The sequence below is a fragment of the Melospiza melodia genome, chromosome 2 (genome assembly GCF_035770615.1).
Source record: "Melospiza melodia melodia isolate bMelMel2 chromosome 2, bMelMel2.pri, whole genome shotgun sequence".
In the NCBI taxonomy this organism is placed as follows: Eukaryota; Metazoa; Chordata; class Aves; order Passeriformes; family Passerellidae; genus Melospiza; species Melospiza melodia.
The window spans coordinates 28,860,689-28,931,884 of record NC_086195.1 but is presented as its reverse complement, the minus strand read 5'-3'; the positions used below and the strand labels follow the sequence as shown (position 1 = coordinate 28,931,884).

At 38.2% G+C, this 71,196-nt stretch overlaps 3 protein-coding genes across 17 annotated transcripts; 2 read left to right on the top strand and 1 right to left on the bottom strand.

The window, feature by feature from the left end:
* Positions 1-12,775: 12,775 nt before the first annotated feature.
* Positions 12,776-31,919, bottom strand: USP16 (ubiquitin specific peptidase 16). 13 transcript variants are annotated; one of them, XM_063148242.1, is made up of 18 exons: positions 31,840-31,919; positions 29,440-29,538; positions 27,640-27,821; positions 27,099-27,202; positions 24,683-24,786; positions 22,807-22,985; positions 21,725-21,817; positions 20,750-20,880; positions 20,299-20,386; positions 19,721-19,799; positions 18,774-18,865; positions 17,993-18,049; positions 17,004-17,171; positions 15,756-16,425; positions 15,407-15,501; positions 14,141-14,227; positions 13,731-13,884; positions 12,776-13,101 (listed from the first exon to the last, which is right to left on the bottom strand). In XM_063148242.1, the coding sequence occupies exons 2-18, from the start codon at positions 29,498-29,500 to the stop codon at positions 12,977-12,979; spliced, it is 2,469 nt and encodes an 822-aa protein (XP_063004312.1). In that variant the 5' UTR covers positions 29,501-29,538; positions 31,840-31,919; the 3' UTR covers positions 12,776-12,976. The 13 variants fall into 13 exon arrangements, with proteins under 13 accessions (XP_063004312.1, XP_063004311.1, XP_063004313.1 ...); XM_063148241.1 differs by having other exon boundaries at positions 31,768-31,905; XM_063148243.1 differs by lacking the exon at positions 14,141-14,227 and having other exon boundaries at positions 31,768-31,905.
* Positions 31,920-31,945: 26 nt separating this feature from the next.
* Positions 31,946-36,346, top strand: RWDD2B (RWD domain containing 2B). Of its 3 annotated transcripts, none has more exons than XM_063148256.1 (5): positions 31,946-32,110; positions 32,652-32,870; positions 32,960-33,027; positions 34,132-34,497; positions 35,202-36,346. In XM_063148256.1, exons 2-5 carry the CDS (start codon positions 32,664-32,666, stop codon positions 35,446-35,448), a joined length of 888 nt encoding a protein of 295 aa, XP_063004326.1. In that variant the 5' UTR covers positions 31,946-32,110; positions 32,652-32,663; the 3' UTR covers positions 35,449-36,346. The 3 variants fall into 3 exon arrangements, with proteins under 3 accessions (XP_063004326.1, XP_063004325.1, XP_063004328.1); XM_063148255.1 differs by having other exon boundaries at positions 31,946-32,530; XM_063148258.1 differs by lacking the exons at positions 32,960-33,027; positions 35,202-36,346 and having other exon boundaries at positions 31,946-32,530; positions 34,132-34,386.
* Positions 36,347-36,614: 268 nt separating this feature from the next.
* LTN1 (listerin E3 ubiquitin protein ligase 1) lies at positions 36,615-68,595 on the top strand. Its single transcript, XM_063148240.1, has 30 exons — positions 36,615-36,710; positions 38,340-38,543; positions 38,843-38,941; positions 39,926-40,156; positions 41,129-41,181; positions 42,166-42,346; positions 43,093-43,266; positions 44,311-44,501; positions 45,698-45,836; positions 46,553-47,338; positions 47,815-47,856; positions 49,018-49,210; positions 51,612-51,851; positions 52,844-52,991; positions 53,242-53,392; positions 54,083-54,284; positions 55,180-55,339; positions 55,508-55,612; positions 55,870-56,012; positions 58,086-58,221; positions 59,296-59,440; positions 60,519-60,729; positions 61,004-61,241; positions 61,989-62,063; positions 62,890-63,076; positions 63,507-63,678; positions 64,965-65,185; positions 65,715-65,909; positions 66,550-66,717; positions 67,549-68,595. Exons 1-30 carry the CDS (start codon positions 36,669-36,671, stop codon positions 67,609-67,611), a joined length of 5,295 nt encoding a protein of 1,764 aa, XP_063004310.1. The 5' UTR covers positions 36,615-36,668; the 3' UTR covers positions 67,612-68,595.
* The last annotated feature ends 2,601 nt before the right edge of the window (positions 68,596-71,196 follow it).

Here is a 71,196-nt window from a genome sequence, read left to right as displayed (position 1 = left end):
TAAGCTGTCTGGAGAACTGCATTTTCGTTGGGCTTTACTTGCATGTCTGTAAGGTGGGGAGTTTCTGTGGGGCCTTGAGCCTTGAGAGTGCCTTGGGCACAGAGACCCATCGTGTAGCTCTCTGACCAGCCACAGCACAGTGAGGCATGATGGATTACTCCCAGAGTTCACGCAGTATAAAGGTTTTCTGACCCCATGAAGGATGACATTTCCATTTTCCTGCCCAGAGCCATTCTGTATGTTACAATGGCACCTTGAATTAATCAAGTGCTTATTTGACCAATGGCCAGGGAGCTTGGATTCTTAGGTTTCTTGTGTTTGATCTGTTTCCTGTTTCAGTAAATAGCAAAACTTCCAAGGACTGCAACGACAAGAAGATGAAGCTGCTACCATATTCCAAATGTTTGCCTAATAAAATGGTGATTCTTGCACATATTCACAATGGTAATTTCAGGTACTGAAACACCAGGTCTGCTCAGGGTAATTCTGAAACTGGCTTGAGCTCTTTTCCATGTTTCTTAGTGGCTGAACTGAGACACTTGTAGCTTTCAAGGCAAGGTGTTTGACAGCAGCCTCAAAAAGTCTCAGGCTGTTGGATGAAAAGGTGAAAAAACTGGGGTGAATGGGGGGAAATCTCACTTATGGTTTATGTCATAGATTCAGCCAGATGATCAACAATCATTAGTTTAATGAAGTACCAGCAGAGTCTTTCACTCTCAAAGATCCCCAAAAGTTTAAAACATCCAGCAGCTTCTTCCTTGCAACAACCACCACTGGCAAATACCAGGCCTGGCCTTCTCCTCACAGCCTACAAACTCTGCCAGACGTACTGGTGATTCTCATTTTCCTTCTCAGCTACATGGAAAAGCGCATCCTCTGAGTGTCACACAGTCCTTAGTGAAACTGAACAGCGGTTCACCTACAAACAGCTCAAGTGTGCCAGGACAGAAAGCTTTCATTGACTTGTCCCCTTGCCTTTTCCTTGCAGCCTTCTATTTTCAGAGCACGCACTGAGGCATTGCACTTTGCTTCTCAGCTGAGTGTATTGTCATATTGCTGGAATCCCATATATCCATCTCCTTCTCGCACAAACTGCTTCTGTTGAAACATGCTGATGTGATGTGCTTTCCTGCTCAGATATTCGCACCATCTGAATCTCAATGGAGAAGTTTCTGGCTATGTCTCACACACACAGATATGCCAGGATGAAAAGGTTGCTTGGACCTTGCCGCTTAGGTTTGAAAACATCCGTTCACTCCACAATCAAGAGACAGCTTTCGTTGCTTTACATCCTGCAAACTTCTCTCTCTCTCTCCCTCTCTCTCTCTCTCTCACACACACACACACACACACACATGAGAGAGCTATGCACTTTCTTTCTTTCTCAGCTGCATTCACCTATCCCTGTTTTGCAGAGAAAATAAGAGAACTCCACAACTTTGTAAAAGTTGTAAAGCTGGTATGTTTGTTTATTGCAGTGCTGGACACATGCAGAGATTTGTCTCCCTAAAAGGGCATGCATGCCTCTGAGAACTTCAGATCTCTTTTTATCTCTCATTCCCAATACATATGCATACAGTTTCACAGTAGGTTCATACATATTCATTCTTATGGACTCTGTGTGACATTTATCATCAGTTCCTCTTTATCAAAAAGAATTCCTGGGTCAGGGTGGCCTGCCCTTGCAGTAGTTTCTGGTTTTTTGGTTTTTTTTTTTTCTGTCTCTCTCTGTCTCTTCATTATCTCTGTCCTGCAGTTTTCCCTTCAGCTTTGGCCTTACAGACTTTTCACCCTTCCTAGACATTTAACCTAATTCAAAATGGATTTTTACTCTGGGAGATTTTTCACTCTGTCTCATTCCCCCCTTTCCTAGAAAATAAGTAAATTCTTTTACTTAATGCAAACCCTTATGACAATAAGTGTCTCTTAATGCTTTACCATGTAGGTTTGATAAAGAGGTTAATACAACTATTCGTTGTAGTATTCTCCAATTCTAAATTAGCAATATAATAGATAATCTTAAACTTATCTCAACTAATATTAACAAAACTATAATGGGATGACACAACTTATTAAAGATTCCATTTGCAGTTGGTGACCACCCAAAGATCACAACTTACCAGTGATGATTCACATTTTGTATTATTCTTTGTAGAACTCTGGTTATTTCTTTTGTATCATGTTGGAAAGTAATTAAGGTTTTCTTTCTACTTTCTTGGATTTCCTTCAAGACCTCTAGTAGGTCTTGGTGCTTAATTAATTGTTTTACTAATGTAAGGTCCATCTTAATAGGGGTTGGTGATAGTCTGTGATACATTGTATAATTGGTTTTAAGCAGCTGGTGGGATGTCACTGGGGCCAAGAATGAAAAATCACACCTGATAATCTTAACAAGATTACAAATACAGAAATTAGAATGATTTCTACTAGACAAAATAACATCATTGCTATCAATTTTTACAGCAGCACAAGCAAATTCTCAGGCACACATACTCTTTTCTAGTATATATGAGCACAGTTTTTGGTCAGTGACTGGATGAACTTCGAAGTGACAAATACTCTGTTCAGTGTCTAAACACACATCCTGGGCATTAATAGTATTGCTTTCACAAATGAATCTCATCTGTTCTCTAGTAATGCAGGATTCTAAGTTTACTGTCTGCTACTTTTCATTCATCTTTTGTGCCCACACTCTATGTTCTGAAGGGTAGAGTATTGTTTTTTCATGGTTTAATCTTAGTGCAATGATGGGATGGATAACATAAACAGCGGCATTACATTTGGTAAGCACAAAGGCAATGGCCACATTAGAAGCAGGATCATAGGTGAAATTTACCATAGTCCACCAGGATTGAAACTTCTTTTCAAAATCAATTGCATTATCTCAAACAATTTTTCGAATTTTAGCTGGAAAATTACCTTCACCCCTTTCCCATATGATCAGAGCTGCTGTTGCTTGCATCTATAACTGTGCTTGTATACAACTGAAAGCTAAAGATACATTATCTTGAACTATACTAAGTGCTTCTACTATTAACTTGTGGTCTTGGTCTCTGGCCTTTTCGTACTTTCTTACTTTGGCAGTAGCTTTGAAATCTGCCACTGGCCAGTTTCTAATGCCCATAGAGATGACTGTAAAGACTGCTTCAATTTTGTTAGGCTACCTGCTGCAGTGGCCAGTTTATTCACCAGTATTTCTGAATCAATTCTATTTAAAACTCTTAATCTTGTCTCTAATATCTCAGTTAGATCTTTTGTTATTCTGCTCTTGAGATATACTTGTCTTTGTAACTATGTTGTCTAGCCTTCAAAGGATGTTTTTAGGAAGGAGGAGCAGGCTGGTTGGATTTTTGATATGTTAATTTGCATTAGCAACTCAACACTTTTGAGAGACCATTCTGGATTGAATAACAGTTGTTGTTCACCCACATTCTTTGCTCTGTAGGGGCTTATTTCATACACTTTAGGTTAAAGTTTGGGTTGAGTCTGAACTATTTGAGTCCTAGTATGTGTTGTATAAGGCCCCGCTGTTGCAAAAAGTGCAGTGTCTACTTTGAATTTAAATGAAAGTCTGATAGCAACTCAAGCTCAAAGGCAGGTCACTTCTACAGGCTGTATCAAGGTGAAATTACACCAACAGTCTGATTCACTTAGGCTATCACAAACTTCTTGGTGTTCATATAAACCAGGAAAGGTTGAGACACTAATTGCATCTGGTTTCTCATAAGCTGTCCTATTGATGACCTGACACCCTACTTTGATTTCTTCTCTTCTGATTTCTTAAAGTGCCCACAGTTCTCACATACTCGATTCTCGTGGATTACTACAGTAGATACGTTTAAATCTTTTTTCTCAGGAAGTTGTCTCATGGATCTAGTATACTGATTAAAAGCCTGGGACTAAGGCCATTCAGCATTGCTTTGGATAGAGGCACCCTTTAGTTCTGAAACTTCAGTTATAATTACATACAGAACAATTCTGTAAACTAAAGTATGAACTACTCTCGACTGCAATATACTCATTTTGCCTGAGTAAGTTTTAGTCTCAGTTCATTGTCTTCTGGCGTCACTCTCTAAGGGACTTCTAGGGCTTTCTTCACTCGAGAGTGATGGATCCAGGCATTCTGCTCCTTGATTTTGATTGCAGTGAAGGTGGTGAGAAGTACTTGCAGTGGTCTCTCCCACTATGGTTCTAAAGTCTTCTCTGTTAGAGACTTAACATCCTCAGGCTATCTAACTCCCTGCTCCGAGTTTTAGTTATATGTTTCTCAATTTCTCTGAGCTGTTTGCTTAAAGCCACCATGTAGGTGGCCAGTGTTATCACTCTAATGTGGGTGGACATTCCCTTTGTATTCCATATGGTCTTCTATAAGGCATTTCAAAAGGATTCAGCATTCTTTTAGCTCAAGGTTTAGTTTGAATTTGCAATAATGTCAGTGAAAGAGCTTGGGGCCAGGGTAGATTAACTTCTTGCCCCTTCTTACAATCTGCTGCTTAATCAAATGATTCATTTTCTCTACCTGGCTGCTTGATTGGGGCAGTATTGAGTGTGAAGTTCCTAATCTATGCCCAGGCAGCTACTAATCTGTTGCACTGCTCTGGAAATGAAATATGATTTTCTATCTCAGGATATTGTGGCTGGAACTCTGAAGCGTGGTATTACTTCTTGTAGTAATACTCTGGTCACCTCTTGAGCTTTGACAGTTCTGGTGGGGAATGTTTCTGGCCACCCTGAAAATGTATTTATCAATCATAGTAAATACTGATACCCCCCTTTCCTTGGGAGTTCTGAAAAGTTAATTTGCCACTGTTGTACAGGCCCATGGCCTCTCCCAGTCTGACTGAGTTTTGGCCTAGGGGTATTTTTGGGGTTAGTCTGGAGGCAAGGATCACATTGTCGGCTTACCTGAGTGATAGTGGCATATAAATTCCTGACAACAATTCTTTCAATCAGATGTATGTTTTAGAAAGCCTGTGGAAATTACTACTTCAAAGTCAACACTTCATTTCAATGCACTCTGTATCACTGGCAGCCTTGGTCATTTTGGGAAAGTAGCCACACTCTCTAAAAAGGTTTCAAGTAGTTAAGCCCTAGTGTGTTTTCTAGTGCTCTTCCTTCACTAGTAACCACGAAAATGGGAAGGGATTACTAGCTCTCTTTCAATGGTAGCCCACCCCTTGTCTCTTTTGTACGTCTCTTTTGATTAGTATTATTGTATTATGGCTTACTTTCGAGGAAAATCTGTCCATAATTACCTCACCCTTTGCTGCTTTCTTTGCCTCTCCATCTGCCAGCTCATTTCTTTCTTCCAATTTTAAGCTCACTCTCTGGTGTGCCTTAATATGCTTTTTCAGGTAGCTGAACTGCTTCCAGCAGCCAGATTGTCTCTTCTTCCTTTGTGAAGTTAGCAGTCCCCTCTCCTTCCAGATGGTTCCATGTGCATGCACGACTCTGAATGCCTTTTGCTGTTTCTAAGGCATGGGTCAATGCATTTATCTCAGCCTTCTGTGCAGAGGTACCTGTTGGTAAGGGTCCAGACTTATTACGTCTCTGCAGGTAGTCACTGTGTACTTTGCATGTTGCTTTCTACTGGAAATGTAGCTACTCTCGTCAGTGAACCAGGTCTCTGCATCATCTAAAGGAGTGTCCTTTAAATCTGGGCGGCTGGAGTAGGTAGCTTCAGTGATTTCTAGGCAATCATGGTATACTGCTTCTCCTTGATTCCACTGAGAAAAGAAGCTGGGTTGACAATATTAGTCACCACTAGCTCTACATCATCTTGCTGTACCATGATGGCCTGGTATTTCAGAAACCTCTGTGGTGAAAGCCAGTGGCCACCCTTTACTTCTAGTACTGCAGACACTGTGTGGGACACTAGCACAGTCATTTTTGTCCTAGGGTAGACTTGGGTGCCTCTTGAATATTCAGCAGAACTGCTGCTACAGATCTGAGGCAACCTGGCCATCCTTTGGCTGTTGCATCTAATTGCTTAGAGAAGTAAGCAACTGCCCTTCGGTATGCACCCAAGTCCTGAGCCAGTATTCCCAGGGCAATTCCTTGCATGGAAAAATATAAAGAATGGTTTAATTACATCTGGAAGTCTCAATGCTGGAGCTGACATGAGGGCACTCACTAGCTGGTGAAAGGCCCATGTGGCTCCTTTTGTCCACTGGATATCTCTGTTTTCATTGGCAATAAGAGCATAGAGGGGTCTGACGAGCAGTCCATAATTATAAACCCACAGCTGGCACTACCCTGCTATGCTTAAGAAGATTCGGAGTTCTTTCGTGGTCTGGGGTTTCGGGGTTTGGCATATGGCTTCCGTGCCTTAAAGTCTGCTGCTCAGCACTCACTTCTTACTCCTGGTAGATTACCTTCTGTTTCACTATCTGTGCCTTTTTCTTTGATACTCTGTATCTTTGGAGTCCTAGGAAATTCAAAAGGCTTACCGTCCACACCACACATGCTTACATGCTTCTCTTGTCCAAGTGGCTACTAGAAGATCATCCACATACTGCAACAGATTCCTTTCCTCTTGTGGAGCTTCCCAGGACTCTTGGTCTTTGCAAGCTGTTCTCCAATCGGAGTGGGGAATTTTTGAAGCCTTCAGGCACATGGACCATGTGAGCTGTGTTTGAATGCAAAAATTTTCTGGCTGGCTTCGTGGATAGGGAGGCAAAAGAAGGCATCTCTTAGGCCTAAAACAGTGAACCAGGTTAGCTCAGGTGTTAAACAAGTTAGTAAAGTATCTGGATTTGCTACCACAGAGTATAAATTCTGTGTTACCTTACTGACAGCCTTCAATCTAGTACTATCAATTATTGGGCTGATTCCTTCTCTATCTTCCTTTTGAGGGCACTGCTCAGTTCCCACTGGTTGTGTTCTTTCCTTAAGCTTGATTACTATGCCGGAGCATTTTTCACTCTCCCTGGTACAGTAGAGGCCCATACCCTCGAAAACACTTATTTACTTATTCTAATATCTCTTTACTAATGTCTTTCTTGATTTCAATGGCTGTTAATGTTAAGCCTAACATCTTTATATCATTTGCCTCCAGAGTAACCTTTCTCATTTGAGAATGTTTAGCGAATTGAGCAAATTGTACAAAAGCTTCTAAGTACACATAGTACACATATTACTTTAAAGGTTTGCACAAGTATGCCTTCTCAGACTGGCCAGTTGTTCTCCACACAACAACATAAACATTCTCCACAGGTACTAAAGCTTTATTTAAAACTGAATATATGGCCCTTGTGTCGACTAAAATTCTACCCTTTTCCTTCTTCTGATCTCACTGCCTCTTGCAGAGGGGTCTGTTACATCTTAGTTCTGGATGAAATTGAACTGCCAGGAGGTGGGAGGGGAATGGGTTCGAGTGGGTATACTTTTGGAGCCTAAGTCTTCTTCCATTTTGGGGAGGTCATCTTTATCCTTCCTCCCATACCTTAGGAGGAGCCTTTAACAAATCATATGTACTCATTTTGCGAACTGTAATCACTTTGCATTTTAGCATGATAATTTTTGTTTGACTTCATATGTTGCTATCTTATGCTGCATGCTGAACAACATGCTTGATTTGCTTTCTCTTTGCCTTGTTTCCCTTTTCAAGGGCCAAGACCAGAGGGTGGTCTGATCTCACAGTCTCTTTGCCATTCTGGGTGATTTCTTAAAACAAAAAGACATATCAGCATACAAAACCCCATCCCGTTTACCTTCCTATTTTAAAACAGTATTAACTGCAATGAAGTATTGTAAATCTTTGTATTTTCTGAGCTGCTCCTACTGGCAGCCTTCTCCCAGTGAGTGCCTCCTAAAAGGAGCTAGTTTAGGATCCTCTTTGCTCTGGTCAGTTCTCATTATCTCTTTCTCCTTACCCTATCTCGCTTCCACCAAAACTTCTCTTTACAAAGCTTCACAGTAGTTTCTTAGTCTTCTTCTCACACTCCCACATACAACTCCAGGTGGCAGGTATCAGATGTGAGTTCCTACACACGAGCTTTAGGATCTTAGGTTCTGAATCAGCTTGATCAGAAAACTTTAATTTACACTCGGGGCATGTGCCCTGATGCTTATTAGAACAGCAATACCAGCATCTCTCACAAACTCTGCACTGCAATAATAATAACGCAGCATGCCAGCTTCTTGATGCACTAAAGGCTTACAGGAATTGCCTCCAGAAGCAGGCTCTTCTGTTTATTACAGAGAACTCTAAATCTCCTACAGCAGGCTGTTCCCAGTCCAGACTTACTATAGTACTAGCTGAAGTCTCATAAATTCATTCATCTCTTCTATCTAAACTCTGTTTTACAAAATATTAGTCTTTTCTAGTTCTCTTCTTTCACAATCTAGTTAAGCACTGTGTCTACTTACACTCGTTTTACTGCCTTGCAAAAAGGCTGTGCTTTTCACAGCAGAAACTCTGATATGCCCACAGACACATGCACCCCCCTCCTTTATCTCAAATTCACTAGAGCCAAGGCTTGAATTGCTGTGGGGGGGAGAATTCTTGGAATTCCTTTAATTCGCTTTACTATCGTTAAACATAAATCACCATACTATTGTTCTTCTGTGTAAAATGCTACTCTTGTTGCAAACAAAATCTTAAAATCTCCACAAACACCACTATACAATCCAAGAATCAAATTACCACAATGCAGTGGAAGAAAATCACCACACAAAATCACTGGGAAAGGGCATATCTCTCAAAGTGCCCACTTTTCTCAACACAACACAGCATACCATAATTCAGCATTTACTCACATCAGTTTTCCCTGGACACAATCAATGAAAATAACAGCACACTGTCCAGAGATCAAGTCCAAACTCTCTGAGCTTTTACTCATGGTTAAAATGTACCAAATCTACACAAATCACTACATTTAAACACAATAAATACCATTACAGACGTTCCTCTACTCATTCCACTTCTCTGCGGGGCACTCCCTGCCCCCACAGCATGCTGCAGCTGGCGCCTCAGGCCTCACTCGGCTGCTTCAAACACGGGTAGTACTCACCCCCCCGCGCCCTGGGTGAACTCACTTGTTTGCTTTCTCTTTCATATACCACACACTTGCACGATTACAGACACATTAATATTAACTACACAATGCATTAACTATACAATGATACAGTGTCTGGACACCACACACACACACACACAGAGATTCACTCGACCCACCCCCAGGGTCGCTAGCGGTCTGCCCTATCAGAACAATGAACCCCTGATACAGTGTCTGGACACTACACACACACACACACACACACACACACACACACACACACATAGAGATCCATCCCCAGGGTCGCTAGCGGTCCGCTCTATCAGACAATGAACCCCCCCGTCTCTAATCCAGCTGCTCCATCAGCTGCACCCAGACATCTCTAAGTGATTTACTCCCTAGTTCTCTTTTCCCCCGGGGGCCCCTCAGTACATACCGCATCCTCCTCCGCAGACCAGCAGGTCCTTGTCTGTCTTTGCAGGAGGCAAGTCGAGATGAGCGGAGCCCCACTAGGAAAAAAAATCTTAGGGCACACCTTGGAGGTCCGTCTATCCCCCCTGCCCCTGCGGGGACAGAGAACTCCTGCCTGGCTCACCAGAATGTTTTGCAGAGAAAAGAAGAGAACTCCACAACTTTGTAAAAGTTGTAAAGCTGGTATGTTTGTTTATTGCAGTGCTGGACACATGCAGAGATTTGTCTCCCTAAAAGGGCATGCATGCCTCTGAGAACTTCAGATCTCTTTTTATCTCTCGTTCCCAATACATATGCATACAGTTTCACAGTAGGTTCATACATATTCATTCTTATGGACTCTGTGTGACATTTATCACCAGTTCCTCTTTATCAAAAAGAATTCCTGGGTCAGGGCGGCCTGCCCTGGCAGCAGTTTCTGTTTTTCTTTTCTGTCTCTCTCTGTCTCTTCATTATCTCTGTCCTGCAGTTTTCCCTTCAGCTTTGGCCTTACAGACTTTTCACCCTTCCTAGACATTTCACCTAATTCAAAATGGATTTTTACTCTGGGAGACTTTTCACTCTGTCTCATCCCCTACCTTACTTCCTATGCCCAGCCTTGCCTCTAACTTCTGAGACTTTTCTCACCTACCACTCCATTTGCTTTCCCCTCACAGCTCCAGCCTTGCCAACCTCTCCCTTGATTTGCCTACAATTGCCTACACTTGCTTTGCATTGCCTTACCTGCATGGAAGGCAAGGCAAAGAGTGGTAGGCAAGGCAAAGCCAAGATAGGAAGTTATTTGTAGGGCTAGGTGAGGCAGACATAGGCAAGGAAGCAAAGCTAGGGTAGGCTAGGAAAACTAGGCACAGTACTGGAGGCAAGGCAAAGCCAAGTGACTTGGAGTGCCTTTCCATAGGAAGTAAAAGATATGGCGGCAATGTTGGTAGGGCAGCTGATAAGGTACCGTGGGGAGGTATAGTCCAGCAAGACATTTCTGTCCTGGACCCTTCTGTGTAGGAGCCATTGTTGGACAGAGTCAGTATGGGACGTGGTATGCAACTTTTGCTTGTTAAGTTCCTGAAGGAGAACAGCAATGCTTTCTCATGGGAAGGAAAGAACTTAGCCCCAGTGTTGGAGTGGCAGATAAGAAGCTGTGTCGTGCAGCTTAAAGGCAGCAGTAACTTTCTATCCTGGCATATATGGTTTGGAAGCACTGACTCAATTTGTACATTCATGAAGTCGGTATCCATCTTTGGAAGGCAGTCTCCCTCCTGAAAGAATCCATTTGGCATATGTTTTCCACTTCCTCAAGGCAGCCTTCTTGAAATTCTGCAAGCACACTTCTTTTGGACAAGGTAAAGAGCTGGGCTGGGTCTTAGTGTGCAGCATATCTAGTGCCCCATGCAGCTAATGCCAAATAGCAGTGTTCTGACACCTTTCTATAGGATCAGGCCCTGGATGTTTTGGATTTTGGAGGGGATGCCTTTTCTTTTGAGATGGGCTTCTAGTTCTTCTTCTCCTTGGCAAAGTTTGGATGGGCACTTTGGGTGGTCTCAGTGAATTGAAAGGCTTTTCCCAACAGGCAGTCCTCTGGGTTAGAGTTGTTGAACTGTCAGTGGGAATGCAGAGGCCAGGCAGGGTTTTGTCCCTTGTAGCTTTCATGCGTGAGCAGACCCTAGTGCCATTTGGATCCTGACTCAGAGACTGAAGGCTAACGATGGTAACTAGAGCTGAGAAGGAAAGTGGTAATAGCAGGGTGGGTGTTTGTAGTTTGATGGGTGCAATTGAAATTGTAGGTAGCAAAGAGCTTTCTCCACTGACAGTTTTGCGAGCTCTGTTTTTGGCCAATGTTTGCAAGTTTGTTACCAGACTCTAAGAGAAAGAAAAAGTTTGTTAGGGCAGAGGAGTTGGTGTTGGCCTTTGAGTGTGGTGCAAAGAAAAGCATCCACTTGGAATGTGGGAGGCCAGGAGTCAGGCACTGAAGTGGGAATGCCCTGGGAAGAAACTCCATTCCAGTTCAGGGTGAGAAACTGAAACATTTTCCCAAGATTCTCCATTCCATTATGTAAATCTGGCCTTGGCACTCCAATAGTACTCCCTCCCCTGTTCTAGAAGACTCTGTACCTTCCGTTCACCCACTGGCCTCTGTTCAGAACCACTCCCCTTTCCGGTCCCCATTGGCTGTGGTCGTGTCACCCCATCCCAGCTCCTCCCTTCTCCCCTAACCCTGTTGGTTTATTTGTGTCCCAACCCCTCCCACTTTTCCCCAGTTATATATCTGGTCCCCTCCCCAGCCCCAGCCCCCAGCTTGGGGCTGTCAGTGCCTTCTGCCTGGGTGTCTTGTGCTTCTGTGGGAGTGATCAGCACCCTCTCTCTGGCTTCTTGAGACCCTTGAAGGGTCCAGAGACCCTTCAGTTGTGGTTGTGAGCCTTCCAGCCAGTCATACTCTCCACCTCACCTGGACCCTACCTTCACTAGAGCCTCTGCTGTTCCTGTAATAAAGCCCAGTTGGAGTCCTCGAGTCAAGAGCCCTCCTTCATTTTCTGGTCAAGCGTGCATTTATTCCATCCGGGCCTGAGTTTAAGGTGGTCTGGGGGAGCTGGTTGTCTGGACCAGGAGGGGATTCCTCTTGGGAAGGTTGTCACCCCACCTGGGCACCTGCCCAGGGGTTCCTGTGTTGCAAGGGGAAGATTGGCTAAATCTTTTAGTCCGGACAAAGTTGATTTGAGAGCAGGGACGTTGCTGACTTGGCTGTATCCTGGGGGTGGTTTCGAGCTGGGCTCGGTGTGTGTCCTTGTTTTGTGAGTCGACAGCACCATGGTGTGGTTATTTTGATGAGCATTGACAGTGCCCAGAAAAAAGACAAGTGCTTTTCTAGCCCAGCCCTGTTTGTGTGGGAGCAGGGTGGGGGCAGGAGCTCCACTGGGGATCCTGGCTCTTGGGCACTGACAGAATGTGATACTGCATATAGCAGAGAAGGAAGAGGAATCATTTCATTGTTGGATGTACAGTTTATAAGCTTCAAAATAAAAGGCAATTGCAGCACGGTCTCTTCATTTTAGAATGTTTTCTGGGCCATCAGCTGCTCAGCATGGAACTCGCACCCACTGAACCGCATCCAGCTCCCTGGAGATGTGCACTTTCCATCAAGATCTATGTACCATCTTGCACTCTAACTCCTGAAGATCCCAAACCGCTTCAAAATGTCCAGCAGCTGCTCTCAAAGAAAAAGTCCTACAACAAAAAGGCAGTGTTGGCATAAGAGTCCCTTGGCAGTCTGTAAACTAAACAAAACCAAATTATTCAACAAAAACCCAAAGCTGTAACTTTGAAAAAATCTTTTATTGAAAAGTAGTAAAACACTGGAAAAAGTGTAAGTTAACTGCTTGTCAGTGTGCCTAAAACGCATAAAGTGAATTCCTGCTATACAGAAGCTCCAACATATTAACAACATGATTTGCAAGTCTGCTTTCTCAGACCTCCAAACAAGGTGGCTGCACATACAAGAAGGCTCTTCTGATGATTTACAGCAGCCTCTCATAGAACAGAAGATAGGCTTGGGAGCTCAGCACTTTGGACACAGAGACAGGTTGTACATGGGTATCGCTGATGTGGAACCACTGACCCTTGACTAGCTCAGTTTCTGAAGCTGTGAAAGGAAAAATTTAGGAGTAAAAGTTACTACAAAGAATTGAAGCAATCAGTTCTATTACCGTTCTTCAGTAAGAATCATAGAGTATAATCATAGAATCATTGAGGTGGAAAAGACCTCCAAGACGGAATCCAACCTGTGACTGATCATTGCCTTGTTAACCAGATCAGAGCACTGAGTGCTACATCTGGTTGTCCGCTGAACACCTCCAGGGATGGGGATGTCGCCACATCCTTGGGCAGCCCCTTCCAATGCTTAACCACTATTTTGTCCTCTTTTCTTCCTAATGTCCAACCTGAACCTCCTCTGGCACAGCTCAAGGCCATTTCCTCACATCCTGTCACTGGTTGCCTGGGACCAGAGCTGGACGTCCACCTTGCTACACCCTCCTTTCAGGCAGTTCTGGAGTGTGATAAGATCTCCCCTGAGCCTCCTTTTCTCCAGGCTGAGCCCTCCCAGTTCCCTCACCCACTCGTTATACCATTTCACTAGCTTCATTGCCTTTCTCACAGAACTTAAAAGCCATGGCAGGAGGCTGGAACTACATGATCTTTAAGACCCCTTCCAACCCAAACCATTTTGTGATTCTGTAAGAAATAATTTGTAAAATATTTCTAATTATTTACCTTGAGACTGTCCTCTAAGAACAAGATCAGAGAGGTGGCTGTTCATAGCTCTCATTTTAACATAGGCAGTGTAGTGCCCAGACCTCATTGTTCCGCTGTGTTCGACAACTCCATAGAGAGAGTACAAGACCTTTGTATTCCCTTCAGCCACATTCTAGAAAACCACAAGTTTAGCTATGTCAGCCAAGTGCTGGGTTTTGAAGAATGCAAACTCTTTGATTTTTTTGCTGATGAAATGGAAACTGATCATTAGAGATTCATGCAAGCACTACAGTTATGAGCAGTGAAGTACAAGTTATCACACAAAGTAACAGGCTTGACAAGCATTGTACAAAGATTTTGCTATGCAGCTTTGTTGTGAAAGCACATTAGAACATGGGAAAGGAGAATCTGATTGTTTTCCCACTTACTTTACATTTAGCTGTACAGAAAGGAGCCAAGTCTATCACTTCTGGGAACTTGATATGCCTGTTAACCTTCTGCAGATTAAATCCAGCCTTAAACGACCAAAGTAGAGGGAAAACCCCATCATGTTAAAATGGAGCATACTAAAACCACACTTAGTTACTAAATGTTTCAGGTTAACGTTTCAACAATACAAATTAGTTTTACATTACACAAAACTGAGAAAAAGCAGGTCTTTTTCCTCTGATGTCCAGTATTCCAGCATTATTTCCTTGGCCCCACATGCTGCACTGGAGCACAAGATGGCTCTTCAGCTCACTCATACATTAATGTAATAGTAGCAGAAGTGGAAAAATAATCAGCTCTAATGCACTTCAGTAACTATGAGGACAACTCTGGCTTCTCAGATACTGTCACATGCCTGAGGATCTGATCTTAGAACACCCGAACTGATGCAAACTGCTCCCACCTTAATCAAACAATCGTCCAGTATCAAACTGGAAAAACAAAAGGAGATGATGATAAATGTTATTTTCTTCATAGTACAGTCTCGTGGATCAGGCTACACATTTCCATTTTCTATATGAAATTGGTTTTCATCTAATTAAAGATGCCTCCCTTATTTTTCAAGTATATTGACCAAAAACACCAAACAGGTTTAAATTTAGAGGTACTGTCTCCCTTTCCTTTCTTCCTCCTCTCTTGAAAAGCTAAAGCCCTGAGTCAAAAATTTTTCTGCAACTTGGGAATAAACAGGAAAGTGACTTCAGTGTCTGTAAATAAAACTTAAGTTACTTTTCTTTCCTTTCATCCTTCCTTCTGCTCCGCAAGGCTCAGAATCCTCTCTTTTCCACTTCTGCCAACTTGTTATTTATTTGTTACTAGTAAGGGATCCTATTTAACTATACCTACTGAAATATATGAGCCCATGAGCAGCTGTAATTGTAGGAAACCATTAATGCTCGGATTCTGGTTAATACAGTAAGCAGTAAGAATAACGAGGGAATATGTTGTGAATACATTTACAAAACAGTATTTTCCAGTTAATTAAGGGAATATTCTTTCAGGGAAACACATGTTAGTGCCTCAACGACCACAAAACACAATGCTGCATATGAATGCCTTCCAAACTTTGGGAAAAAACCCAAACTAGTTTTATAGAAAATAAAAGTAATGTTAGCATATTTCAAGTTAAGCTAATACTACACACATATGTACATGTATATACATATTAACTTGAGGCTATATACATGTATCAGCCTGCTACTTACCTGCTGAAACCTCTTTAAGTGAAGGGTTAAAATTAGAGGAGCTAAAGAGATGAGCATCTGTTTTTTGGCATTAGTATAAACACACTTCTTTTCACCTGCAGAAAAGAAAAATCACCAAAGATTAAAACAAGTGATTTATATCAAAACAAAGGTCACAGCAGGAATTTATTTTTACTCTTTAAAGTGTTACAATGTCATCTATTGCAAGACCTGAGAAGCTGAGCATTCTCCTTTAATACAATGAATGAAAGTAGACAAAGTTACACAAGGGATAATCCCCCCACTCTTTACCCACTCAAGAAGCATACAGGGATATGTTTAAAGTTTTCTTTTAAAAAGTCTGTCATACTTATGTTGTTCTTTGGTCCAAAATGCCTTTGTGTACACACATCACACAGTAGTTTATTGGTCTCGGTAAGTGTTTCATTACGGGTAAACTGATACAAACAATGATGGACTGAATCTTCCTCAGGGTTTAGCTCTTCCCTGTTTGCCAGAGTACAAAATGCCATTTCGGGGTCATCTGTAGATACTTCGCACGTCTTGTTAGGGACAGGCTGAAGGCCATCCAAGGTATTTGTGTCCCTTGTGTCACTGGCACTCAAGTGGAGTTTTGAAAAGTCCATAGTAAGCTCTTCCTCATTTTCATTGTCATCATCCTCCTCTTCCAAAGACAGGTTGTCAAGGCCATTGACAAACTTCACAGGAGAATCTAAGCCTTCCATAGAGAGATCCACAAGCGACTCGTTTTCTTCCCACTGTTGTTCTGGCTTTCCTCCATTTTCATGCCTGCTCTGAAGTTCTCTACTATTTCCCTGTATACTCAAGTCTTTCTGAGTTAAGCAGTAATCTTTGCAATCATGTGACGATTCCTTTTCTTGCTTCTTATCAAGAGTTTTGGAGCTCATTTCAGTATCTGATTCTTGGTTGTACTTGACATCTATCTCTGGCTGTTCAGTTGTGCAGAGATATGTCAAGTGAAGCACCTTTCCTTGAAGTTTTTCCTGCCGGCGTTGGCTCTGCTTATTTGAATACATAATAAACAAGAGTACAAACAACAAAATAAGTAAAATTTATATTTAGCATTTCTTACCACTTCTTTATAATCTTTGTTGCATGCCATAGATGCGCACACAAGGCAGGAGGGGGAAGAATAATCTATGATTTAATGATCAGAGGTAATCAGTTCCAATACTGTATTTATCCTCACTCAGACATAGTTCCTACTGCTCCCTGTTATATAGTATCATCAAAAGATAATAATGCCCTTGCTATCTTCCTGATCTTTCTTGTGTCTGTATTCTAAAGTTTTGTGAAGATTCTTACAATCAATGACTGAAAAACAGTATGATACAAATTAGGCATCTTCAGACACGCAACAAATTCTACTGGATATTATTATATTATTCCTACCCAGCAACACTCAACAGAACATCTTAACACCAAAGACATGGGTATAATTGGTCTTTTCAGTTATGTATTTTTGAAAAGAGGAGAAGTTCTACGCTATATCTTACTTCATGTAAACTAAGGAAAGAAAAAAGAATTTCTTGAACAGAAACAGCAAGCACAAAGTGAAATACCTATCCAAACCGACCTTGGCTTTTTTTTTGGCCTGTTTCTTCATTTTTTTCTGAAGGTGCTTACTTGTACCAAGGGGCTCATATTTCTGCTTAAGGTAATGGTCATTGATTTTATCCTCTTCATCTTCAGATTCCTTTTCTTTGTTTTTTTTAACGTTGTCTGTCTTTGTAATTTTCCCTTTCTACAAAACCCAAAAAGCCACAGAAGAACCACAGAAACAGAGATGTTGTCTGAGTTTTCAACTTAAGGTAACATTTTAATCATGTAACATACAACTAACTCACACCCTGATGTTAATGGAAGGAGTGTCTCACTTCAGAGAGTCCATATGAAACAGAATGAAACAGTATGAAAAGTAAGGCTATTGAGGGCCAAAATCTAAACCTTTGCCTCTAACAGATCTCATTAAATACACCGAAGAGTAATGTTTTACACAAGCAGAGACATTTTCTGTTTAACTGTCTGCCACAGAATTTGTTTCCGCTAAAAGGAAACTTGTTTGATGCCAAAGTCATGACCCCTTTGGCTCTGGGGGTTCCATTTCAATGTTTATGAGTAAACATTATGAGTGCTACACAAAAAAATCTGAATTATTACACATAAAGATTATCAATACAAAACATAAAGCAAATCAAGTACTTTGAGTGTCTGAAGATTAATCCAATAAGTATTCACATATTATCCTATCATCAACATTCATTATCTTTATTCCATAATCTGAATATTAGGAGAGATGTTCTTGGACTTGGTGCAGGAAAATGGATGAAAAATGTGAAAACAAACCCACAAAGAACTCAGATTTTGCTGAGACAATTCATAAGCCACAACTCACAGGAATGACTCTCATTAAAAATCTTATTCTCTATCTTTCTGTGCAATTTTGACTTGCAAAAGAGACTTCTAGAAAGAAGCTTAAATACTTTTCCTAATGACTGTATAATAAGTGTTTCCCTATGAATAAAAAAAAATAAAAGCTGAAGAGTACCTATGACTGTTTCTTACCTGAACATCTAGTACGGGAAGTGACAAATCAAGGAAAGACTCATGGACCAAGGACACCTTTAAATGAATAATCAAGAGTCCAATTTAATTTTGTTTGGAAACAGCTGGCTTGCTGTCAATAGGTGCATTTGCATGTGTGTATTTGCCTGCTTGTGCACTCAACTGTAAAACATGGCTCATTTACCTCCAAAAATAGCTTCCAATGACCAAAAATCCAGCAGTCACATTACCACAGAAATGAGCAGGAAATACTTTTATGAATTTCAGTTATCTAGTGAGATTGCACCTTAGGTCCTAAGAGACTCATAGCTGTAATCCATCATATTATTCAACTAGTCCATTTGCTAATACACTCAATTACTTCATTCTCAGGATATATTATCCCAATAGCATCTTCTTGACTGTCCTCCTGGCACTCCCACTACCATTTTTCATTGTGGTAAAGGGGAAAATGTAATCCCCTGAATGAAAAAGGAAAGCACACCATAAAAATAAATTTGCTCTATGATCTGTACCACTGGAAAGTGTTCACTGGGAATCTAGGAGAGAATTCTGGCAATTAAGCTTGCTGTTTCGGACCTCTTTTTCTGGAAGGCTTTTGAAAGGTACTGCAAGATTAACTTTAAAACAGAGTGGAAGAAAGATTCCAGCCAAATCATCCTTCTTTTTTGAAAAGCATGCAGCTAGTCAAGTCTTATTTCTATAGACAGTCACTTTGGGGTTATCCTGCAGATTACAGGACGTGACACTCTACGTTATTCAGAGCAGGCAGTTTACTCACAGTTCTGCATTCCTCACACATAATTGTGCTGGTTAATTCTCCACCAAAGATTCGATCTACAAAACTTTGTATTCCCTTTTTCTTTTCATATTCTGAGAATTCAAAAAGTATACAGTAAAGTTAAAAATATTACACAATATACTGGCAACCAATCTCATTACAACATACCTAATAAAAAAGGAGACTATAACATACAAGATGAGCGACGGAACATGCTGGCCTGCTCTGGTTTCCTCGGGATAGCAAATACAGCAAGATTCTTAAATTAAGAATCTTTTGTGGATCAAAAGAATGGGGATGAAAATACATTCCCAGAACACAGCTTGGTTAAACCATACCTCTACCACCTTCTCTGCTCAAATGCATTTCCCTATTTTCTCAGAAGTACTGCATTTCAGTAAGAATTCCTGTTTTCTCTGAAGACTGAAACAACTATCTGAACTTAAAAAATGAGCATCAACTTTTGTCAGACAAACAAAACCATTTTCCTCAAGTTGTAATTTCAGAGTAACACAGTCTGAATTTAAATTGTCAGATCATCTCCCAGGTCATGTTGAAAAGTTAAAAAATTCTGTTCACTGTTTGGAATTTTTCTATACTACTGTTAGGTAACAATGGACTATTAGCCGCTGCATAAATTATATTCACATACTAGTATTTTAATTTCTTATGTCTGAATTATTAATCATTGCCCAAACATATTTTAATGTATGATGTCTTCAGAATCAACTCTCTCTTATCCTGTTAAGAAGAAAATGCCAACAAAGTTCAGCAAGACATTTAAATATAGACTAAAATTATTGAGCCTTTTATTCTAGATACATGCATACTCAAGAGGTCATAAAGCTGTACAAATAAACATGTATCTTTTAGTTGATACTATTAATGTTACTTTATATACTTCAACAAAGGAGATTTTACAAGTTACTGATGCTGTGATAATTTACCTTTAATTTTCTTTTTAAGTTCTTCTTCATTTTGTTTGCTAGAGTCACTCAGTGCCTTTAGAATTCCAATGTTTATTTGCTGAAATTTTCAAAACAAATATACTCTGTAAAATTTCCTAAAATAATTCAGTTAGCTACTTCATTTTATGTGTTTCAGATGGAGGAAAAAGTATAATCTTCATCAACTAAGAGAATCAATACAAACAACACAAATACCTGTAGAACCACACAATAGTTCCTGTGGGTATCAAAAAAAAAAAAAAAAAAAAAAGAAAAAGAAAAGAAATCAACGGAGAAGCTGCAAATTAAAACTGACATAAAATCCAGGAATTTCTGCAAGTGTGTTTCAGAAATTAAAATATAAGGATATTCTTTAGGGTGCCTACACATACTCCAAACCCACTTTTTCTGTGGGTTCTCATTGTTAATATGGTTCAGGTGAGTGCTATGGACAGCACAAACACACTTCAGAAGCTGACATATCTCAGGAAGCATGTTCTTTCTCCCTTCAGCAGAATAAAGAGTCTGGGTCAGAGTACGAAGAGAAAGGAATGCACAACTATGACTTTAGCACTCACCTGGATTTCTTCTGCTCTCATTCCATCAAGTAAGTAACGAAGCAGTTCATGACTGTCTTGCTGCTGATAACCTTTGAATCGTACTGCTCTGTTAAATGCAATTTTAAAGTATAACTGAACTCAGAGATAAAGCAAAAATTATTCACAGCAAACATACATGGACAAAATCTCCAGAATGTAAGTATATAAAAGCAACAAGTGTCTACATACAGTATTTTCTAAAAATATGATGCCAGCTACACAGTATGTCACTGAGTAGCTTTCATTTTACAGCTATTCATTTTTATTTTGCTCTTTCAAAAATTAAGATTTCTTTCAATAATTAAAAATTATTCTATAAATTCTGTATGCTGTGTTCTGAGCTAGAGATAAAAAAAAGAGGAAAAACTGACAGTCTTAAACAACAAATTTTTTCATACCCACTATGACGTGCAATTGTACATATACTTACTTTTTACAAACCTGAGCAAAAAGTTCCTTAGGAGTCACTACCCTTTTTTTTGTCTCTTGCATTTCTGTCACAAACTGATGCATGGCTAGTGTTAAAGGACCCGGCTGATCTAGTTTTATTAGCTGAGGTTCCTGTTTGAAAGAAAAGCAACAGAGCTGTTTTGCCTTAATTCAGTGGCAGATTGTTTTGAATTAAGTTTTTCCTTTTCAGTTCATTAAAAATGTTATTGTCAAATAGAATACCCAAAATTCCAAAATGGTAATCAGTTAACCTGACAAAAACTATGTGTGGTTTATCATGAAACGATATCACAACCCATTTATTTATTGCTTAGTTCAAAGTCTGGATTTCTTACCTTTACTAGGAAAAAACCTAATTTCTTAAAAAAGGTTGTGCATTTTCTGTTATCCAAATCTCTAACTATAATGACAGGTGTGCTATTTAAGTTAGTGCTACAGACATCCTCTAATTTCCTATTCTGCATTTAGACAAGTGGCACTATAGCAAGAGTTACACATTTTCATCCTTTAAATAACATCATCATAATATAAGCACTCCTTCGACAGAGTATTGAATCACTGCTCTTACACTCTGAACAAAATACCTCCACTGACTTCAGAAGCAGTTTTATAGAAAGCAGTGGTGAAGCTCCTGCTGATTTTACACCCTGATCTTGTTAGTATTTAGCTGGACCATGTAGGAGAAGGGACTGTAAGCAACCCTGCCCCTGATGAATCACGGCTTGTGCTAATTATCAAAGGGTGGAAACAGCCTTGCCCATCCAATGAGGATGGGTATTATAAAACAGTGGGCTAGCTAGCCAAGGGCAGTCTGCTGGGGATGGAGTTGGCATTTACTGGCTGTGAGTAGGAAGCTGGCAATAGGAACAGCTTTAAAACTGACAGATCAGTATTGCTGATTTCCTTAACATACTGGAAGGTGAGGACAAACACTACGGAGGTCAAAGCATATTACCATGCATAGCTCAGGTGACTCAATTTTAATCGTTGTGCCAGGTATTTTAGCTTCTTTAAGCAGCTCCCTCAGGACTGGAGTTTGTGATAAATTCTGTAGAACACAGAAGACAGAAAGAAATTGGAAAATAGGGACAATGGGAAGGGCAGTTGAACTTCATTAGTCATGGAATTTGTAGCAATCAGTTTAGCAGCATTTTCCCAAACAGGGAACTAAAGTGGTTAATTATCACTCTAGAATCCCCATCTGTGTTGAAGATTTAAAGGTACATTCTGTATAGCTAATAGAACCTCCAGTGCCCTCCATAAGCATTAGTTCATATTGCAGAAACCCTAAATGTATTTTCCTTATAGACTGATCTTTTGACAAGTGTATTTACTAGTGTCTATTTCTAAAAATTCAAAGGATAAAATGCAATGTATGTATTTACTTGGTTTAAAGTGTTTAAAAGTGAATCAAAAGCAGTTTACTAAAATCTGCAAGTACAGTGGGAATTTTGTTTGAGTAAAGCTTCAGTATCAAAAGCCAAAGAGGACAAGATAATGTCAGTTTCAATACACATGAAAAGAACAAGTTTATTTTACATTTCTGAGCTGAACAATTCACACAAAATGGTAATGCCTGCAACTTGCTCATCCTGTTTTTTTAATCCAATATTACTTTTGATTTCCTTTTGCTGAGAGAGACAGTTTTATTACAATAAACACCCATGGTTTTTTGAGTACTAATCTCTTATAGTCTAAGAGGTCACAAGGGTGAAATATTTAATATTTATAATATTTAAAAAAATAACTAGAAGTTGGCAAGCTTATTTTATTTCAGTGAAAAATGCTGTTTCCCTCAAGGACAACACAGCTTATTGTATTTACCCTTAGAGCAAGTCTGAACCTGTGGCTCCATTTCTTCGTATTTCTCTGGGCCAACACACTATTTTTAGAAAGAAGCCATCATTCCTGGCAGATAAAATATCCCATTCTAATTGTGTCACTGTAAAATGCTGGAGGCAGGGCTGTTGGTTTTTGTTTTGTTTGTGGCTTTTTTTCCATTTAAAGTTTTTCTAAAAACAACAGCAAGTCCTGTACCTGCATCACTGCATTAAAGAAACATGTATTCCCCAAGTTACTAAGTCCTTTCACAGTGACTTCTCCATTAGCAGTTGAAGGAGAATTTTCTTCTTTAAGTGAAACTTCTTTTCCTTGTTTATTTTTGCTGTCTTTTTCTACTTTTTTATTTTCAACTTCTTTGTTCTCTTGTTTTTCGACTGAAATAATAAAAACATATCACATGTTAACACAGTTATAGGGTATAGACTAGGAAAGATTATTACAGCAGGCAGCAATCTATGATGTTTAGAGCTCATACACATGATATTTAATTCTTTCATTTTTAAATACAAAACTGGTTTTGGTTCTTAAATTATCTAGGAAATAGAAGTTAAAAAACGAACAAAACAACAAATTGTGAGCCCCCTGAAATCCATTTCGAATCAGCAAGCAAATTAAACATCTCTTGGCATACAAGCAATTTATGCCAACATACTCTGAAATTCCTCAGAATGTTCCTGTCAAAAATCACCTATGTGAGGGCTTTCTCCCACAACATCCAAATGGTTCCCACTGTTGAGGCATTCTCATATTCATTTCATGTACCTAATCAGATGATACTGAAAGGTTTATAGTCTTCAAGACAAGTTAAAAATATTTTCCCCCAAATTATTTTGGTGTATTGCTGAAAACTTCAACAGCCTGTTTAATAAAGCTGTAAGGGAGTTCCAGGCTGTTTTCAAAATAACATCCACACTGGTTCTACCTGTTTGGCCATCAGCTGTTATTAGGTTTCTGATAAATAGGGCTGAGAGCTAATACTATCTGTAAAATCAAGTAAAACAAGTTCAGAAAAAAACAAGAAAAACAGACAATACAATCTTAGAACAAGAAACAGATAGATGAACAACAACACAGAATACATGAAGCAGGCAACAACTGGACGCCAGTATTCATTGGTTTTCCAGTTCAAACCCAAGAAGAAGATTTTGTCAACTCATATGAAGTTCAATTGTGTCTCTGCGAAAGACTGACCACTCAAAAAACTCTGCTCCCTATGGGAAAACCTCAGCTGCTTTCTTAAAAAAATTGAATTCAGAGACAGCCATGTTGCTGGATGTTTGTATTCCATTTCCCACAAGGCCTGTGATTTCACCCAAGTGTTGGAATTTCTTACAGTCATTTGTTATAGCACTTATTTTCATATGCAAATTAATCCAATTTTTCTAGTGGGAATGCCTTGTACAAAACTAGTTTTGCCACTATGGAAACTAGGGAGTTTTTGCTGGGTTTGCTTTCTTTTAAACAATCATATTTTACAGATAGATTGCAGGCTGAACACAATACTATAGAGTTCTAAAAGCACTGCAGCTGCCTAAACTAAACATACAGATCCAGTGATAAAACATCTGTATACTACTGCTTCCATTAGGATGTGTGCTGCAACAGCTGGAGACTTAGTCATTCCTAATACATTAAAAAATACCCACAAAAAGACTTTAGAAAAATCAAATCAAATTATGCTTAAACAAGGTTAATTTTTCTTTAGGCCTCAAGACAGACTGAGCAACACTGATGAATAAACACAGCACCCTAAGTACTGAAAGTCAAATGCCTATTTGCAGAAAAAGTGAACATCGCATTTTAGAAAAAGTCACAGTAAAACTGGCCTTTTATCTGCCTGTTCTTGTATGTTTTGTCTGTAAATGTTTAGGGGATGCTGAGCAAAATCCTGATCTAATTAAGCCTATGGGCTAGGACATTACTTATGCTATCAGAATTGTGACAAAGAATATTTAAAAAGGGGAGAAATTAGTTTTTCCCTTTACCATAAAAAGTGTAAATTCTGGATTTATAACACTGTCTCCAAAACTTAGGAGACCTGATTTACTGTACCTATACTATAATTACTTACCTGCATGTGATGAGTCAATACCAACTTGTTTTCTAACAAAATCCACAGTCTGGCCCAAAAGGGTTGAAGTTTTATATGGAACTTCATTATCACATGGGTAGCACCTGTCTCCGCCACCGCCAAAAGAGGACAATTAATCCTATTTTTTTTCTATTATTTAAAAATCCCAAGCTATTTACTTTTTTGATGCAATTCATTACACAAAGTTATAAAATTACAAGGTTTAGTGTAAGAGTTATAAGTCTTAGAGAAGAATTCAATCTACTTGTCACAAAAATAAACACTTAAAATTATCTTTAGTAAATTATTTTGGTGACTGGCAGTTGCAATTTACAAGTATAAATTAGACTTTTAAAAGATGTGCTTAGAAACCCTGCAGTAAGAAAAAGAAAAGCTTGGATAACTTTGCCAAAATCAAGAATCTAAGATATCAAGCCTTAAAGGAAATGACTTATGAATATTATGGTATGGAAAAATATTTTGAATATTCTAGCCAAGCAAATATTTAATTGTATTTAAGTCAGATAAGAAGTAACTCAAGTGTCCACCCTTAAACCTGCAGACTTGTATTTGCTCTTCTACTGCTGATACAAACCCCATTTGTCTCTTTACAAGCAAAGAAGCTCAGGTTATGCCAGTAATGTGCTTTAGAAAAAATTGTAGGAGAAGTTGCAGTCATAAAGGCTCAAGAAGGCTAAAACCATGACAGGACACAAATATCTGAAGGAGTTTTACATGTACCAATTTTGTAGTTCCACCCAATCAACTCTTTAAAGAAGTACTGATACTTCTGCATTTTGGAAAACACCAGTTACAGTTCTTAGGCAGATTTCAGATTACCATAAGTCAGACTTAATTTTCTGATATTAAAAGCAGAAGTCTGCAGCGAAGTGTTTCCCCAAATCTCCAGCCACCCTGGCATTAGCTTTAGTCATCACATTTTCTCATATTTAATTTAAAAAATTGATTCAGCTTTTGTATCCCTGATTGCTTGTCTATTGTCTATCTGATTAATAACAAAAATAGACATTCTCACTCCTGGAATGACAAAGGACAGTTACTTCCATGGTGTGTTTTAACACCATTACCTTCTACCTGTCAAAAAAAGTTGTAGACAATCTTGAAAGAATCAAGGTAGTGGAAAAGGTTTTGTTAGTGATGGCTGTTTGACCAGCACTGAAAATAAGTACAACAGCAGTTGTAAACCCAAAAGCACAGAACTTAGTGAATACTTAGAACTCTCCCTTTTTCTCCACATGTCTTTAAACTCTTTACAGTTATTACTTACATCCAATTTGAACCACATGTGTATGCACACCACAGACAGGTTTGGTCACACATTCATATAATTAATAAAAGAATTTTTATTAGAATTAGAATTTTGGTCAAAATTTTGATCAGAATTTCTGTACTAGGCCCACTCTGAAATACAGTTCTTGACAGTGGGTGTGATCTACAACTAATTTATAGCCAATATATCAATCTTTGAATAATTTCTTGGGCAAATTTGTACAACCAAGAAATTCTAGAAGGAAGCCAAAACATCTTACTTCCACAACTTCCTCTTACTTGCAACTATTTTGATTAAAAACCAGGGAAAATAGGGCACTTCAAACCCACAATTTTAACACTAATTTAAATTCACAAAGACAAGCTCACTAGCTCATTAGTTATAATGTTACTGACAATGTCCATTTCCATTCTAGAATTCATTAAAAGTAGTGATCATTACATGTAAGTACTAAGTATGAACAAGTAAATAGATAATGTTATATAAAATGAACAAAATGACAGATACTAAGGTGCAGAACCACATTACTAAGCAAAACAAGAACTCTTTATGTCAAGTACAGTATTTCTATATAGCACAGTTTAGAAAACTGGGGTTCCCCTCATATATACAAGTGCATAATTACTTTTGAGAGAAGCAAAAACTACCAGGGACGTGGATTTTGTATTGCTTGATCCAGTAGCATCTCGTAATTCTAGCTATGCTTCCTGTCTATATGTAGTATTAAAAAATCATATTTTCAGAGGAGATAAAAGTAATGTTGTCACTAAGTGCACATCAGAAAGAACTTTCTTCCCAAGGTCAAAACTTAAGATTTAGATCTACTGATCAACACTTGTGTCCATGTGTCAGTATTCTGACCAAGTAAAAACAGTGAAATATTAAGTCAAAGACATTTATTAGTTGGCCAAGTTCAACCTTAATTATGAAGATTTCCAAATCGTAAATTTTACATTAAAATAACATTTATTCTGCAAATCTCAGCAAAGACTGCTAGAAATTACATGTTTGGAAAGCCTTTAATATATGCCTAGAGAGAAATCTCAGAATTCACAAAGAAAGGACAAATTATATTCCAGCCTCTGTTGCCTTCCAGCTCTGTCTTGTGCTGCCTGACAAACTCACCACACACTCCAGTTGTCCAAATTGAGAACCAAACAGTGGGGATCTGATCTTGGTGTTTCATAATGCTTTAAAGCATGCTGGTCAGGAGAATTTCTGTCACAGCCCTACAATATTGATAACCACAAGTGTCACAAAATCCATTTGACTGCCAATGAAACATACATAAATTCAGAGTAAAACCAAAGTATTACAATCAAAACTGTTCAATTATGTTCAACTAATTGGGATCAACAGAGGGATATCTATTTCAAAATATTTATTTTTGCAGATGGATAAATTACTGGGTGCAGAATAAAGCTGTTATGGGACTGAACATTTAATGAATAAATTCCAGTCTAAACACCTGAAAGAATGAAACAGAACCAAAACCTCTTCAGCATGCAGAGTTCTAAGTTTCATGAACTAACATGAGCATTAAGATCTTGCAAAAAAACCGCACAGATTAGGAGTATTTTTATTTTCTCTGAAAAATAATTCAGACTTTCCACTGCATTATGAGACACTGCAAGGTATTAAGACAAATTAACAACAAAAGAGATACCCTATGGCCGCATTTTAGGCATAACCATATCGAAGTGCCTTCATCAGTCTCCTCCTCCTCAGCCTTCTCTTGTGTCTTACTGTCTGCCTTGCAGTCCTGACAAATATGCCATTCTACATTCTGCACTGCCTTTCTCACAAGGCCTTGGTCCAGTCCTTTACGAATATGCTTGCACACAGGTTCTAAAAATTAAAAAGCACAAGAAGGATGTAGGTAGCATAAAAAATCCTTTGAATACACTGGCAGTAATACAGAAGCTAGGATAGTCTTTCTAGAGCCAATGAAACACGAACAATTTATCAGAGTATCAGAAAGAAACCTTTTGTTACCACGATTGACAATATGGGAATACTGTTGGTACATCCTAAACTTTGAGCTGTTTTTATTGCTCAGAGTGTGACAGTTCATAAACTATCTTTGTTGAGGCAAGATTACAGCCTCAAGATGGCAAACTTCTATTGGCATAAGCTGAAATTGGTGCAAATTTTTGTACCTCCAGTTTTGTTTCTGTCAAAGATTACAGGATTTTATCAAAGTGCAAATGCTAGCCAACAAGGGACAAACATAGATATTCAGCATTCTTTTAGCCTTTCTGAAAAATGTAAGCTTCATCTACAAAACTGTCATTTAAAAAAGAAACAAAAAAAATTTTGTATATCGGCAACTACTGTTACAGTGGAATTATTCACCATGATTAGTCTTAGTTTCATTTGTAGCTTTACAGGTCTTTGTCATCATAAGGTAACCTATTCATAGGCAAAAAACTGAGATGCCAGCAGCAGCTAGAACATAACTGGTCTCTTTTGCAGGAGAAAAAAAAGGGACAGTTACAGTAGACACTAACCCTGACTCCAGGAAACAAGTCCCCAACAACCAAACCAGACAAAAGTAGATAAAAAAAGGCATCCATTAGAGACAGAAGCTAACCAGACAAAAGTAGATAAAAAAGGCATCCATTAGAGGCAGAAGCTAACACAAGAAGACCAGGACAATCAGGAAACCAAAGCACAGCGGACTTAAACAGGCCATCCCACCAAGTCTCCTCAAACTCTTAAGTGCTCTCTCCCCCAACTAAAATAATCTGGTTCAAATCAATTCCCCAAAAAAGATGAGAAAGATACAATCTGTAACCTGGCAGATAAGGTAGTAGAAGAGAATGCTACACAACATAAGTTAAAAAAAAGGCTACAACAAACAAGGTAAACAAGTCCAAAAAAAATTCACAGGTGAGACTGAATGGAGCTAGGAGAATAAAATTTAGTATCTGTGATTAAGAACTATTTGGAACAGAAGAACAGAAAGAACATGTTTTAACCAAAATACACTATGAGAGCTGAAGTGTCCAGAGTCAGTATCAAATTAGCTGCTAGAATAAAGGGAAACTGCTTCACAAAAAGTATTTTAGACACAGCTTTTACTATTAAAGCAAGAATCTTCTGCAACAAACTTTTCACTAGGAAAATGCAACTTAAGCTTGGCAGCTGACTCCACAAACTCTTTATATTCTGAGTAATTTTACACAATCTGTATCAGTAAAGAACTGTGTGTTTGAGTTTCCTAAAAAAAAAACAGAAACTAATCTCACTTTTCAAGACAGGATTATTATTTTCTAGCATGCTTAGAAAAGTCACAACAACAATATTTCTTGCTAGACTTGAGTTTCAATTAAAAATCCAGATTTTGTATATGTGATTTCAAAGCCAGTGGCTAGTGTGAAGGCCTTCTAATGTTAATAAGCTTTCAAGCCTTCTCTGAGTTAAAATAAACATTACATCCACAAACTTCTCCAAGGAAACATACTCAGTATATCTGGAGACTCATCAGACTGTGCAGTTTTGACTTTGATGCGTTTCTTGCCCATATTTGTTGTCTGTAATTGTTCCTAAAAGGAAGAGTGACCTAAAAAGAAAAAACAGAAATGTTAGAAAGTAGTTTTAGTTGTCCTTGGTCATTGCTACACAAGTTATTTCTATGGCCAAGCTGTCCCTTGAGGTGAATAAACTTGTTTTAATTTGACATTTTCAAAACAAAAAATATTAATTACAGTTTAACATGAAACAATTGTAGCTGTTGTATAGACAAGATCACAATGTGAATTACAAAACCCAAATGATTTAAAATGTTAAATCAAAAGCATTGCACAAAACAAGTAGACTGGAAGCTTCGTTATCAAAAAATCCTATAAACCTTAAGGACTTAAAATAACACCACAGGAATTTTATGAAAAAGAATTTGTTTTCTCCGAATTCAATCTTGAAAAATTTGCAACCTTTTTATTTTGTTTACTGCAAATTTCCTGTGTCTTTGATGAAATCTGACACATTTGAAGATACACAGACCATGGGAATTCTGATTTTTCAATTTCTTTGCAGGGGAAGATTTATCATCACCTTCCCCTCATATCAAGCAAATAATTCAGACAGGTCTGTTATCCACTATACCTGTGGACCCTTCTCGACAAGAGTGATCTACCACTTCAGTGTCCTAACCCAAGTGCTTGGCTTCAGATAGGTGGCTACTGCACATGTGATAGACCATGTTCAGTTTCTAGTCTGTGTGGCAGCCTACATTGCTGCTAGTAAAGTCTCAGGTAAAGAGGCAAACAGGGCCTTTGCATAATATCCACAGATATATTGTTTAGCCGCCCAGTAAGATGTTCAGGTCACAGGCACACACACATGGAGGGTCCAAGCTTATCAGTCTCTGAGGGGCCTGTGGGTGAGCCTGGTCTCGGGGCAGTACGAAGATGAGGGCCAATCAGAGAATAGGGAGGGAGTGGCTCAGGGACATAGGAACAGGGGAACGAGCCAATGGAGTCTTAAAGCTTTTTGAGGTAAGTTTCTTGTGTATCCCTAAATCAGGGAATGCCCCCAGGGTCTCCACAAGTCTGTAGTCCCTGTACCTTACCTGACAAAAGCTCATCCAAAAATCTCAGGTAAACTTAAAACTCACATTGTACAATGAAAACAAAAAAGCTAAAAGGGTTCAAAATCAAATCTCTGCAATCTTTGCAGGCTAGCTTAACCCTGCTGTCCACCCTTCACATAAACACAACCAGCACTAAATCTGTATCAGTCCACCTTTTCAAATTAATTTCTATGCTGGTACATGGCAACACACCAGCCCCAGAGCACAACTGTGTGCTTGGAGCTTTCCCAGGCAAAATGATTAAGTCAGACCAAGAGAATCAGAGAAAAATTAAGCTGGGGAGAGCTTAGGCATGATACTCACAGAGAACGTTTGGTATGAAAAGCCATTTACAAACACGAGCATGTTTGCATGAGCATACTCTTAGGGCAGATGACCCAATTATTGATGGCTGCTCGGCAGCCACTTGATCGAGAGCAGAATTGCCAACTTTTGCAACTTAGCATTCGCCTTGTTCAGAAAAAGAAGTAACTGTTCACCCAACAACCTTCCTCTACAGCATATTTTTCTGCAAAAAGCTACAACACTTGATCTTGTATAAACAATTTTAATTAATAAAATCCTTTCCAAATTGTCCTTGCTCCTGCCGGGAATGCAGGCCAGCATCAACAGGTGGGGCTGTTAATTTAACCCAAGCTGTGCCTGGGCAGACTTGTCCGACAGGCTTTGTACCACGGCAAAGCCCTCACGATGAATGCACAGCCTAAACGACTGAAGCATTTTATGTATTTTTTAAATAAGATCGAACGGTCTGTAAACGACCAAACGCGCACCTGCCTTTGACTGACACCCTGGAAAAAAAGCCCTGAGAGGTTTTTCGCTTGGGGAACCTTCAGGTTGCGGCGGGCAACAGGCCGGACCCTGTCGCCATCCCGCACTTCCCGCCCGGCGCGCAGCAGGTGAGTCGTAACCCTCGAGCCCGCAGCCCCTCCCCCGGCCCAGCCCAGCCCGCGGCCGGGCCTCCCCCATGACCCCGCCTGCTTCCGATTGGCCCGCGCAATGAGCGACAGCTGTTGTAGCCAACCAGGAGCCCCGCGCGTTCTGGCAAAAGCGATGGCTGCAGCATGCCGGCGGAGCGAGTCCGGACTTAGGAGGAGAGTGGCCGCGGCGGCAGGAGCGCGGCGGCAGGAGCGCGGCGGCAGGAGCGCGGCGGCAGGAGCGCGGCGGCAGCAGCAGCCACGGGGGATTCCCGTCCCTCACCTGCCGGGGCGGCGGGGTGAACAACTTGCTGGAGCATGACTCCACCAAACGAGGCAGACGGCAACCTCTTACCTCAATCACCAGTGGAGGGGCGTCGGTCACCGGCTACTATGCGTGCATCTGGCGCGCTGCATTGTGGGGCCGTGACGGGGGGGAGGGGAGTGTGGGGTGGTGCGGGACGCGTACGCGCATGCGCGGGTGCGACGCCGGCTCACTTTACCCCTCCTCTGTTCTCTGTGGGCCGCGCTGTGCGGTAGGGCGGTGATAGTGTTGGAGGGGCAGGGGAGGCTCTCCAGCGCTCAAGACACCCGAGTAGCAGCCCTGTGTCGAAGGCGTTGGTTTGGTGAGACACCAGCGCGTCCTGTCCCACCTCAGGGCAGTGTAAACTGCGTGGGCTGTGTGTGTGTGTTACCCAGACTGCCCGGCAGACACGAGCCGGTTAAGATGGGCTTGTTCATAACTATTAATATCCGTTAAGTCTACGGCTTCGTCGGGAGGGGAAGTGGAGAGGGAGGCACTTTTTGGCGACCAGTGATAGGACCCGAGGGCAGGACATGAAGCTGTGTCAGGGGAGGTTTAGGGTTGGATACTTAAAAAGTTTTTTCCCTCAGAGGGTGGTTGGGAACTGGAACAGTCCCCCCGGAAAAGTGGTCACTGCATCGGCCTGACCGAGCTCAAAAATTGTTTGGACAATGCTTTTCACGCACAGGGTGTGACTTATGATTGTCCTGTGCAGGGCCAGAGGTCAGACTCGATGATCCTTGTGAGTTCCTTCTAACTCAGCGTCTTCTGTGATTCTTTAACATCATTTTCATATGAGTAGTTAATGAACTTTGTCCCGTATTCAAGCTGCGTCTTTCTTTCCTTTATTTTTCTTTGCTCAGGGAACAACAAAAATGGCCAACCAAGAAGCAGCAGAGATACAAATTTCGGAGTTAGATTTACTGTCTAGCATGTTTCCTTATGAGGAAGAGTTTGCTGTCACAGACCAACTGGCTCTAGCTGAACTGAAATACTATGTTGAAAATGAGTCTGCAGAGGTGCCATCTTCAAAAGTTCAGTTTTTACTGAACATAAAGACAGAGGTGCCTAATGCCTCTACGGTATTGTAAACCCTTTTAAAAAAATTATTGTATTACTTTGTGGGATTTTATGGCTTATGTGAAGTAAACATTTCCTCATTTGTTTTTAGGTGGAATTCTCTATATCCTGTGCTTTACCATTTAAATATCCAAGTGTTCTCCCAGAAATTACCGTGAGGTACAACTGCTAATAAAAATATTTATAAGTTAGAGTGTACTGCACAAATACAATTGTGATCAGAGAAAGCAGTCCTTTTTTTTTGATGGTTTACTGCTGAATTAAGCCAGATTGACAACAGTGCTGAAGAAAAAACAAATATACAAGCTTAGGATTTCTCTGTTGTGGTCAGCAAATTAGTGAGGGAAAGGGAGAAAGTATGAAGGAGCCATCACCTGTATAGAAGGGTTACATGTAGATACTGTTCATAGGTCTGATGCTCAAGAAGAAAGATGTGTCTATTTTAATAAAGCTTAAGACTTACTAAACGGGTGAAAAGATAATCAAAGGTATTACTCTTCCCTTGTCACAATGCTGTTTCTTCCACCCTTCTGATTTTTTTTTCTGTTTAAAGAAGTAGACTTGTGTATTCCAGGAAATTAGTTCAGCCACCATACTTACTTTTAAAGTACCTTTTTTTTTATTTTATTTTACAGATTGGTAGTGCTGTTTGTGAATTCAAGAGCTAGCACACAAATTAAATAATAATTAAGATGTTTTCATAGCTAATATGAGTTAAATATGCACGTGCATATTATCTAGCTATGCCTGATTTTCTTGGCAACTTGAAGCAAAACTTTTCAAAAGTTATTAAGGGTCTGGAACATGAGTCCTAATTAGAAGCAGCTGAGGGAGCTGGGGTGGTTTAGGCTGGAGAACAGGAGACTTGGGGGACCTTATCACTCTCTAGAGTTACCTGAAAGGAGACTGTAGGCAGGTGGAGATTGCCCTCTTCTGGGGAACCAGTGACGGGTCAAGAGGAAATGGCCTCAAGCTGTGCCAGGGGAGGTTCAGGTTGGACATTAGGAAGAACTTCTTCATGGAAAAGTTGGTCAGTCTTTGGAAGGAGCTGCCCAGGGAGGTGCTGGTGTTGCTTCCCTGGAGGTGGTCAGTACATGATTGGATGTGGCACTCAGTGCACTGGTTTGGTTAACAAGGTGATCATCAGTCAAAGTTTGGGCTTGATCTGGGATGTCTTTTCCAAACCTAAGGATTCTGTGCTTTTACAAACATGGTAAATTGTAAACACATATATATATTTATATGCATTTATTTCTTTTTTAGGTCATCGTTATTAAGCCGCTCTCAGCAGATTCTTCTGAACTCTGATCTGAAAACATACTTGATGCAAAACTTCAGTGGCGAGCCCTGCATACTGAGTGCAAGGGAATGGGTTAAAGATCACGCAGCTGCTTACATTGACAAAGATCTTTCATCCTTCTCAATGGCAGCCTCAGATGCCACGAAGTCAGAAGTCACCACATTCACTCGATTGTGGATCTACAGTCATCACATTTACAACAAGCAAAAAAGAAAGAATATTATTGACTGGGCCAAGGAGCTCTCTCTGTCAGGGTTTTGCATGCCAGGAAAGCCAGGTGTTGTTTGTGTAGAAGGTTTACAAAGTAGTTGTGAAGAGTTCTGGTCAAGGTTAGTTCTTCTTTTTACTTAAATGCCATTAGTAGTTAGAATATTGCATTTTGTCATGTTGTACATGTGGCCAGAAGGTGGAAATTCAACCAACTGCCAAGCTGTGAAGATCTGCAAAGTGTTTGTGTTTATAATAATGTATGTACAACTGAATATCCGCTGTAGTGTTGGTTGCAACACTCAAAGAAACTGGTACTGCAGGATGCACATTTATTTCTGTTTTATATTCTTCTGTGTTTCACTTTGATAGAGATGGACTGCAGTACCCCAGTTGTGTTAGATTTGTGTGCTTTTATATCACTTCACATTTGTGTTTAATTTTGCTCCCATCATTTATCTTTCTGGGTGGTGCAGACTAAATAAGCATTGTAATTTGATTGTATCAGCTAAGAGTCTCAGAGAATTCTTAGCACAGGGAAGACAGAAGTGAGTCCTGAAATGGAAACCACATCCTCATTAATTATTTTGTGAGGGATAGCATTAAAGATTTCCAGTCCTGAGGAGATAAAAAAGGCCCAAGCTTCTGCTTATGAGAGTGTTTGCATGTGAGTAGTATTTCTGTGACCAGCTCATGAACCGTTATCTCTGTCAATATATATAGACAAATAGAATTTATTGACTTTTGTGATAGTAGTTATTCCATAATATTTCCCAAAACAGTCTTTATTTTATAAGTAGATTAATATTTCCTCAATTGCTTTCAGGATAAGAAGATTAACATGGAAGAGAATCCTTATTCGGCACCGCGAAGATGTTTCTTTGGAAGGTGGAGGACATGCTGAGATCCAGAAGCAACGAAAGTTCCCCGCTTTGGAAGAAAAATGTTTTGATGCACATGGTGCCCGGGGAAATCATATGGACTTGGGGCAACTATATAATTTTTTAGAAGAAAAAGGATGTGCTGACATATTTCAAATGTACTTTGGGGTTGAAGGGCATTCAAGGGGTTGATCAGCAGAGGCCCCAGCAGCTACATTTTTAATTTAATCCTCCTAACAGATTCCTTAGCTTTTCTGCAACAGTTGATCAGAGAGGGAATTAATAGTTCATGATTCATGTGATGAATTCAGTTTTCAGTATAAAAAAATATCCAGCGAAGTCCTGAATAATGGAAATGACTGTATGAATGCTTTGTGCACTTTCTGGTGTTAAAAGAGATTTAGGGTACATACCTATTTAAAATGAAAGAAAATGTGTTTGACAACCTACTGGACAGTTACAGAATTGTAGATGGATGAATGTGGTGAATATACAAATAAGACAAAATTGCAGTGTAGGTATCTCAGGAGTGAGAAGATGATGTTTACATTAATTGTTACTGTTTACATACCCTTAATGAAAACTTGTTTTCTAAACAATCTTCTACATTCAACCTGAAAGTTTAGTAAGCCCTGAGATCATTATTTTATTTTAAAAAAGAACAAATGGAGAGAGCAAGTTTACTGGAGTCTTATTCATGCTACCAAGATAAGCTAGGATTCCTACTCTAAGGCTTAAGAATTTTCTGTAGTAAAAGTGTGTGTGCAGGTAAGATAGATACCATGGTGTCTCCACTACACCTGTTAATTTGGTTTGTGTAAAAGCAGCGGGGTACCAAGGATCGGGTTCCCTTATAGCATGCTCAAAAACTCTGAAACGATCCTCAGCCTTCTGAGTTACCAAGTTTTCAATCCTGTAATGTGAAGTGCATTATGTATTTTTGAGTGGGATTTCAACAAAGTTGTATCAATGAATGCTAATTTTGCAGATACTGCATCTAAATCCCTGTAGAAAAAGCAGACATTGGTTTCTTTTGATTAAATATTTTTATTAAATATTGATTAAATGTTTCTGTACCCATCCAGTAAAATCGCTAACATTCAGCTCTCTGGTATGGACTTGGAACACCTCTTGTAGGGATACTTTATAGCGATGTCATTCCACAAGGGTGGGTGAAACTTTCCCAAATCCGAAGTCCTTGTAAGTGTACAAGAACGCTGCGGCTCCGTAAAGGCCCCACGGGACGCTCGAAGTTTAAGATCGATTGATTTAACTTTTATTTCTTGAAAGGATATTGCTGTGTTTAAGGCCACTCGAGGCAGGTACCCTCCCGCGCCGCGCGGCCCCGCCCCGGAAGTGTTGGGGTACCCGCGGTGGCTCCAGTCGGCCCCGGTCCCGGTTCCGCCGCAGCCATGGGGGGCAAGAACAAGCAGCGAACCAAGGGCAACCTGCGGGTGAGCGCGGCCCGCGGGGCCGGGTGGCGGGGCGGGGCCCAGGGCTCGGGGGCTCGCGATTCCGGAACTCCGGGTGCCCTGGGCGGAGGGCCGCGGGCCGCCGGAGCCCGGCTCCCTTGGCGGGGCAGCGCGATCTTCGGGGCCGGTTGTGGTAGCTGGGACCGGGCCCGAAGCCGCCTCTTGGCCTGGGTCGTGCTTTAGGGGAGCGTGACTGCTGCTGCTGTGGTATTTGTACGGAGACGGAGAGCAAAATCACCGCGGCTGTAGATTTAGCAAGGGGCCGGTGGTACATTCGGTGTGGTTTTCTGTGCAGTTTTAGAATACACTCTTGCCAAAAGGCCGGAGATGACGTGACATCTGCCCTATCGCTCAGAATTGTGGGAGAAGTGTGGTGTTCAGGTTCCCTAATTCCTCCGTGGATTTAGGGAAGACTAGGGAACGCAAAGCAGCATATCCTTTACAGCTCACATGCAGAAAAGATTATTTAAACCCCACAAGCTCACAAAATTGCTGCTGCCATAAGGAAATAAAAGTTATTTGCCTTATAAGGTGTCCCAGAGGACATTTTAGCCTCAGTTAGTTTTGGGGCAGTCTTTCGAAAAGAGCGTTGAAACAAACCTGAGCCAATAATACAGTGGGCAAATGGGGTAAACTAGAAGTGGTGCTGAGCTCCAAAACACACACTGTCTCATGGTATTTATTATATTTGTTACATATGCATGCTTTTGCTACATTTCTCTAAATCATTTTTGGCCACTTGGTTGCTGGGAGAATCCTTTATTTTGTCTGTATGTTTTTGTTTGTTCAGAGAATAAAGGAGAATTCCCTGGGAGCTGTATTGGCCTGTATAAGAACTAGGAAGCTGTATAAGAACTAGGAAAGCCAGAAATAGTGAAGGAGGATAAATAGTTTCTTAATAAATTCTTTATAGATTCTTAATAAATTGTTTGCTTGCAGAAGAAATTTTCTGTTAGGAAAAAAAAACAATAAAAGCAATAATTTTCCATAAGTATTCATGCATTATTTGAAAAGAGAATTTTGATTCACAGAATCATCAAATAAACTCACAGAGTGATTTAGGTTGGGAGGGACTTTAAAGCTCATCCAGTCCCACCTCCTGCGAGGGGAAGGGACACCTTCCACTGGACCAGGTTATTTCAAGCCCTGTCCAGCCTGGCCTTGAACACTTCCAGAGATGGGGCAGCCCCTGCTTTTCTGGGCAACCTGTGCTAGGGCTTCACCACCCTTACAGTCAAGAATTTCATATCTAATCTAAACCTGTTTTATTTCAGTTTGAAGTCATTCCTCCTTGTTGTATCACTACAGTTCCTGATGAAGACTTCTCTCCAGCTTCCTTGTAGGCTCTCTGCTGATACTGGAAGGATGTTATGAGGGCTCCCTTGAGCCTTTTCCAGGTTGAACAACCCCAAGTCTCTCAGCCTGATCCTAAAGAGAAGAATAATTTTCTAGGTTTCTATGTTTAAAGCACAGGTGGACTCTTCTTTGAGAGACTTTATGTTAATTAGAAGGTTCATTATAAAATAAAATTATTATCATATTTTTAAATGCGTAATGCATGCAAAATAAAATTAAATGGATAATTGACTCCTGTCGCTTTTCTTTTGTCAGCCTTCTAGCAGTGGCCGAGCTGCAGAGCTCCTTGCGAAAGAACGTGGGACAGTGCCTGGGTTTATCGGCTTTGGGACGTCTCAGAGCGATCTAGGATATGTTCCTGCAATTCAAGGAGCAGAAGAAGTAGACAGCCTTGTGGATGCTGATTTCCGAATTGTATTGCGAAAACTTTCTAAAAGGGATGTCACAACCAAGTTAAAAGTAGGTGTATCCTTTGCCTGCCATATTTTTTTTTTTTAATTGGAGAATGATACCAGTTTTTTAAGTGAGAAAGAGGAAATACCTAATTTCACTTTGGTGGATTTGCGAGAACTGCAATACAGATTATATCCAGGATAACCTATAGCAAGGTCCATCATGCAGTTATCTCTATAGATGCTCATTTGCAAGAAATTATTTGATTTTTGGAAAAGGAAGTTGCAGTTTCAGATACAAACTGGTAAATTACAGATTATATCTACCTGACTTTTTAAGTCATGCCCTTGATATTTTAATTTTAGGCTATGCAAGAGTTTGGGATGATGTGCAAGGAAAGAGAAGCAGAAGTTGTTAAAGGTGTTCTTCCTTACTGGCCAAGAATTTATTGTAAAATTTCACTGGTAAGTATTGAAACATTTAAATTAGAAACTTACCTATCTACTTCCTGTGACTACCTCTAAGGTGGTCTTTGTTTGTTTGTTTGTTTGACCTATCTACCTTTGTTGGAATTACTGACTTGTTCTAGGAGAAACATCAAGTTGAAGAAAAATGCTGTTCTTTTTGTGGACATATTTCAGTATTGGCAGTGGGTGGAATCTTGAATTGTAAATGTCTGGGATGTACTTCCTTGATAGGTCTATTAGACCTTTATGTTTAAAAGATGGTACTATATTTCTGAGGAAGAGTTCTTTTATGTGGATTCCAAAAAGGCTAGAGAGTCTGTTCAGTTAAGATAGTTATAAACTTTCTTGATCTAGGGCTGACCAGACTTAACATTAAAAAAATACCCCAAACCCAAATATGAAAAGACCGTGTGTAGCCAGATTAGCAATAAGTTTCTTCATCTATTTATAGTATTTCCAAGCTGTCTAGAATGGCTACTGTTGAAAACATGGTATGGAACAAAATGAATCGCTATTCTTAACTATTAGAGAGATTCCTACTGTTTCTTTCTGGAGTCAAGAGTGTAAAAAATCATGATCTTTTAAACTCATTTGCAAATTAAGGATTGCAATGCACAGCTGATGGTAGTTCTAACTCAGATGTCTTCAATGCTTCCTGTTTCTCCTGCCTCTTGTCTGTCTGTAAAATGTTTGTATAAATTGGAAACAAAAACTGTTGTTTGGGATATCAGGAGAAAGTTACAATCTGAGTGTACAACAGTTTGGGAATATGATGCTTCTAAATTAGGACGCTCCCCATATCTTTGGATACCAAAACTTTTTTGTCATTGGTGTGTATTTTCAAATCTATGTTTCAAATCCAATTAATTGCAAACATGGCTTTTTAATCACCACTTTTGCTTTGAAGTACCTGAAATCAAAGGTGCATTTCTTAAACCAATAAACCTTTCTCTTTTTTTCCTTCTTTTCTTTGTTTAACAGGATCATGATCGCCGTGTTCGAGAAGCAACTCAGCAATCTTTTGAGCAACTGATTCTTAAAGTCAAAAAACACTTAGCTCCTTACTTAAAGAGTATCATGGGTTACTGGCTGATTGCTCAGTGTGACACTTACTCCCCTGCTGCTTCTGCTGCAAAAGTAGCTTTTGAAAAAGCTTTTCCTTCGAGCAAACAACCTGAAGCCTTAGTATTCTGTAAGGATGAAATTCTTAATGTGAGTTTCCTTTTGTATTTTTTAAGGCTTTGTATATGTCAACTTCTGTTACAAGTTTTAAAGTCATCCTTCCCCCATCTGTGCTTCATGGTTAAATTTCTTTCTTGCCTGAAACTTTGCCCTTGTGAAGAGAATGATTTGGGTTGGAAGGGACTTTTAAAAGGTCTTTGTGTTCCACCCCCTGCGATAGGCTGGGACACCGTCCACTAGACTTGGTTTCTCCAAGCCCTGTCCAACCTGGCCTTGAGCACTTCCAGGGATGGGACAGTCCCAGCTTCTGTAGGCAACTTATGCCAGTGCCTCACCACCCTCACAGGGGAGAATTTCTTCTGTAAGGAAATATAAAAAAGAAAAATAATAAAGAATGCAGAGAAAAAAATACATATGTTTTATTGGACTTGAGATGAGAATGACTGGAACCAAAGGAATGAATTGTGTATTTCCTTGTGTGCATTCCTATGTAATAATGTTCAGTCAACACATAATGTTGCTGACAGATGGAATAATGATGCTGGAGTAGTTTACCTATAGTGAAGAAGAATGCAGAATGCTGAGCAGTGTTTCAGCATCTACAAGTTTAATTCTGGCCATTATGCTTTTCTGTCAGTTAGATATGATACTCAATGGACCGAATTAAAAAAAGTTCAAAGATTGCATTGCCGGTCTGTCATGTGCAAACCTAACTGATTTGATTTGCCTCATTTTGGCTTCTTTTTAGCAGGAGCACATTGGCATGAGGCTGCAATTTAGTAAGTGTTGGGGAGACTCAATTCAGACAGTACCACAGCTACTATGTTCACCATGAGTCAAATTCTCTTCTAGCATGTTTACTAGCATGTCTAAAAATATTAGACAGCTCAGAGGCTGTGAAATTTTATTGTAGGGCTGTGTCTGAATAATGTGTGGACTATATTGTTCACATATAAGTATTACATTTCTTTGGGTTTATATGCATGTTTTTTTCCCCCATAGGTACTTCAAGATCACCTTCTGAAGGAAACAGCTGATACACTTAGTGACCCTCAGTATGTTTGCCTGATAAATGTATATTTAATTCTTTAAATCTTGGTCTTTATTGGGTTCTCTGGAATTAGTGAATTTAGTTTTTAGATCTGGAAGTAGTGAGTTTAGTTTTGTTTCAGGAGACAGAATAATTATTTGAATCCAGATCCCAGCAACTTTAATTGGGACTTAAGTGTTGCATACAAGTAGAGATATTATAAAAGAAAGGCCAAATATATATATATATATATGTGTGTATATATATAAAATTATTATATAAAATATTAATGTTATATAGTTTATTATACAGAATCAGGCCTTGTTCTGCTAAATTACCAGCTAGCCTGTTACTTATTCTAAGTGCAGCTAGCTTAGCATTTTTTTATGATTTTTCACATTCCCATGTGAAAAATCATAAAAAATGAAGGCAGTTAACACAACAGACTATTCTGGTAAGAGAATTGTTTGCACCTACAATAAACAAAAAATCTGTCTCATAGGGATCAGTGAACAAAATATCTAAACTAACCAAAAATGAAGAGATTTGACAGATGGACACCCTAGCCATTTATTGACGATTAAACTGAGTCTCAGTATTGTTAGCCAATTTGGTCTAACAAAGTACCTTCTGATATTTCCTATTAATATGAGCTTTGTGAATAAAGAATTGGCTTTTTCTGCATGATAAAATTGAGTCCCAGCTGCTTATTACTACAACATTTAATATAAATATTTTTGAAAGTGTTATCAGTTATCTAATTTTGTTTCAGCTCTTTTAAGAATATAATTTGTGAGTAGCTGGAAGATGAGATGACTTGTAACTTTTTTTCTAAAACTTCATAGTGTAATTTAGAACCTATGGAAAGTTTATGTATTTATATTGCTGCCACCTGAAATCAAAAAATAAACACAAAAAAAATGAAGGCAGTTTAGTTTAGACAAACTTGGGATGACTGCTGGTTTATTTGTGGTCCACTTTTAACTTTTTTTTTGTTTTGCTTTCTGAGAACTGTACCAGAAGAAGAAAGGAAAGCCAAATTTTTCCGGATTCTGACCTGTTCCTTGTTAGCTTTAAAAAAGTTGCTCAGCATATTTCCAAAGAAAGAGATGCATTCATTGGAGGAAAAGTTAATGTCACTTCTGTCCCAAAACAAATTTTGGAAATATAGCAAAAACAATGTATCACAGGTGAGTTTTTAATTTCTTCTTTATTTTGCTTGGTTTTTGTTACAGGTAATACCCTTAACCTAAGGAAGTATTAATTACTTGTATTCTACAAGGATGCTCTTGGTACTTTGCTTAGGTTTGAAACAGCCTTCAGGTTTCTAGGTAGATTCCAGAAAGGCTAAAGAAATGTTCAGTTAACATAATTATAAATTTTTTTGATCTGGGACTAATATTTGACTGAACTTAATGTTAAAAAACCCGCCAAACTCAATATAGACAATATTACTTGAAAATTTATCTAGTAGGCTAAATTTTTATTTCTATATCATCATAATCTACTTTTTGGCCATCATTAAAATTCATGTAGAAGATACAAACTGTCAACTTACAGCATGTATTCTTGGTGCTTTGGGGTTTTCATTTTTTAAATAGTTTTACTGGTTTTTAACTGTACATAGAGTAATGAAGTAATGCAATAGTATTTTGTTTAAAAGCTTTAAGTTGCTTTTTGGAAAAAATGCCTTTTGAGAAGTATATAAAAATACAACTTTTGACAGGCATTTCATCAGTAAACAAATTGTATTAAAATATTTGATAAGACTGTTTAATAACTATTTTGTTTTTCTTGGTTTTTAATAATATTTTAACCTTTGTTAATGTGATGAAATATGGGCATGGTGTGTTGTAAACTTTTATTGACTTTAAAAGGAATCTTATTAACTACATGTAGTGACAAATTCTGTTTTTCCTTCTGTGGCCTCTGTCAGGTTCGCTCATCTTTCTTTGAGCTGATTTCTGCTTTTTGCCAGCACTTACCTGAGGTGGTGAAAGCTGAAGCACCAAGAGTTTGTCCTGCTGTTCTTCTCAGCATTGATGACAGTGATGCAGTGGTGTGTCTTGCTCTTTGGGAAGCAGTGCTTTATACTATCACCACTATTGAGGTAATGTGAGATATTTTCATCAAATTTAACTTTTCACCAAGTGTTGTTCTCTGTGTAGAATTAGGAAGACAGGCTTGACTGAGTTTTCTTTATGGTTAATAACAGGAACTCCATAAGGGTACATACTCCTTCTTTCAGTGTAACTTTCAAATATATCATGTCCAGCGTGTCTGAAAATTAGTGTTGTTTTATGAATTTAATTTAATTAATCTGAAACCCTTTCATCCAATGTAGTTACTAGTTAGTCAAATAATGCTTAAAACCTTTTTCTTTGTTAAAGACAGTTACAAAAAAGACCTGCAGTGCATTTTTGGTTAGTTTGTTTCCCCTTCAAATGTAAGGGTTCTGTAGCTTTTTTTTTTTCCCTTAATTTTAAGTGAAACACTGGCTTTGAATTTATTAGCAGGATGAGTTGTTGCCATAGACTGGGATGCTTTGAAGGTTTAATGCTGCAGCTCCCTTTTGCAACTGCTGGAATGAACTGGAACAAGTTTTCTTGAAGAAAAACCCCTAACGGTCTTTGTTCAGCTTGTTATAAATATAGGTACCTTGAACTATAATAGATATGATCATAATTAAAATAGATCAGATGACAAAAAAATTTAGGGAGGGGGAAGGGCCAAAGCAGTTTCTAACCATCAGAAAATTTTTGAAGAGAGTTTTGAAGTTAGTGACACTTCCAAACTCATTGGCTTTCCGTGATAATGAGAACTTAAAATTAAATACAGTATTAATTACAATAGTGATTCCTATGAAGCATCATGAAAGTATGATTAAAGAGAAACCTTTAATTGCAGTTGCTATTAAGAAAGGTCAATTGATTTTAAACAGTGCAGAAATAGTTTTATCATCTTAACTTCACAAGCCAAAATAGGGAGAAAGTGATTTTAAAGATACTGGCAAGTGAGTAACTTAACAGAATTTGAATTTCACAATGACATATTTCACTATAATATGGGGATGTAGGTTAAATGGCTAATTTGGGGGTTCTTCTGAGGCAACATATTGTTGTTTAATTTACAGTAAGTTAATTTCTTTCTGTAGGACTGTTGGAGTCATGTAAATGCCAGAAAAGGAGTTCTGCCAAAGCTCTGGACAGTGCTTCGAGAAGGTGGGCAAGGATTAGCTACTGTTATCTACCCAAACCTCCTGCCCTTCATTAGCAAGGTCCCTCCTGACATTGTGGAACCGAAGCTGGAATACTTCAGAGTTTTTTTCAGCTCTATAATTCAAGGGTATGGACCACAAATTTATTTATTTGGAATCAGTCTCTTTTATGTTTGGAAACAAATAAACTAATCTTTAAGCATTTGAAGATAAATGAGATTATATTTTTAAAATTATTTTCAAAATCCAAAACTGGAGTCAGTCCTTTGTGGCTGTTCCTGTCATTTTAAACCTTCAGCTTTCCTTTTGATTTTACTATATCTTCCTTACATGAAGCATTCTTATCTTTCCTTGTCAAAGCCTTGTGTTTATTCCATGACAAATTTGAATATGGAACATTATTATAATTAAGAGTGACTCTTAGGAATCACACTCTTCTCACCAGTGTGTAATTCTTACATAGAGGATTAACTTTGTGATAGTGACATTTCCTTTATGCACAAACTGTAATTCTTGTGATACTCATTTTTAAAGGATGAAACTGCTTGTACTTTGTGCCTTTAAAATATCTCAAAACCACCTTTCTATCAAATGTAATTTAAATGTGCACCTGTGCATTGCATACTCAAAAGGATATAGAAAGTATTTTATGAAATGCTGAAATTTAATTTATTTAAAAAATAAATGAAAAACAAATTCAGTTCTCTGCTGATGTTGGTGTGAAAATTAGCAGAGCTCTTGGAGAAGAGACTTATGTAGGGGTTTGTTTGAAAAGTGTATAGAATTTTATTACACATAGTAATGATTGTAATATTTCTGTGATCATTCGTGTGATCTAATATTCATTAAAAAGCAAAGAAATTGCAGGTTTTCCGACTCAAAACTGGGGAGACTGTCTTTAAGTGGCTTTCTTTTTTTTCCTCTTTTTTTTTTTCTTCCTCTTTTTTTTTCCCTGTAATGACAAAAAGTCACATTCTCTGAACTTCTGTGTATTGTATGGAAAATTGCAAAAGAGTTTTGACAGCCAGCTGAAACAGGAGACAGTGTGCTAGGCTGTATATGGTTTCTCTGTTTATGTAGATCTGTTTTTTCTGAAGCTAAGACTGAATGAAGAATTTCATTGATATAGATTCTGTTAAATTCTTGGGTTTATCAACTTTCTAAATTGACTTTATTTTTATCTGATTCCTGCAAATGACTCTGTGATCCTGTATTCTCATACTGGTGTCTGGATCAGAACAAGGTAATTCAGGGTACATTAATAACATTCATACTGGGTTTCTTGAAAACTGGGTTACTTGGTTTCTTCTGTGTCTTCTCACAGGTTGTCAAATGAGAGGACAATAGCCAGTCCTTCAGAAAGTTCAGCAATTATAACTGCATTTATGGAGTGTCTGTGCTTTGCTGTACTACAGAAAGCAGAAGACCAAAGCCAGATTCATCAAATGCTTATATGTGACCAGGTATTAATCAGAAATACTGAATATTGTTGTGTGTGCATTTAATAAGGCAAAATTAAAGAGAAATGTGAATTTTAGGTGAGGATTTACTTCTCTGTTTAAATTTTCCCTAGATTTTATGGAAAAAAACCACACAGAATTGTCAGGGCTGGAAAAGACGTGATCATCCAGTCTCACTGTCAGCCCAGCACCACCAAAAATCACCCCCAGACCATGTGCCCAAGAGTCTCATCCAGGTGTCTCTTAAGCACTTCCAGAGCTGGTGACTCCACCAACTCCCTGGGCAACTTATTCCAATACCTGACCACATTTCCATTGATTTTTTTTCAATACCTGGTCTGAATTTTCCCTGCTGCAATTTAAGGCCACTCCTTGTCATCCTTTCACTTGAGACACGGCAGAAGAGACCCACCTCCACCTCCTTTCAGGGAGTTGTAGACAGTAATGTGTAGCAAAAGTACAGGTACTGAATTTAGGGGTTTTTTTCTTCCTATGAAATCATCCTTTTTACTGTGCAATTAAAGTTATATTTATGGGGGAAAAAAGTGCCTCCCATCCTGTATGTTTTTATAAAATGTTCAAACATAAATAATTCTGATATTTGCAGAGTTGCTTCCAGAATGTTTTTCAGAATTATATAATTTCTTGGTATTATAAAGAATAAAATGGTTTTATAAATTGGATCACTGTTCTTTAATACATTTTTTTTGTCTTTATAGTTAATTCCTTTTGTCAGTGCTGTACTTAAGGAGCCCAAGTTACAAAGTGGACCATTGTTTTATCAAACAGAAGAAATGCTGAGTTCCTGGGAAGCTAAAGCAGAACTCTCCAATGATGATGGCACAGATGAAGTTTTCCAGAAACTGTTGACAGATTTTTGGGGCCATCTTTCAAAAATGTGTATACTTCATGTTGATAGGTTGGATGCTGACAGGAAATTACTGTTTGCCATATCTGGTTTGCTAGAAATTCTTCATAATCCGAAGAGTGCTATGAAACCAAACAATAGAAAATCTCTAAAAATCAGATTTACAGATGAGGATGAATTTGAAAGGAACACTGAGAGTCGAAAGCTCATGGAAGTTAGAAATGGTGACTCTGAAATTCAAGCTGACTTGCAGCAAACGTCACGTCTAAGGAAAGAACCTCTTGAGAACTTAGTCTGCAACCTGGCCGAGCTGAGCATTGTGTATGTCAATGAACAGAAGTCAGAACAGCATTTGAACTTTCTCTCTACCCTGCTCAACACTTTTTCCTCAAACAGAGTTTTCCAAGTACTTTTAGAGCAGGGAAATAATGTAAGTCCTGCTCAAGCTGAATCCCAAAATGACGTGAAAGCTCATAACCGAAGTCCATCTGTACAATTTCTGTATCTGAATTTAATAACCTGGCTGAAAGAAGACTGGAGAAAAGACACCCATTTCCTGGTTGATATTTTATACAGTGTACTTCATTGTTGCAACAATAATGATGAAAGGAAAGTCATTCTTGATGATTTAGTAAAGGTATGACTGGTACATGATGTTAATTTTTATCAGAGTCATTACTGTTATTGTGGGCTGTGGTTCACTAATAATCTTATTTTGGCACTGTTGCGTGGATGATAATTCTACATGAATTTGGGTTAAGTTCAGCATAAGGAAGATAGTTTTTGGAAAGTTGGACATGATAGTGTTGGGGTGAAAGGTTCTGTCCTTTTCTATATGGTCTAAATAATTTTGAAAAAGTATCATCAGAATTTCTCTCCTCTTGGTTCTTTATACAGTGCACTTTAATAGTAGTCATTGGTAGCCTTTTGTATACAGTCCCTTACTGAATTTTGTGGGAAAGATTTACAAGACAAAAATGATACAATCAATAACTTTGTTACTGAATTTTATCAGCTTCTACTTATGCCTACAGAACAGATAAAATGGGATTATTTATTCCTAGTCAGCAAAGATTTTTATTAAATATTGGGGAATTTTGTTTTTCTTTTCAGATGGATCTTAAGTGGGTTATTTTTCTCCAGATAATTCAAAAGGTAAGATTAAGATTTTTCTTTGTTCTTGTTATGCGTAATTTTTAATAATTCTCTGATGTTAGCTTTGAGACTCATATGTTTTTGTAGTGGTAATTTCCATAGTTTGAAAATCTTACAATTTTAGAGTAGTGTTTGATTTAAATGCACTTAAATCTGGGGACATTCTTAAAAATGAAATGATGATGCCAAAACAAAAAAAATCTTTGTCCCGTCTGTTTTTGATCAGTTTGTTTTGTGAGCCAGAGGGATTCCTAATTTGTGGATCATCTATTCTAAGCTAGACAGAATGGAGCTGGGGATTAGACCAATAATTAAAGTTATTATTTATATCATCATCCTACAAGGTGCTTATAAGGGAAAGGTAGTATTCGATTTTTTCTGCTGAATATTGACAAACTGACATTTAAGTTGGGATGGGATGAAATAGGAAGTGTATGATGAATTTTTGGACAAGAACTCATAACACTTGACTTACGGTCCGGTACATAGACCACAGGATCTTCCCTCACATATGCTGTGTATATTAGGAATACTGAGTTTTTGTGATTTTTTTTAACTTACAGTGGCTCATCAGCAAAATAAAGTTTTTGTGACCTTCTCTTTCTTCTTAAAGAAATTCAGGTGCTGTAAACAGTTTTTATGTTGTAAATAGATTTTATTTCAGCCAACTCGGTCATACAGAAGTTATTTTTCTAACTCCAATGTAGGAATTTCCAGGGCTCTATAACTGGAGGAGAAACATAAGGAAGCATTTTCAAAAAGTGACTTGTTTCACTCTGCAATAGAGATCTGACCAGCCATAAGTTGTGGTCTCTGACAAAAAGAAAGTTGGGGGATGTTGTTACAGATGTAAAATCTGAAGGCTTTTTATGGCAGATGATGTAATTCTCACTCTGTCTGTGCAAGTTTGACATACTAATCTTGTGCTTAGTAATAAAAGTTAATAGTTAATAATGGATTACACAGAGAAGCTGTGGCTGCCCCATCCCTGGAAGTATTCAAGGCCAAGTTGGATGGGTTTTGGAGCAGCCTGGTTTGCTGGGAGGGGGTTGGTACTTAAATTGGAACTTGGAAGATGATCTTTATGGTCCTTTCCAACCCAAACCATTCTATTATTCGATACCCTCAAAAGATTCCTGGAATGTTTTTCTTGTGATCCAGGCATGCTCAGGCACAACGAAACTTTCCTTAGTCTCTGACTGGCTGAAAGGAGACACGCTTGGAGAAAGACTGGTAATGCTGGCAGATGATCTGTGTCACCTGGGCTTAAAACCTAGAACAGCCTCATCAGGATCAGCCTCTTCGGAAATGTGGACTCTTCTGAGCTTGGTGTTGTCACAGCACATTAAAAGTGGTGAGCATATATAATCCTTGGAGTTCATGAAGTGTAAATGCTGCACTTAACCCTTTGCATAAGATTGAAAGAATTTGGGATCTTCCAGAATACTTCATGTAGAACATTTAGGCTTTCTCCTGGTAGTTTATTGTTGATTGGTTGGTTTTTGTTGGGGTTTTTGTTTCATAGTTTTGGGCTTTTTTTATACTTAAGCCAGTTTACTACATACTATTTAATTTTGTAAACACTAACTTGCAGCAGTAGCTGCCATTTTTTTTGGTCCACATTGCTAAACAAGGGCAGTGTTCAAAGAGAAGATTCAGATTTGCAAGTTTTGAAAACTTGAGGAAAATTTAAGTAAGCTTGATCTATCAGCTGATGTGCTGTAATGTGAATTTTTAAACCATACCATGTGAAATTTACCTTCAAAACTGGAATACCAAATCAATTGTTATGGACCTATGTGTGTTTTAGCAATGCTTTGTTATAGGATCTTTGAATTTTTTTCAGCCATTTCCATTTATTTTTATGTCTTTAAAACTCGGTATGTGGTCTTATGCTGTATATGTATTCAGGTTTTTTTCTTAATAGCTATTACTCATAGCATCCTATTTAATTTGTTAATATCATCCTGTTTAATTTGTTTGCAATTTTAGTATCTTATATAGACTTCCAGGGGAATTAATTTTTCTTCATGTTTTCCATGTAAACTCAGCATTTACTTTGATCCCCTGTGGTGACATATTTCAGTGTCAGTGGATGCTGTGCACATTCATAGTGCTTCCAGGTTTCACAGGCAGTTCACTGTGGTGCATGTTCTTAGACAAGGCATCCTGAAGGTGTCCTAAGATTGTTTTTTCTGTTACTGGATCTTCTGATGTAAAGGACCATCAGGAAAACCTCTTTCCTCTCTCCACAGAGAGTTCAACAAATGTGCTTGTGAGTGTGTGATGTTCTAGGGCTGATTGTCCAGTGACTTTGTTTTTTGACTCTAGAGCCAGAGGCACTCCTGAGCTCATTTTCTGCTGGGTGGTGGATGACCTGTTTTTAAATCATATTGATTGAAGCCTAAGAGATTTTCAGGAGCTATGATGGGTCTTGACTTAGTCATTAAAACCAAAGTAGAGTATGTGGACTTCCAAAAGGATTTTTTTAATGAGATCTCTTATCTAAGTTTCTTAAGCAAATTGTCTTGGAGAGAATAGGAGAACCTTTCATGGGTCTGTAGCCTAAAGATGAAAGGAATTAAAGGGGAAAAAGGATAAATAGTGAAAGGAAAATAATTGTTGCTGAAACTTCACAGATCCATAGCAGTGTGTTGTGATGCTGAATGCTTAACTGATACAAAAGATTACAAAAGAAATCCAAAGCCAGTAAATACTACAAGTATACATGGGAAGAACACAATTGTAACTGTATCAATTCAATGACAGACTCTGACCTGTTAGAAAGAGATCTTCAGTCATTGTGGTGTTTCCCTGTAAGTGACAGGTTGTAAAAGAGTAGTAAAAGAGGAACACAGTTTATTAGGAGCTGCTGTGAAAAGAACAGAGGACAAATGAAAATTATTATAGCATGTAGTCAATATACTGAATATGTTGTTAATGTCTGGAATACTGCATATAGTTTTGGTCACTGCAATATTCTTGTTCAAGTTTGGTCACTTGCAATATTCTATATGCTTTTGAAAAACATGTAATAGAATATGCCCAAAGAAATCTGGCAGGAATGGTTAGACAAGCAGTGGCTTCTGCTTGTGGAGGCAAGAAAACAGACTAGAATTTGTAAGTTTCTAGTTGAAGTGATTAAGGATGGGGTTGTGCTTAAAAGTCGTAAAATCGCAATTTGTATAGAAAATGCAAATAATGAGAAATGTATCGTTGTTTCTTTCAGTGGAAGAACTTGAATTTCTAACACATGCTTAGATAGCAGTCTTGAGGGCCGAGAAAAGTATACTTCTTCATGCAGTTTATAATTAAATAATGGAACTCATTGCCACAGGATACTGTGGAGTTTGAGGAGAAGTGGGATTGGCTTGCTTGTATCCCATGAAAAAGGATCTAAGCATGTTTGTGGCTATATGCAATAGTACAGTGAAATCTTCGGCTCACAGTTGGTTGCCAGAAGCTAGGAGGGCATAAAAGGGGGAAGGATCACTTTGCACTTGCTCTATCTTTAATACCTTTTTCAAAGCTGCTTCAGCTGGCTTAGAGCAAAGATACTTAGTAGTGTGAAATGTTGGCTGGTGTCTGTGAAATAGAAGAGTTTAGGTATCCATTAGACTGAAACTGTTGTGCACTTTATTTTGTATTCAAAATTAGTTAATAAAAATCAAATTAGTCTATATTAATATGACATCTTTGCATGGTCGTGTTTATCAAGCAATCAAAGCATATTGTCTTTTTCCTCTGCCCAATAGAATCATTGATTGGTGAAACCTTTGTTGAAAGGATTATTGATAAACTTCAAGCAGCTCTGTCTAAAGCAAAGGATCTTTCTCAAGCTGGAGATACTGAACCATCAGTATCTTTCATCTGCGATGTGGCCTCAAGCTTTTTCAGCTCAGTGAAAGGCTGTTTGCTGATGCCATCCTCAGAAGACTTGCTCCTTACCATCTTCCAGCTGTGTGCTCAGAGGCAGGATGCAACATACTTGACAGGTAATCTGGAAAAAGAACTTCAGCTGAGCTTTTTCATAGGTGATGATTACATATAAATTCTTCCTCTTCATGAAACAGAATCACGAAAGTATGTGATAGAATACTGGCTTCGCATACATTGAGCAATTGCAGCTGTAACTGACATGAAAATCTGTGCTTTAATTTACAGTGCCCATAGTTACTACTAAGTATCAAGTCCTGAACACATTTACAAGGATTTTAAGATTTTTTTAATGTTAGTATCAGCTAACTTGGAGGCTATGATATTGCACACTTTTTGGACTGTTACAGAAGTTGTTTAAAGTCTATGAAATATAACAAATGAACTTTTTTTGTTCATTTTGCAATCTGGGGAGTCTATGAAAAAATGTGTACAATCGCTTCTTTACAGATAACATTCTGAAACCATTTATATTGGCCAAGTTGCCCAGACAAATTGTGATCCATGCCTCTCTCTACCAGTGTCTCATGTTTATGTTTATCTGAGATGCTGATTTATATTCTCTGAATGCAGAATTTGAGGGTGTTAAATTGATACATGCATTTACTGAAATTAATACAAGTAAATACAATGTTTCAGTGTTGTCATAGAAGTGAAGTAGGACAGTACTAGCTTGGAAAACACTGCTGCTTTATAAATGACTGTTGATATTGTGAATGTTCAATATTTTGATAGAAAGATATGTAGTTTTGAAGACTGTATGGACATATGGTTGCAGACAACAAGAACGTCACTCTAATTCTCAAATGAATTAAATCTTACCTGTGAGTCACAGTTAATTTAAAATTGCTCTTCAACAAGAAAGCTATGTATGTGCCTTTGATGGTTTTTGCATGTAACCACAGCAAAGATAATTATTTTCCTACTGTAGGACCTTTAGACATGTGATTGTTGCTATATGCTGTAGTTTGTCATTAGAGTTTACCTGTTTGTGATAGTTTTGCTTGTCTACTTGTTGTTTTGTTTTCTTTTTTCCTTTTCCCTATAATAGATGTACTTGTATGCAAGTTAAAACACACTTGGATGTCTGGTATAAATTCACTTGTGCATCAGCTTCAGGGCACTCAGAGCACCTTCTTGCTTAAAGCTGCACTGTGGGTCAAGAACCAAGTTCAGTCTTCCTCTTTGGATGTTAAAAGGTAATTGGGATTCACATCTGTTCCATAATGTGTTGTTCTCCAAAACAAACCAGGATCAGTGCTATAATAGCCTTTATTTAATTGACATCTGTATTACTGAGACTTTTCAGCCTATTGGAGGCAGTGGGTAGAGCAAAACTTATACCACCCCTGGTATAGCAAGTATGGAGCATTGTATCAATGGAAAATATGCAGGTGGCTCTTAATGAATAGTGCCAAACTTGTTTGCAGTGTTTTCTCCTTTTCTCAGGCTTCAAGTTTTGATCTCTGCAGTCAGTGATTTGTTGTTGAAGCTCATGGAAGCTGATGGACAGTCTGAATGTCTTGTGAGAGCTTATGTTGAGCATGTGACACCGAACAAAATTGAATGGGGGAAATTGCATGAATCTCTGTGCTCTGAGGTATGGAAATGTTAATGGATTGTACAGGGCGGTCAGTCTTTCTTCAAGCCTCTGTCCCCTAGGGTGGTAAGCTTTATTTCTTATGACATGGCACTGCACTTATGAGTACCATATGTTTGTGCAGAGGTTCTTGTCAGCCTTTGTCTATAAAGAGGATAAAATCTCTGTTTATGGATCCATCCAGTATTACTGGAGAAAAATCAAAATCCATGAAATTACCCTTTTGTGCACAGAACACCAGCAACTTGCTTTACAGTTCAGGAATTTTATCTTACAGAGTATACATTGTGAAGATGTTTTTATCTCTAAGTTAATTCTTCATAAGGATTAATTTTGTGAAAGACACCAATATCTGCAGAAGAATGTGGTTTGCTATCTTTTAACAGAATGCTGACATGCATAGAATAGAGAATGGGGAAGGACATAAATTTCCCGTGCAGCCACCAGTAACCCTATAATTTCTTGTAAAATACATAGAGTTCTAAAGAAATGTATTTGTTTCTGAGCAGCAGTACAATTCCAAATTACTGCTGTACAATTAGGTTTTTAATACACTGGAGTGGGTCATCCTCGCCATTGTGCTTTTGATATGAATGTGTATGTTTCATGTTTGTTTCTTAATAATTCTGAATTTTCAAGGTTAAACAGATCACAGTATTTTTTCATACTCTTTTTATGCACATATTACAGTGGATGCACAAGCCTCTTTTGGAAGGAAGGCTTAGTATGAATTGTGAACCTCTGGGATCAAGTGTCAAGCTGTGTGGCACAACTAAACTTCCAGGCCATCTGTGTACTTCAGCCTTATTAAGTAAAATAGTACTACTTCAACTGAAAAATCGTGTAGTCCATGGAAATCATGATTCTGAAAGAAAGGAAATTGATAATATAAGTAAGTTACAATGGTAAAACTTAAAGGAATTTTATTTTGTAGTAGTTGTAACCTGAATTGAAAATTAGAAATGCATAGTTAAAGTTTGGCATACAGGTATGAGAAATTATCCTTTTACCTTTTGTTGCCTTTTTTCCTTTCTTTTTTTTTTGTAATGTTCAGGTCTTCTTTAAAAGCAGTTTTTATATTCGTGGGACCTCTTTTGGTTATATACATCCTGTCTCAATAGAACATTGAACTGGGAGAAGTATGAATTTTTAAAACTTCAGTTATGTTCATTGCCAAAACACACTGTGCATTGGCATGAGTGGGCAACAAGAACTGTATCCCTCCCTTGAGGGTTTAACCATAATGTAAAGATAGTTTGAGACAACAACTTTTCTTAATTCCATGAGGTGGAATCTAGTTTCCTTTTATTTTCAAGAATACTCAAATTAAATGCAGCATTATCAAATTAACAATTCTATCTCCAGAATTCTTGCCATGATGAGAAGTGTAATTGTGTAGTGTGGGTCTTGTAAGCTGATGAAGGAACCATGTGCTAACTCTTATGACATTTACTTGGTTTTCTTCTGGACTTAGGTATTGACTGCGTTGTCTGCAAGAAATATATGTTAAAGAAAAGGGGGAGAACAGAGAGGAGTCATATCATGCTTAATTTGCTTTAAAATTTCTTGACTATCTAGAACAGATTACTGTAGCTTTTTTTCTCTTGTATGTTATGATAAAATGGCAAATATTCAGTTCATGCTCTGAACCACCTGAGATTGCATGTAAAAATAATATCTTTATTGCATTAAAAACATATTTTAAAAAATCAACAAAATCTTGACCTGAAACTTCTTGCTTATGCAAGTCAGTAGTCATTTATAAACAACATCTGTTATTTAATTAGTTGCAGAACTGTTATATTCGCTACAATGGATTGAAGAATTGGAGAATCCTCCTTATCTGCTTCTGGAATATCTTCATATGTTAGAAGAGATGCACATAACATATGAGGAGTTCAGTACTCTGAGTAGTACAGCTAACCTGCAGCAAACTATATTTGACAGGTATGTAAGAACAAGTGAAACAACTCTTAGCTCTGTTTTCACAGTTTGTATTGTATGGAGTGCCACTATATTTCTATATGTGTGTTGATTCAGAATGCATCCAAATGCTTTTGTGGTGAGCCCTGAGCATCTGTATATATTAACCAGGGTATTTCTTCTTCTTTGAAGATCAGAGGAACATGGAAGACTCTGGTCCTTAACCATGGCCAAAGTAATCCGTGCTGAGAATGCTGGATCCTGGGAGAGGAAAGAACTTTTCAAGACAACAGAAGGGTATCTTAATACTGCTGCCTATAAACTTGCAGTTTGTTGTGAATGTTGATGGTGTGAAATGATCCTGATTCTGACCATTGACAGCTGAAGGCTGGCAATGAAGATACTTGTGTATGGCATGTCAAAGTCAGACTTGGTTTAGCATGTGGGATTAGTTATGTCAGAGGATATTGCCTCATTATGAACTAACTGATACTTTGTTTCCTAGTTCAGCTTTTGCATTCCTTTCATTGTTGGTGTTTTGCTTGTATTAATAGGTTTCTTCCATTAACAGAGGGCAGATTGCATACACTTCAGTGTTTATCATCTTTCTTAATTGAGGAAGAAAAGAGGGAACTTGTCTTCCATTGTGTGGCCAAACTTATGACATGTACACAGACAGAGCTTCCCAGCACTGACGGTGAGTATGTTCTTACCTCAGTGTAGTTCATCAGAATTTAAGAACATTCTTTTGTAATAAAGTTTGGTTTTAGATAAAACATACTTATTATAATATCATTTTTCCTATAAAGAAATGCTTTCTCAGTTTGCCTATTTCTTCTAGACTGTTTGGCATAATAATTTTCTGCCTCATTCACAAAGGACAAGCCTTACTGCCAGATACAAAATTAAGATGAAGAGACTTAGGCTGTTATTAAAAGCATCCTGATGTCACTGTACTTCAATGAACCATTTACACTTTACACAGCATGCAAAAATACTACTATTGTCAGCTGGTCATGATAGTCTTTAGATAGTTTGCCAACAACTCTTTCACAGTTTACACACATATAATTTTTTAATAACTCCTCCAACTGAAACTGCACTACATGAAATGTCTGCAGCTGTGGAAAATTACCTAAGATAAGGTTGAGATGTATTATGATATTGCTTTGAATGTAGCCACTTATTTTGGGTCTACAGCCACTCTATTTGGGTGTAAGTTTTCACAAACTTGCTGCTTTTCAAGAAAACTGGAAATGCTCACATACAGTCCTTCTATCTGTATGGATTACATGTAATTTAAGAGGAAAGTCCTTTGTGGTTTTGTCCCTTACTGCTTTTGTGTGTACTTGTATCTACTCTTATTGATCAGTCTATATGAAAACTGAAATGTATGGTTTTTATTTTGTAACAGAACTGTGCTTACTTAAATTGGAAAAACCTATCTTTGGTTACTTTAAACTGTGGACATCTGTCCCTTGGCAGTGTTCTTAGGATTTCAGATGAGTTCTTCAAATGGATGTTCTTCAGGTGTGAAAATGATCAGTGTTAGTGACATGCAGAAATTGAGAGAAATATTAAGTATCTCTACCATGGTAGTTTTCTACTCTTTCAACTTAGTTGAGGCTTTCTGGCTTTCTAATTGAACCAGTGAGGCAAACAAATGTGTCTGTGAAACTTTGAACAGAAGAAAATGGAAGAATCCTCACTTCTCCTCTGTTGTGGAGGCCTTTTATTTGTAATTGGTGCTTCCCTTCTACTACTTCTCTGTTTTCTAGGTATTCCTGAGCAGAACGTATATGTCCAAATTCACATTAAGTGGGATGTAGGTTGTAGGCTTACCATTATATACCCCGTTATTACTCTGCTGCTAACAGCGGCCTCGGACTGTCAATATCTTCCCTGCCACGGTTTACACTGGTAGTTGTTATTGTATCAGACCATGAAAATTGATGGTGATAACACACTCTCTAGGAAGGCTCTATACATGTCAGTTATTCAAAATATGTCTCGTTAAATAAATATTTACAAGACTTTCGTTATTTAGCTTATAAACTGTTTGGACTGAGGCAGCTTTGGAGCAGTTGAAGAGCGTTCCAAAGAGTTACTGCAGATTAATCCATGTAAACCACACCAGTGTGCCAATGGTGTTTTTTCTTTTCAGCAGCTGAAAAAAATTGCTGCTGAACTTGTTTAAGTGAAGCAGGGGTTTGTTTGGTTGGTTTTGCTATGCATATGTGATACTTTACCTTTTTTTTTTTGTCATTGTGCTTGTTGGAAATGTTCATTTTCTCCAAGAAATCTAGATAAATACAGTTCCTCTTAAAAATGGAAAACAGTACTAATGCAATAGTTGTACTTCACTCTAAAAGTAAAAATTAACATTCTGACTAGAACTCCAATTAACATTCCAATAATATTAGAACTCAAAACTTTCAGTTGCATTGTCTTCATTATCTGCCCAAATTATTGCTTAGCTTACTGTATTTTTAGTAGCACAAAGAAATTTCAATCTTAGCAGGTATTTTCCTTTTTTAGATTTTATAATCTATCACCTTATCTTATAGGAGCTGTTTATTTTTAAAAGTTTGGTAAGATATTGTATTTTGATTTAACAATGACATTTGTGGATTAAGTGTTCAAAGAAGAAAGCTTAGGTATTATCCAAACTGTTTTACAATATTAAAATTAAGTTCTATTGACACACATTCTAATGTTTGTTTTGTCTTGATAGTTAAGACTATTGAGTTTACATTTTATTATGTCACAGGAGCATTTGGGTGTCTTTCCATTTTGAACACCTGCTTGAAGGATAGAAGTATTGATTGTGATCATCTATTACCTGCAGTACTGAAAATCATAATATCTTGGAAAAATGATAATGAGGACAGCTTTCTCTTTAGCTGGTAGGTGCAACTTTGAGATAATTTGACTTTTTTTCTTATTTCTAAGACATGAGTTTAAAAATACAGACTAATTCAAATAAATTAATTCAAATAAAATCAATCTGTACAATTGCCATCTACTGCTCTAATATTACATATTTAAGCTTTTGTAAAAACCTTGGCTTAGTATATAACTAACTCATACTGCACAAAAGTACCTGGAAGGCTGGGAGGCTGAGGAGCTTTGTAAATGCTTTTGAAAGATGTCAACTGTTTTCAAATGTATTCAGAACTGACCAACTTTTGCAGGTGTTGCTGGATGTTCAGTTCCAAGTTCTGTTTGCTTATTTTGGTAGCAGGAAAAAAACTTGCATACCAGTCTTAGCTGTCTTTTAAAGGTCTGGACCCAAAAATGTAACTTGAAAAGCTTCCAGCGAGGAATGAAAATATACTGAGATTATCTTTTTTTACTATAGTGAGAAAAATCCAGGTAACAAAGTTCCAAAATAATCATAAAACCATTGAGTGTTCTGGGTTGGAAGAGACCTTAAAGCTCATCCAGTTCCAACCCCTGCCATTGGCAGGGACACCTTCCGTAAGACCAAGTTGCTCCAAGATCTGTCCAACTTGGGCTTGAACTTCTAGGAATGGGGCAGCCACAGCTCCTCTGGCAACTGTGCCAAGGTCTCCCTCGCAGGGAAGAATTTCTTCCTGCTAATCTAAACCTATAATATATAATATATAGTATTTGGACACTTGAGGGCTAATAACTTTTCCTAAATTGGTAACTTTAAAATGATTATTTTTCTTGCATTGATTTAATTAAAATTGCTGACACTCCTAATTTATGTAAGTATATTGATTGAGCAAACGTTTAAATTGTAGAAATGTATGAATCTGTAATTTAGGAATCTTGTTTAGACTTGGCAGCTAATGTAGCACTCTACCTTTGAAAGACAGAATATCAAAAGCACACAGAACATAGCATTGTGGTGCCAGACAAATTTGTCCTGTGAGGAGGAGTGAAGGCAAGAATATGAATACTCAGGTCTACAATATGAATCTATGTAAGCTTTGGTTGTATTTTTATTACAGCAGTCTGAAAGAAGCAAGTGCTCAATTGCTTGGTTTCAACATTGAGTTGATGCGTTACCTTCCCTTGTTGCTGAAATATTCTGCAGCTCCTTTGTCTGATAATGAGTGGGACTTCTTGATGTGCTCCATGCTGGCTTGGTTAGAGGTAATATGGAAGGATCTTCACTTTGAATGTACTTACCTTTTTGATTATTCCCTGAATATGGCAATGACACTGTAATCTCAGCCAAATTCGTGACACAATGATAAGTAGAATTGCACAAAATCCAGTTTATGTTGGACTTTGGACAAAGATTTAAAAGCACAAGCAGTTATACTGTCCTGTTTCTTTTTGTGTTTGGAGATAAAATCAGCTCACTCTTCAAGTAATACGATATTTAATAATGGCATTGGTAATTGGAGAATAATTTTGAAATATATCTGCTGTAGGTCTCTATCTTGAAAAATAATATTTCTTTAAAACATAGTTTAACATGATACATCAAAATCAGCTGAATGAAAAGCAATGTCTACATTTCAATATCTAACTGATCACATGAAGTATCAAAGTTATATTCTAATGCTGTTAGGAAAGAGGACAGTAATGTTAGTAGTCAGATGACTACTTACTGATTAATCAAATAAATATACAGAATCTGTCACTCTCTGTCACCTGTGCATTCAGAAGGGCAGGCTGGAAATTTCATGTGACCTTTCTTGGTCTCAGGATTAATCTTACCTAATGGTATGTGCCTTAAAACTATGTATTTTGTTTAAAAACAAGCAACAACCTTATAAGAAAATCTTGTTGTGTAGACTAAGTAGGGAATATTTTTAATTGATAATGATACTCCTTTCTGACAGAATGAGTAAGAACAAAGATAAAATGAAAGCAGCTTTGTTGGGGGAGAGGAAATATTCGCCTGATAACCACTTCAATAATTTCCAGTTTTTAGTAGTATGTTGTCCATTGAATTTTCTTTTTGTCATTATAAGGAAGGTTATGTAATGGAAACAATCCATGTTTCTAATGTTGGTGAGACTTGGGAATTAATTTCAGGTAGTCCTATTGAAGTACAATTTCTATTTTTAACCCAACCTACCCAACCCACAGAATTTTCGAATGGTTCTTGCAATTTAATTGTCTTTGAAATTATACTTTCTGTTGTAGACAGGAAATGTGAAACAAATTTTAATGCAAATTTATGGTTAAGGAATCTTCCTCTGTGTTTATTTCCTCCTAGACAACAAGTGAAAGCCATTTGCTTTACCATATCCCGCTTGTGCAGATTTTTGCTTGTGTCAGTTGTGACTTGGCATCTGCGCTTAGCGCTTACTTTGAGGCTGCAGCTCCTGACAGTACTGTTCTTCCTAAGAACTTGGTCAGTGAATGGAAGGAATTCTTTTCTGAGGGAATTCACAATTTGCTGTTACCCTTGTTGGTGAAAATCACAGGCAAGTATATGACAAGGGGATAACAGCCAGGCTGTTTTGAAATAGAACTGAACAGGCCACATTTTTGAATTTACAGGAACATAATGTAAATAGAGTTTATAACAACTCAGTTTGTTTAACACTTACATGTTAATTAGTAAAGTGATTGCATATCACATAGAGATTGTTAAGATTAGATGGAACCTGTCAAGTGCAATCTTGAGTTGTTTCCAGCAGAACTTGTTTATGGTATCATCCATACATTCTGCATCACAACTTGTTTTCTTTTAAACAGGAGAAACCAAAAATGCATCAAAAGGCTCTTTTCAGAACTCTGTATTATCATCTTTGGGTGAAGCTCTAACTTACATCTCAAAGGACCAGTTCTTAAACCATAAGCTGCCACCAAAGTTTGTTGCAGGCCAGAAGACAAATCTTCCAGATAAACTCCAGACTCTACTGAACACACTCTGTCCGTTATTGCTTTTCCGGGCTCGACCTGTACAGGTTTCTGTCTACCATATGCTGCATAAGTAAGAAGCAACAAATTTTTCACTCTCATTGCCTCTCAACCCTCCTGCCCCTTTTCTTAAAAATATGCACTATGTGCTATAGAATATGCACTTGTAGCAAAATCATGTTCCATTATGGGAGAAAATCCTCAACTGGGCAATTTGTGTTCTTTTTTGGAGGACACTATATAAAACTATGAATGCTAAAGTTAATTGTATTTGCAGACTTAAGAAAGGTATTTATTTTCTGCCCTTATTTTAGCACTCATGGAATCCTAAAATGTAAACATTCGTTTAGGTAAGAAAGTAAATACAGATAGGTAGTATTGCTGTGAACTTCTTGGATATTTCTAATACCCAGAGAGACAATACAGAATTTGTAAAATTTGTGCATGTGGCTCCCCAAAATGCAATTGCAAGGCAGATGGCTTAAGCCAGCCACCATTATCTTTCACTTATACTGAGGCATAAAGTTGCAATAGCTTTATTCTGATAGAGAATTTTATTTTAGCATGGCTCAGGAAAAGTAAGAGGTCTGGAAAGAGAAGTGAGCAAGGATACATGCTTGTTGGGTGTCACTCTTGACCAAAGATGGTGGCATGTTTCTGAAAGATTCTGTGGTGTTGTTGTTAAGGAATAACTGCCTTTATTTTATTGTCTGTCAAAATGTTGATATTGATAAGCAAAGAACTATGCATCACATATATTAAAATAGTTTATTAAAATTATTTTTAAATTAAACCTGATTTCCTTTCCATATTTCTATAGACTAATGCCTGAATTGCCTAAATTTGATGATGAAGATCTCAAGTCCTATGGTGATGAAGAGGAGGAATTGGCATTGTGTGTATTTTTTTCCCTCACTTTTTATAGGACTGTCTTCCATATTTTTAAAATGTGTTAAAAGCTTGAAATTTGCAGCAGAGTAGCTGTCAGTAGGAGATGTTAAAAAATTGCATAGCTATGACAATAAGGTTATAAATATGTAGAATGTTAAATATTGGGGTCCTTTGCACTAAAACTGGAGACAGTATTTGCAGTTGTTTTTAGGTGCAGTTACTGGACTAAATGCTGTATATTAGGAAATCTTAGCAAATTTTTACTTGTATTCAGGATGTATCTGCACAGGTAATTTCAGTTACTTGAAACAGAACAAAAAATTAAGTCTGTGTTTTACACAGCTTGAATCCTGTGAATTCTCTGGTTTGAAGAGAGAATGCAGTAACTGGTTAAAACTCCTTTTTAACCTCAGCCCAGTGATTAATACCTTTCCTAACTGCAGAGAAGCAAAAGGCTTTTCAACTTAGAGCCAACAGTGATTAGGAGATCATTGTTCAGTTGTTCATTTGTTGGTGTGACTCCAGAGAAAGCAAGCAAAGCGGCTATCCATGATGTAGGCTAAATCAGATCAGCCATAGACCACTCCCATATGAAGTGATCAGCATTCAGTTTAAATTTGTCTTCTAAGAAGGTAAAAGCACCAATTCTCCCATTCAGGGAAAAAGAAGAAATTTTTAAAAACGTAAATTTTCTTGTAATAAAAGGCTTATTTTATAATCTGCATGCATGGCTTTATTTTCATGACTCTCTAGGAAGGCTATGAACTTAAATTCAGTTCATGCTGTGCTCAAGATTTGAGTTTACTATTCCAGATAATATTTTTCCACAGATCACCTCCAGCAGCTCTTATGTCTATCCTGGCCACTCAAGAACTCTTGCTAGAAAACATCCTGGAATGCATTCCAGTTGGAGAATTTGCAGTTATTCAACCCCTGAGTGATGAGTTCTGCCTTGTTCTAGGATATCTTCTGACTTGGAAGTTAACATTAGCTTTCTTTAAAGCAGCTTCTTCTCAGGTATATTTTCAGAGTCTTTTTAACTGAATTTCTTAACCTACTTTTTTAGTTTCAGTCTCAGTTTCATCCAGCCGTTTTCTTTTAATTATGTAATTTCTTATCCCTTGTTTCTGTGAAATTAGTGAAAATTCTGAAATCACCAATAGACTTAGATTTCTGCACCACTGTATTTGAGGATGGTAAAATTAGAGCAACGAAGAACTAAGATTCATGAAAAGATGACTCTTTCTTGCATTTTCAAACAAGCTTGGTACATATTATAATCTTTTAATCATTCAAAATGGTGCAGAGAAGTAAACTTGTCTTCTAAACACTGCCTCTGAGTCACAATGTTGCTGTTCCTCCCTGCAAGGACATATTTGTATTATTTACGGAGTAAGCTGTATTTACAATGTTTTGGTTTTTTTGTGAATTTTTTTAATGCTACCAGCTACGCGTTCTCTACTCACAATACCTTAGAAGAACTAAAAGCTTGAATAAACTGCTTTATCACTTGTTCAGGCTTATGCCTGAAAACCCTGTCTTTTCTGGGCCAACTTCAGAAGTTCCAAATAAGGACACAAAAACCTTCTTTACTGAAGAGCTTCGTTTAGATGTCAAAGGTTAGTAAAAACTCTATTTGTGCATTTGAGAGAGTTGTTCTATTTGAATAAGCTGTTTTTCTTAAAAATACTTATTTAGAAAATCTTACCTATAAAACAAATACACAGAGAGACAAATACATACATATGTTTAATAATCTTTTGTTGACTCTCCCCATTTGAAACTTAACTAAAGTTGACATGTTTATCAGAGAAACCAAGAAAAACAAAAGTCAGGAATAATACATTGCTACTATTGAATCATGAACTTAACAATTCCAAAACACTAGAAATGTGTGATCTATTCTGAAACCATTGCTTCTAGAGATAATTTTTAATATTAAATAAAATGTCCATATTTTATTGTATTTCAATATATAAATTCAAAATATTAAAAACCATTTTAATATATATGTTTAAATGTTTGAGATGTTAAATTGTGTGTTGTTTTTGTCATGTTGTTCAAAAGACCCAGTTAATCAGTGATGATGAGAGAAGATACGCTGCTTTTTTTACCTGAGAAACATGAAAAAGGGAATTAGATTTTGAAGTCCCTTCATTTAATTTTTTTAATGTACCTACATAGATATAAACAAGGAAATTGAGTTTCCATTTCTTAATTTTTCTCTTGGACATCACTGTATGTTGCAGAACAATTTATCTGCATGACAGTAAGAAAGAATTACTAACATGACATCCCAAGGGAAAGTCTTCCCTTAACTCATCATAGAATCATTAAGACCTCTGGGATCATCCAAGTTCACCCTTTGAACACCACTATGTCCCCTAAACCATATCACAAAATGCCCTGTCTGTGTGTTTTTTGAACACCTCCAGGGATGGTGACTCCACCACTTCCTTGGGCAGCCTGTTCCAATGCTTATTCACTCCTTCAGCAAAGAATTATTTCCTAATATCCAAACTGAACCTCTGTTGGTGGAACTTGACATGCTTGCAAAGCTCAGCTGTCCTCCAAACACCTTATTGTTTGTTCACTCCAAAGTGAGTGTTTTGTGATTTCTACAATATAAAATTATTTTTGATTCCTGGTGTCCACTTGGAGTTGAGTCTCTAAATGAAAAGGTGAATTCTGAGGTGTGGAGTATCAGGCTAAGGAACAAAAAAAACAGCCTGGTGAAGAAGGGGTGAGTCAAACAGGCCATTAGAATTGCAGTAGTAGGAACATGTACATGAAATTCCAAGTACCACAATTGTATTGGAATCAGAAATTTGTATGTGGTGTGGAGGCACCAACTTCCGTGACTAATGTATTAAGAGTATTTCAACACCTTTTCTTTCCCTCCCAGGGACTGCGGGGCTGTCATCCCAGATCCCACACTTGGCCTGCTCTGTGTACCATATAACACTGAAAGATCTGCCAGCCATGGTGAGGCTGTGGTGGAATAGCTGTGAGAAGCGTGTCTTCAATGTTGTGGATAAATTCACAAGCAAATATGTCAGCAGTGTGCTCTCCTCCCAGGAGATATCTTCTGTTCAGACTAGCACACAGTTATTTAACGGCATGACAGTAAGACTTTTTGTTCTTTCTTTTAATTTACTTGATTTTTTTGCAAACATTTCAGGAAATTTTACTTCTCAGAACCAGACTGGTTCTGTTTTTATGATTGCGATTTTGTTGTTCTAAATGACTGATTAAACATAATTTTGCTTGGTATCAATAAATTAAATTGATGTTTATTAATATTCTGCTTGCAAAAAACTTGAAAGAATGGATTTTAGGATGTTGAAGAATTTGAGGAAGTGGAAGGTACTGCTATCAAGATACTACTTTTTATTTATTAAAAGATGTAATCAATCAGTAGATTGAAAACTGGCTGGTAATTCCTTTTTAGTTTATTGAGATATGAATAGATTTTTGTTTTCCTTGAAAAAAGTGTTTACCTGATCTAAGAAAATCATTTAATATGCATAGGAATGTGTTTATAGTGTGTGTGTGTGTATATATATATATATATATATATATATATATATATATATATATATACAAAGACTAGAGATGCTGAATGGCATTTTTTAATATGTGTTTTTTTTCAAAGGTTAAAGCTCGGTCTGCAGCACGAGAAGTCATTGCAACCTATTCTGTTGATGATATATTTATTGAACTAATAATACAGCTTCCATCAAATTATCCACTGGGATGCATAACAGTTGAGAGTGGAAAGAGAGTTGGTGTAGCTGTACAGCAGTGGCGCAATTGGATGCTACAGTTAAGCACATATCTTACACATCAGGTGAATTTCAATAAAGTTCTTAGTTTTGAAAACTTAATAAGTCCTTATAGCAGAAAAACATTCCTAGTAATGCAGTATTGTATAGATCTGTGTAATAGATCTCATTAGATTGCAAACCTTTGTAGAATTGGGTCACTCTTACCATCTGCTTTTCTCCAGATACATCAACAGAGGTAAAATGATCAGCCTACTGTTAAATCCGCAGCCCAAGTTGAAAATTTAGATCTCTTAAGACATGGCCCAGTGTTTGTCCTGTGTGTCAGTATCATCTCAACTATAATTTGAAAAAAAACACAGACAAACAAATGACAACAACAAAAATCAAAACCAAAAACCCCATCCATGGAATTCTCTAAAAGACTGGTGGTTGCTGAAATGGCATAATCTGTGGTTAGACCAAAACAAAGCAGTGATTGAAAATTTCAAAATCTGTTTTTAAGTGCTCCTGAATATGCTCTTCCTGCACTATTGAATACTCACTTTTCTGTAGATCAGAGTATTATAAATTATGCACTGCATGTATTGCATGTAGTTTCAGATTGTAAATCCTTCAGGCCTTGTTTCCTTCATGTTTTTATGACTACAACAGGAATAGTTCAAAGGAGTTCTCCGGTATTAACAGCTCTTTTCCCTCTTTTAGAATGGAAGTATTATGGAAGGCTTATCTTTGTGGAAAAATAATGTGGATAAACGTTTTGAAGGGGTTGAAGATTGCATGATCTGTTTTTCAGTCATTCATGGTTCAAACTATTCTCTTCCCAAAAAAGCTTGCAGAACATGCAAGAAAAAGTTTCATTCAGCTTGCTTGGTAAGTACCTGGAGTAAATCTTTTTAAATAGGCAAAATACCCTAGAATCATAGAGCAGAGTCAGAAGGAGCTTAAAGCTCATCTGTTCCATCCTCCTGCCATGGGCAGGGACACCTTCTGCTAGACCAGGTTGTCCAAGCCCCATCCAGCCTGGCTATCCATATAGTTTAAACCAGAAACTTCTACTGTATTACCAACAATTTTCCACTTTGTCATTGGAGTATCTGGGATTAACAGCACTCATAAGTTATTTTTGTGAATTTTGTACTAAGATGTAAGGGCAGGTAATGAAAGAAGAGCTGCTACATAGTGTATGTCTAATAAGTGTATATACAAATACATATATACATACACACATGCATACATGTGTGAGTGAAAAGGGGTTTTTACCGTTTCTTGTTTGTTTTTTTTTAAGTATAGGTAATATTTTGATAGTTACATTCACGGAATCACAAAATTAACTAGCTTAGAAAAGACATTTGAGATCAAGTCCAACCTATGACCTAACACCACCTTGTCAGCTGGACTATGACACTAAGTGCCACATCCAGTCTTTTCTTAAACATCTCCGGAGATGTTTAAGAAAAGACTGGATGTGGCACTTAGTGTCATAATTCAGTCATGGGGACAGTGACTCCACCACCTCCCTGGGCAGCCCAATCCAATGCCCAGTCACTTCTTCTGTGAAGAACTTCTTCCTGTTGTCCAGTCTAAACCTGCCCTGGTGCAGCTTAACACAGATCCTTGGCAATAATGGTTATTGATGATGTACTAGTGTTTCTGTACTCAGCTTGCCTTCGTATATTAAACAGATGTATTTCTCTTTTTCAGTACAAATGGTTCTCATCCAGCAACAAATCCACATGTCCACTCTGTCGAGAGACATTCTTGTGAAACAAAACGTTCTTCTTTCTGTGAGCCAAATAAGAACTAAAGAGCAGGCAATAAACTGTATGTTGAAAGAAGTTAACTATTTGGAAATAATGTCAGTTACTTTAAGTTTTTCACTAGTGGAATATGACACACCTCTGGACTGGCTTTTTGTAAATTTGAAGATTCTTCTTTGATATAAAGAAATATATAACAATAATTATTTTAATTGGTATATTTTTAAGATATATTAAAATTTTCAGAAATAATGTGGAGTTATGTCTGAAAAATGATGTTTAAGCCACAGCATAGTTAATTAAAAACTCCTATTTTAGGCATATTCTAACATGGTGTTATGTAATTAACCCAGGTGATACCTCTTAATATAACAGCTGAATATAGCATAGGTTACCACCTAAAGATTTGGTTTTTTATTATAATGCATTCATAATAGTCCCTTTTTTGGGGGAAAAAAGAATACGTTTGCTGTTAGACATTAAGGCATGAAACTGGGGTGATAATCTGTTAAAGCATAAAATTTAAACATAGCCTCTTCTAATAAAATGAACTTTCACCTTTCAAAGTTTCTTTTTGCCAAAACTCCCCAACCATCCAGTAGCCTAAAATCATGAAAACCCAGAAGGCCAACTAAGGAGAGAGACCAACAAAGTTCCTGCATCACAATGATACCATCTATTTATTGCTGATTGGCTTTTAAAGAGAAGGCAGATGCACTGATCAGTTCTTGTTTGTCTTCATGAGCTGGCAAATTAGCTATCACCAAATGTCTACTGTACTTCCACTGTCCTAGAATAATAAGGACTCTTAAGTGAGCATCCAGATGTATCAGAATTTAATAGCCTTCAACTATACATTTTTCATGCCATTTTTTTAAACAGTGGTAGCATACTAGTATATTCCAACTTGGATGGTATTTGTGGTGGGTTTCTTTGAAAAGTCAATAGAAGTGGGGAATAAATAAATAAATAAATGTTGTCAGTCTCTGTAGTCTCTGGTTTGCTATCTCTTCCTGTGTGTGATAAACTTTTAGAAATTAATTTTATAGATTTTCAGAGGCCGAGTTTGTAGCATGGTCAATTGGCTGTACCTCAACAGCTATTATTTTAGATTTTTAGCTGTTGATAACTGAAGTCTGTATTTTTAACAGATAATGCTGGGCTGCCAGAGGAGAAATTCCTTGACCTTTTGTTTTGAGTAGGTGAGAATGGAAAGGATTTAAAGCTGGTATTGAGAAGGTCTAACTGAAAAGACAGAGTAGGGAACAAATTGTATTGTTTCATAGTTACTGATGCTAAAACTCCATCATTGCCTCTGTTTCATCACTTTGGTTATTCTAAATTACTTCTTTGCAAGGTCATTGATCTGAAGGCAGATACCTTAATACCTTTTCATGGATGAGTACTCTTCATCTAGACTACTCCACAGTAGTATCCTCCTTGTAAAATGGGATAAAATAAAAGGGAGTACAATTATAACCACACTGCTGCCCAGAGATTTCAGGGCAGTAATAGCCTGCCTTGAATCATGGAATTGTTAAGGTTGGAAAAGACATTTAAGATCCTCAAATCCAATCATAAACCTAGCACCACCTCCGTGTTCACTATTAAACAGTCTCCTCAGGTGCTGTATCCACATGGGTTTTGAACACTTCCAGCTATAGTTACTTGGCCACTTCCCTGAGAAGCCTGTTCCAAAACTTGACAACCCTTTTTTCCTAATATCTAATCTAAACCTGCCCCAGTGCCATTGAAAACCTGAGGCTGTTCTATTTTGTCCTGTCCCTTGTTCTCTGTGAGCAGAGCCTGATCCCCACCTGGCTCCACTCTCCTGTCAAGGAATTGTGGGGAGTGAGAAAGTCTCCCCTGAGCCTTCTTTTCTCCCACCTCCCTCAGCTATTCCTAGTGCTCCAGACCCTTCCCCAGCTCTGTTCCCTTCTCTGGATACGCTCCAGCACTTCAATGTCCTTCTAGTGAGAGACCCCAGGATTGGACATGCTTCATGTGAGAGACAACTTTGAAAATTTAAAAAGGTTTATTAAACCTTAACAAAAATACAACAAAGGACTACATAAGGGAAAAGCTGCAGTGCTGAGAACTGCCCCTCATGCATACCATATGGCCAGTTCATCTTCAAGATGGATGCTCAGTCTTTTATACCCCTGGGGGTTCCATCAGCCAGCCCTGGCCCCTCCCAAAGTCTGTCAGTCAGTTCCTCTTTGCCATTTACCACTGGAGACTGCTTTCTTGTAACTTGATTGGAGGTCAGGTGTTGCCATGCCGCACCCCCTAAGCAACAAGCTTATCCATTCCCCACTGCCCCATACAAGGGACACCTGTGCAGCCTTCTTTTTACCTGCCCTAGACAGCCCTGGCTGTCTGATGGTCACAATACAGGGGGAAAAGGGAACTGTGGGGAGAACAGAGGACATCTAAACTACAATAACATAACTATACATCACTAAAGCTTTTATTAATATTCACAACACAATAGTTATCTTTTAATTGTGAGAGCAAATCATCCCATTATCCATCTATAACACTTCAGCAGTGCCCAGCACAAAGGGACAGTCACTGTGCTGGTCCTGCTGGACACACAATTGCTGATACAGGCCAGGTGCCTTTGACCTTCTAGCTTACCTGAGCACACTTGGCTCATGTGCAGCTGCTCTTGACCAGCACCCCCAAGGCCTTTCCTGACTGGCAGCTCTCTAGCCACTCTGCCTCAGCCTGGAACTCTGCTCGGGGTTTTGGAGACCCAAGCGCATCACCCAGCACAGGGAAGACCCTTGCTTTACCTTTCAATTCAGAAGGACACCATTTCCTTCTGACAGAAACAAACTCCCTAATTGTGCCTTGGACATGTAAAAGTGCCTGATAACTACATCAAAAGAAGCACCACTGATTCAGAGCATTTAAACCCAGCATAGCTACAGAGAGGAGAATTTACACACTGGAAGGTTTTAATGGTTGTCTGAAAGCTGAAGTACAGGATTTCTACTTCAGTGCTAGTTCTACATAGTACATCTTTGTGAGAGTCTGTCTGAAATATCACTCATCTGCCTCAGAATCATCATTTGGGGACCACTGAAGAAGAGACCCCCCCCCCCGCACCCCCGTCTTAAATCTCTGGTTCTGTAGGAGAAAGTTACACACGCCAAGGCCCCCGAGACCTGAGCATAGTGCTAAGCTATTGTTCACAGGTGGTGTTTGCTGTATGCTACACTGAGCCCAATGAAAGAAGGGGACACCGTGCCCTTTTTGCAACAACAGCCTTGGAAGCTGTCCCACCTCTTGGCCTGGCTGGACTTCTCCTGCGTTCTGGGTGGTCCCCCCACAGAAGACCCCTCACTTGTCTACAACTGCCGTGACAGACAGACTGAGATGTAAGAAGCCTCTTCACTGGAGAAAAACCAAGACATGAAACCCCTATGTGAGAAGACCCCCTCTCAATACTTTGCAAGGACTGGGACTGAAATCACCAACCTGGGGGAGGTGTGCGGGGGGAGGCAAGCTGACCAAAGCAAGACAGATATTGCAAGTGTGACCACTGGACCAAGAAGACAATGGCTCTTGCTTACTGCTGAGAACA

Bases quoted from the DNA above. Each gene is read 5' to 3' on its own strand.
- RWDD2B (XM_063148255.1), top strand. The intron at 32,871-32,959 runs GTATTGTAAACC...ATTTGTTTTTAG, and splicing joins AGGTGCCTAATGCCTCTACG to GTGGAATTCTCTATATCCTG. The intron at 34,498-35,201 runs GTTAGTTCTTCT...AATTGCTTTCAG, and splicing joins TGTGAAGAGTTCTGGTCAAG to GATAAGAAGATTAACATGGA.
- LTN1 (XM_063148240.1), top strand. From the start codon at position 36,669: ATGGGGGGCAAGAACAAGCAGCGAACCAAGGGCAACCTGCGG. The intron at 36,711-38,339 runs GTGAGCGCGGCC...TTCTTTTGTCAG, and splicing joins GAACCAAGGGCAACCTGCGG to CCTTCTAGCAGTGGCCGAGC. The intron at 62,064-62,889 runs GTGTGTATTTTT...ATTTTTCCACAG, and splicing joins GAAGAGGAGGAATTGGCATT to ATCACCTCCAGCAGCTCTTA.
- USP16 (XM_063148242.1), bottom strand. From the start codon at position 29,500: ATGGGCAAGAAACGCATCAAAGTCAAAACTGCACAGTCTGATGAGTCT. The intron at 17,172-17,992 runs GTAAGAAACAGT...TGGGTTTTGTAG, and splicing joins TTCCCGTACTAGATGTTCAG to AAAGGGAAAATTACAAAGAC. The intron at 13,885-14,140 runs GTAAGTGGGAAA...GTGGTTTTCTAG, and splicing joins TCTGTACAGCTAAATGTAAA to AATGTGGCTGAAGGGAATAC.